Below are 60,948 nucleotides of genomic sequence, written 5' to 3'. Positions count from 1 at the left end.
TGTGGGATGTCAGTGACTATGCTCATTATTATTATGGGATGTTGGGTGGGGGTGAGTGTTCCCATAGTAACGTTGGTTGCTAGGGGGGCACGGAGGAATGGGGAAGAGACTCTATGTGAGGGAGGAGGGGGGTGGATTATTATGGTCTGTATGTTGCAAGGTAACTATGCAGAGTGGGGGAGGGGTGTGTGTGGGGGGGGGGGGGGTTATTATGGGATGTCTGCCCCCTGATCTCTTTGTGTGTGTGTGCGCGGGTGTTTAATGCGAGAGAGGGAGACGGCGACGTCGTGTGCATCGCCAGGAAACATAAGACAAATACTGCATTTTAATTATTGGAACTAACGTTAGCTAGCTATTGTAACCCAAAATAGAAAAACTGTTGAAAGAAAGGCAAACGTCTCCTTTCGTTGTTTCTGTTTTCAAACAGTGGAACCATTCAACTTGTGAGTAACGTTACTGTAGTTTGTTTAGAATTGTATTTGTGATATTGGACCATTCAATTATCAAATTAAAACAATTGAAATTCGTCATTTATTGATATGTTTTGGGACGAATGTGTGACTCGTTTCTGAACCTAGCCGGTGATTGAGCTGGAGTTAGCGGGCTAGCTAACCAAGTGTGGGACGGAAAACTAGTAGCACGACGATGGCATGTCTAATGGCTAACTAGCTAGCTATAATGTAGCGAGACTACGCATAGATTGAAAGGCTGGTAGTCTTGAGTAGCCTAGTGTTGGCTAAAACAATTGACATCAGAAAGTTATTTCACCTACTTAGGGGGCAATTTATGTATTTATATTGTTCAATGCACGAAATCAGTTCTGAATATTCACTTCAATTTTCTTGTTTCTTTTTATTTCCACCTCCTTGCCGACCTGTCCTACCCGACTCCACGCTCCACCTGGACGGACTCAATACTGGGACAGGACTCTGGAGGCAACACGGAATTAAACTTTTTTTTTAAAGTTAGCGAACTAAATTTTAAAGTTAGCTAACATTATGTCTGGAAGCGAGGACGATAGGGATGATTTTGGAGCCCCAGAGGACCGACCTCTAATGCAAGGTAGGACCACTTCAACAAATGTTTATGGCAACGAAATTAACTTATCAAAATGTTATATACTTTATGTAAATAATGCGAGTTAATCGTAAAACTGAGCCAAAGATGTAAAGAACTTGAAGGTGACGTGAATTTGAATATATGGATAACAAGCTAACATACAAGTAGGTTGTTAGTTGATACTGGTTAGTTAACTTGTCAGGTTGTGGTAAGCTAACGTTATTTAAGCAAGAAGAATCACAGTGTTTACGGTTAGTTGGTCAACTAGTTATGGAAAAGTTAACTAGCTAAGTAGTTGCAGGAACAGTGGACACCAGCCTCTAAGCTGTGCTAGTTGAGTGACTGACTACTGTAGCCAGCCGGCTAACGCGTTAGCCTAGCTTGCGTGTGCTAACAATGCTAGTTGACGTTTTGTTTCGGTTTTTATTGCAAGCCGTAGCCTTTGAAATGTAAGTTTGCAAAACGGACAGATGTTTTCCCGTACGGAAGCAATTTACAGAACTTCAACTTTTGGCTACACAAATCATGCCGACCCACCGGCATATTCTTGCGGCCTAGCAAATGTTACCGGTATTTTTACGTGCCCGATGACAAGATGGAGCCAGCCAGTTAGCTTGAAAGATGGCAGATGACGACGGCGACTTTCTCCTCCTATCATCGGGTGCTTGGTAGCGCCGCTTTGCGTGGTAGAAACAAATGCAGCCAATTCACTCTGTCTGTACATTTTACGGAACGTGTCACTGCATTTGACTTATATAATGTAGATGGCTACATTAGCTGGCGAAGGACAATAAAACCGTTAGGCTAGCTGACTACTTTGTTTACTACACAACAGGTTCGGATAGGATGGCAATGCATATCCCATTAGAAACCTCGATGGGGAAGTTAAGGTGATTGATTTTTCCGATTTTAGACATAGCAGGCGTCGCCAGGCCACCTTTTAGATAGTCGTTAGTAAAAATTTAAAATAAACCTTTTTTTTGCATTCAAACCTCTCACATGTGAAAATCATTGACTATATATAACCCGACTCTAATCCAAATAATAACCTGGAAGAGCCATCTTTTCCAATTTTGATTTTGGGACATCCAATTCTACAATTGGGCTAACTGGACTCAAACATTACCCAGATAATGCTGATGTGGAATTCAGGTGGCATTTAATTAGACACCCAGCACCCCTCATTTTGACTTACAGACAGCTTATCACATGTCAGACCATGGCTACTTGGTGCTGATTTCCATGCCAATAGCCATTTGCTTACATCTACCGTGAGCAATTATATAATAGGCCTTGGAACCCGATTCCATATGACTTTGCAGCTATCAAGGTTGCAAGGATATTCAATTGACCTTCTTTGTTACAGCTATTATTAAGCTGTGTCTCTGACCTCATTGCAGATGAGGAAGAGGAGATGTCAGAGAATGAGGCCCCGAAGGTGAAGAAGAAGAAGGCCAAAAAGAGCCGGGAGAACAAAAGCAGCAAGAGGCGGACCTCTCGCAGAGAGGTAGGCTACAGTGACATGACCACGTGTCTAATCATATCTGTACGTTCTTGGGACGCACCATGTTCCGTTTGTCTGCCAGTGGAGGGACCCGCCACCTGTTGGAAGCCAATGGGCTTACTCATAAGCCCCCCTCCCCCCATGTGTCCTCTCCAGGATGTGCCAATGAGCTCCCCCGAGCCCATGGAGACCCCCGAGGTGGACAGGGACGAGGAGCGAGCGGCGCCCCGCTCTGACAGCGAGGGCAGCGACTACAACCCGGGGAAGAAGAAGAAGAAGAACAGGGGGAGCACCTCCAAGGAGAAGAAGAGGAGCAGCACCAGCACTGACAGAAACGGCGGAGGAAAGGACAAGAGGAAGGACCCTGAACCCGAGGAAGAGGAGGATGAGGACGACGACGACGATAGCTTGGTGAGTTTTTTTTTAGTTCGAGGGTGGAGAGAGTTGTGGAGGGGGGAGGTGCCATTAAAGTTGACCAAATAATATTTAATGGTGTTAATTGAATTGTCATTATGCAACTAAAACTCAAAGCTCCCGAGAAAGTGATTGAATAAGCTACTTGTAACCTCTAGATGTAGATAAGTTATCAATACTTCCATACTGAGTTGACTACCACTGGTAGTGGTAAGTGCACTTATGCAAGGACATACTGTCACCGTGGCAACACCAAACTACCTGCAATTGGCCCTTTGTCAAGGCAAGCTCTTGCCACATGGTATAACTGCATGCGGCTTAAAATAACCGATGGTCCCAAATGGTGGGAGGAAAGTGCTTTTGTCCAAAGCCGTGCGAGAGTTAACAAAGACCCAGTAGTTATTGAACACAATGGCAACACTCAGAGGGCAAGAAATAGTCCCACCACAATAGACCAGTCAGTAAAGAAAAAACTGGAAAGAACCACATTTTAAGCAAACGTTCATGTTGAATTGTCTCATCTAGGAGCCTAAGACGTCGTCCCAGCTCCTGGATGACTGGGGAATGGAGGACATTGACCACGTCTTCAGCGACGAGGACTACCGCTCCCTCACCAACTACAAGGCCTTCAGTCAATATGTCAGGTAAATGAGATTGTCCTTGTCAATGCTTGCTGCATGAATTATATTTTAAGCTTTTCCACCCCACCTTTTGCTCTCTCAAATATTTTGTCTCCTTTCTCCCCCTGATCCCGTCTACCGTTTCACTCTGTTTACGTATTTTTTGTTGTTGTTGTCCTCATTACTCACCATCCACCCCCATCTCTCCCTCAGACCGCTCATCGCAGCCAAGAACCCCAAGATTGCCGTGTCCAAGATGATGATGGTACTGGGTGCCAAGTGGCGTGAGTTCAGCACCAACAATCCCCTGAGAGGCTCCGCCGCCGCTACTGCAGCCCTGGTCGCCGCCAACGTGTCTGCCGCCGTGGAGAGCATGGTGGCGGAGGTCGCCCCCGGCCCGGTCGCTGAGCCCCAGCCACCGGTCGCCCCGCCTCTGAAAAAGGCCAAGACCAAAGAGGGCAAAGGTCCTAATGCTCGTAAGAAGTCCAGGCCCACCCCCAAGCCCGCAGAGAAGAAGAAAGTGGCTACAAAGAAGGTAGCTCCGCTTAAGATCAAACTAGGAGGCTTCAACAGCAAGAGGAAACGCTCCTCGGTAAGTGCTTGGAACATCGCGTCGCAATGCATATAGAGTTGTGAGAATCGCAATACATATCGTATCAGGACATACGTATTGTGAGGTCCCTGGCAGTTCCTGGCCCCACTGTTTTGTCACTTCTTTCTTGGCTCATATTGACTTCGTTGTTGATGACAAAAATGTTTTTGTCATTTGGCATAGAGGCCTTCAACCTAGACACATTTCTCCTTACAACGAAGTTCCTAACCATTCTCTATCTGGCTGCTCCTATCAGAGTGAAGAGGATGAGCCTGACGTGGAGAGTGACTTTGACGATGCCAGCATGAACAGCGTGTCCGTGTCGGACGGCTCCAACAGCCGCAGCAGCCGATCCAAGAAGCCCAAGAGCAAGCCCAAGAAGAAGAAGGGTCTGTACTCTGCAGGTGTGTGTGTGTGTGTGTGTGTCTCTTTCATGGCTCTGATACATATCTCCACCCCAAGAAGTTGTGTTTCATCCATGGCTGTGATGCAGTATGTCTCAAACCCAATTTAAAAGTGGTCTTGAGTTGCTAGACTCCACAGCTGTAGTTTGGATGTGTGTGCATGTCCAATTAGCTTTGACTCCGCCAGTACCACTCAGTCTTACTGAGCCACTAGAAGAGAGTATCGAAACATATCGCCCAGGAGTTTGAAATGCTTCCTAGATTGCATATGAATGACTCCACCTACACAGTAAAAGGGAACGATGAACAGCAATGTCCATTCCCTAACGTTTCATTCTACAGCACTTTTATAAAATGCATTCTGATTGATTCAAATGTGCGTTCCTCACAATATGTAACCGCTAAAGTGTTATAGCCTCGCAGGTATTTCATTAGGGTGCTTGTCAAACAACAAAAATGTTGAACATGCATTCCTTTTTTGGGTGTGGGGGGTGGGTTATTCAGGGAATGTACCGTATCTAAGTTTTAATTGCTCTCACCCACTTCTGTCCTTTTCTTCCTTCCCTCCAGTCGAGGAGGACGGTGACGGTTATGAGACGGACCACCAGGACTACTGTGAGGTGTGCCAGCAGGGAGGGGAGATCATTCTGTGCGACACCTGTCCCCGGGCCTACCACATGGTGTGCCTGGACCCCGACATGGAGAACGCCCCAGAGGGCACCTGGAGCTGCCCACACTGCGTGAGTGACACCTTCCTTAGCCAATGAACGGCTCTGTGGAGTAAGTGACCGGACAATATGGTACTGGTCAGCCAACCAGAATGATCAATCGGAGTGACAACAAAATACAGAGGAATCTGGTCGAGGGTAATGAGGAGCTATTGATATTGACAAACATAAGTCAATGATCATAAACCGCTAGCTGGTAGTACTGTGGTATATGCTGGTACTGTTAGCTCTCAAATTGCTCAAGTGTGTAACCATCTTTGCTTCCCTACCGGTCAAACAGTTAACCCTTTCCAGTTGCTCAACGACAATCCACGTGAACCCCTTCCCTCTCCCATCCACAGGAGAAGGAGGGCAAACAGTGGGAGGCGCGGGAGGAGGGCTCAGAAGAAGAGGAGGAGGAGGTGGAGGCAGAGCCGGAGGAGGACGACCACCACATGGAGTTCTGCAGGGTGTGTAAGGATGGTGGCGAGCTGCTCTGCTGCGACTCCTGTCCCTCCTCCTATCACATCCACTGTCTCAACCCGCCCCTGCCTGAGATTCCCAACGGAGAGTGGATCTGCCCACGCTGCACTGTGAGTAAATCAATGGGATGGGACCACGGGGCACAGCCAGTTACACATGGTAAAGTGAATTCTGCTTCCCAAATTTAAACCTAGCTCCCTAACCCCTTGGGTAGTGTATTGGGAAAACAAAACGACTAAATGGTTCAACACAATGAATGTAACATTACCTATCTTATCTGTAGACGAGGAGTTTTCACCATGTCGTTATGATCCGTTTGTCCTGAAAAGCGAGCGGGTTTAAAGACATTTGACCTGTTCACTGACGCTTTCCTCCCCTCCCCAGTGTCCACCCATGAAGGGCAAGGTGCAGAAGATTCTGACGTGGCGCTGGGGCGACCCCCCTCCGCCCACGCCCATCCCCCGCCCCCCAGACCTCCCGGCTGACCAGCCCGACCCCGCCCCTCTGGCCGGGCGCCCTGAAAGGGAGTTCTTCGCCAAGTGGAGCAACATGTCCTACTGGCACTGTTCCTGGGTGTCTGAGCTGCAGGTATGTACACACACACACAGGTACGCAGGCTTACGCTCGGCCACCACGTTGCAGGCAATCGCACCCATACACACCTACCCTCATTTTGAGTTGTTAGTTTTGCTTTTCAGAGGCGCGGCGCACACACTCTCGCTTCTTCTTTGTCACTGAAATGGATTAGAGAGGAGCGTTGTCGCACCAACGTTCAACAACCCACACACACACACACTTCTCCTTCTCACCCACCTTTTCCCTGCCTCCAGTTGGAGCTGCACTGTCAGGTGATGTTCAGGAACTACCAGAGGAAGAACGACATGGACGAGCCGCCTTCAGTAGACTTTGGCGAGGGCGATGAGGAAAAGAGCACGAAGAGGAAGGCCAAGGACCCGCTCTACGCCAAGATGGAGGAGAAGTACTACCGCTTTGGCATCAAGATCGCCTGGATGATGATCCACCGCATACTCAACCACAGGTCAGACGAGACTCCCGGACTGGCTGCTAAATGGGGTTCAAATGTGTTTTTAGTCTCATTGAGAGTTAACATTTCCAAAATAGCAGCAGATTTTGAGTAGCAAGGCCAGACACAGTCTTCTACTTTGTGAATGAGTGTCTAGTCAGGATTTTCCCTTCAATGGAAAGGAGAACTCCCTGCACACTTGATGAAATCTGCATGTTTTTTTGTCAGGTAAAGGGTTTCTCCTTGTGATGCAGATGTCTCATGGGTCAAAGCAATCATTTCAACCAATCAGTTGCAGATACCTTTGGTCATGTAGTATATGTGGACATCTGCTTGTCGAACATCCCATTTCCAAAATCATGGGCATTAATATGGATTTGGTGCCCGCTTTGCTGCGATAACAGCCTCCACTCTTCTGGGAAGGCTTTCCACTAGATGTGGGGACTTGCTTCCATTCAGCCACAAGAGCATTAGTGAGGTGGGGCAGTGATGTTGCGCGATTAGGCCTGGCTCGCGGTCGGTGTTCCAGTTGGCACTATGCATTGGGGCAGGTAGTGTTCTCCTGGCGTCTGCCAAACTTGTGATTTATCACACCAGGCAATCTGTTTCCACTGCTCCAGAGTCCAACGGCAGCGAGCGTTACACCACTCCGGCTGACGCTTGACATTGCGCATGGTGATCAAAGGCTTGTGTGCGGCTGCTCGGCCATGGAAACCCATTTCATGAAGCTCCCGACAAACAGTTCTAGTGCTGACGTTGCTTTCAGAGGCAGTTTGGAACTTGGTAGTGAGTGTTGCAACAGAGGACAGACAATTTTTACGCAATATGCGCTTAGTGCATGGAAGTCCCGTTCTGTGAGCTTGTGTGGACTACCACTTGTTACTCCTAGACGTTTCCTCTTCACAATAACAGCACTTACAGTTGACCGGGGCAGCTCTAGCAGGGCAGAAATGTGGAAAGGTGGCATCCTTTGACGGTGCCATGATGAAAGTCACTGAGTTCTTCAGTAAGACCATTCTACTGCCAATGTTTGTCCATGGAGATTGAATGGCTGTGTGCCTGATTTTTATACTTCTGTCAGCAACGGGTGTGGCTGAAATAGCCGAATCGACTAATTTTGAATGTGTATGCATCCATCCATGCATGCATGCCTACTGGATTTAATTGGCAACGTTGCTAACCAAGTTTTGTCTGTTTGTGAGTTGTAGTCAGGACAAGAAGAATAACGTACACTACCTCATCAAGTGGAAAGACCTGGCCTACGACCAAGCCACCTGGGAGGCTGAGGACATGGACATCCCAGAGTTTGACGTCTTCAGACAGCAGTACTGGAACCACAGGTAATTAATGCATTATTGCCACCTACTCTACATTGTATAGGTGGAATGGAGAAGGAGTTTCTTCTTCGTCTGTTTCCGAGGGTAACCATGTTCTTTCTCGTCTGTTTCAGGGAGCTGATGATGGGCGACGAGGGTAAACCAGGGAAGAAGATCAAGGTGAAAGGCAAGACGAAGAGGATGGACCGGCCTCCTGAGAATCCTGTCGTTGATGTAAGTGTTGATTGTTGTCATTTTTGTTGGATTGGCGACACGGCTTGTCTTTTATCAGAGATATGGTTTCTCGTGATTTACCAGGTATTCCTGGTCGTCATAAATTGCTCCGTATCTTACGTTAAAATGGACTTTTAGCATCTCTTTTTCTGCGGCTTTATGTTATGTCAAACACATGATAAATCCCTTATGGTGCATATTTCCCGCTTAGTGGTGTGTCTTGACATCCATAGTAACTCACTGTTCTTCTCTATCTTCCCCCTCTTCAGCCCACCATCAAGTTTGAGCGGCAGCCGGATTACCTGGACAGTACGGGGGGCAACCTGCACCCCTACCAGCTGGAGGGTCTCAACTGGCTGCGTTTCTCCTGGGCACAGGGCACAGACACTATTCTGGCTGACGAGATGGGACTGGGCAAGACTGTGCAGACTGCCGTGTTCCTCTACTCACTCTACAAAGAGGTGTGTGTGTGGGAGAGAATAAGGGTGAAAGTGGATATGGGTCTTTCTGTTTACTAGGGTACCAGGGAGGATTTCCATTGCTGGATAACTTGTTACAGCTGTTGACAAGTCATTGGTAAAAAATCTGCCATTACCCCCCCCCCCCCCCCATGTCACTACATTAATATATACGGGGGAACCATGACTCAGTAAAATTCCTGAGGTGATTTTAAACTCTATGTTTAACCCTTTTGTGTGCTGCCCTATGGGACTCCCAATCACGGCCGAATGTGATGATGTGATGCAACAATGGCTCAGCCGTGAAGTGATGGGCCACACAAGCTCACAGAACGGGACAGCCGAGTGCTGGAGCGCGTAACAATCGTCTGTCCTCGATGGCAACATTCACTACTGAGTTCCCAACTGCCTTTGGAAGCAACGTCAGCACACAAACTGTTCCTCGGGAGCTTCGAAATTGGTTTCCATGGCTGAGCAGCCGCACACAAGCCTAAGATCACCGTCTTGGAATGGTGTAAAGTGCACCACTATTGGACTCTGGAGCAGTGGAAGCTCTTTCTCTGGAGTGAGGAATCATGCTTCACCATTTGGCAGTCATAAGGACGAATCTGGGTTTTGCGGATGCCAGGAGAACACTACCTGCCCCAATGTGTTGTGCCTACTGTAAAGTTTAGTAGAGGAGGAATAATGGTCTGGGGCTGTTTTTCATGATTTGGGCTAGGCCCCTTAGTTCCAGTTAAGAGAGATCTTAACGCTACAGCGTACAATGACATTCTAGACAATTCTGTGCTTCCAACTTTGTGGCAACAGTTTGGGGAAGGCCCTTTCCTGTTTCAGCATGACAATGGCCTGCACAGACCAATGACATCAACCCCATCAAACACTTTTGGTGGCATCCTACCTCACTAATGCTCTTGTGGCTGAATGGAAGCAAGTCCCCGCAGCAATGTTCCAACATCTAGTGGAAAACCTTCCCAGAAGAGTGGAGGCTGTTTATGGCAGCAAAGTGGGGGACCAGCCCCGTATTACTGCCCATGATTTTGGAATGAGATGTTTGACGTGTGGGTGTCCACATACTATTGGCCATTTAGTGGATATTGAACATTTAATCAGTATTTTAGGCCCACATGTACAGTTTTGTAAACTATTGAGGTGCTTAAATTACAATTAAATGCTTGAAGAAGTCCTTGAATTTGACTTGCCAATGTCTGTATGAGCCCTTCTTAAAGGATGTATAGTCCTAGGCCTATGTTGTTGCCTAGGTGGAGTTATGGGCCAATTTGCATATTCCTTTGAGTACACACGTGGAACTGTATCCATTTTTAAAATGTGTGTTTCATACCATTTTGAAATGTTAATCCCAACATCATATTGGCCCCATTTTATTTATAGAAAGATGCATGTTCAACTATAGTTTCTTCCGTTTTACTTGATGATAAATGTCATTGTTTACTTTTTGTTGTTATTTTTTTATAAGGCCAAATGGTAGCCATTATTTCAACAGGAACTGATCAGAAATGCCATCTAGGTAGCCCTTTAGACCAATACCAACCAGCCCAAATATGTCAGGTGAAATCTGACGACATAAAGCTTGAGCTTTGTGTTAACACTCTTTGGTGGTGATCACGTGGAGACTACTGCCACCTATTGATCTGAGTGTAGAATGCAATGTCTTTGATGACACAATATTTTAACATCAGAATGATAGAAATGTTACATGAGAAATTATATTTTATTAAGTTAAATTAGCTGTGGTTCAGTTAGTAGAGCATGGCACTTGCAACACCAATGGTAGTGTGTTTGATTCCCACTGGGGCCACCCATACAAATAATCTTATTTTCATTAACTTTTTTGTTTCCCCCTTATAGGGTCACTCCAAGGGCCCATTCCTGGTGAGCGCCCCCCTGTCTACCATCATTAACTGGGAAAGAGAGTTTGAGATGTGGGCCCCGGACATGTACGTGGTGACCTACGTAGGAGACAAGGACAGCAGAGCCGTCATCCGAGAGAACGAGTTCTCCTTCGAGAACAACGCCATACGTGGAGGCAAGAGGGCCTCTAAGATGAAGGTGAGAATTACGGGGGGAGATGTTTTTAAAAAGAACCGATGAATTAGAACTGTTATCGACAAATGAGATATATTGACATTTTTATTTGAAATGTATCACTCCTTCAATGATATGCTGGTGTGTGTCACGTTTTTAACCGTTCCCCCTGTCATGGCCTTGTAGAAAGACTCATCAGTGAAGTTCCATGTGCTGCTGACGTCCTATGAGTTGATCACCATCGACATGGCCATCCTAGGTTCCATAGATTGGGCCTGTCTGGTGGTCGATGAGGCCCACAGGCTCAAAAACAACCAGTCCAAGGTGAGAGATTAGAGTTGTGTTATGGAGGTAGTTTACCTGTTATGTGCAACATTATTCAGGAAAACTATCAATTTGGAAGTATATAAGGGCAATGAGGAATCCCAAATTCTATTTCTCATTAGTTGGATACCCTCATTGTACAATGAAACTCCAGCTAAACTGGTATGGCTGAAAGTACCATTGACAAATACAGAAGTGTTTCATTTTTAGATGAATAATACTCTTTCTCTCCCCTCCAGTTCTTCAGAGTGCTGAACAACTATCCTCTCCAGCACAAGCTGCTACTGACCGGTACACCTCTACAGAACAACCTGGAGGAGTTGTTCCACCTCCTCAACTTCCTCACGCCAGAGAGATTCAGGTGTGTGTGTGTGTTCTGTCCAGTCCACATTACTTTCCCACTCAATCCCAACGACCACTTCACATCACCTGTATCACACCCCACTCATCTTAGACCAGCTATTTTAGAGTTAAAACCTTTACTGACTTCCCTGCAACTTCCCCTCTCTGTGTAGTAACCTGGAGGGGTTCCTGGAAGAGTTTGCTGACATCGCCAAAGAGGACCAGATCAAGAAGCTGCACGACATGCTGGGACCCCACATGCTCAGGAGGCTGAAGGCTGACGTCTTCAAACACATGCCCTCCAAGACGGAGCTCATCGTCAGGGTGGAGCTCAGCCCCATGCAGAAGTGAGTGAAAGTGCATGGAGGGATAGGGTGTGGTGAAGGGGTACAACTGGTTGACCCAGTTGTATGTGCTGTCTAACTTGGCTAAAATGGTGATGGGATCAAATATATAATTAGAATGATTAGTCGTCGTCCATAGACTGTTACTTAAACGCAATCTTCCCTTGGGATACTCAACTCACGAGAACTGTACAATATAATTGGACTGTGGAAGGGGTATTAATTGTGGATTTAAATAAACAATATCTGTTTTTAGGAAGTACTACAAATTCATCCTCACCCGTAACTTTGAGGCCCTGAACACGCGCAGTGGTGGAAATCAAGTATCCCTGCTCAACGTGGTGATGGACCTCAAGAAGTGCTGCAATCACCCCTACCTCTTCCCTGTGGCTGCCATGGTATGACCCACTTATTAATACATTTGAATGGGAATGGACCATGCTATTGTGATGGCTAAGTGGGGTAGTGGTGCATTCATTTTGTATATACCATCCTAGATACTATTTGCGTTCAAAAGCATTTTCATAATATGCATTATAACTTTTGTAGTATTTTCCTGTAAGGCTCTATATAGCTGAAGCTCTGACTCTTGATTGGTTCCCCACCCCAAACAGGAAGCCCCAAAGATGCCCAATGGGATGTACGACGGTAGCGCCCTCACTAAGTCTGCCGGGAAACTGACGCTAATGCAGAAGATGATGAGGAAGCTGAAAGACGGCGGGCACAGAGTACTCATCTTCTCTCAGGTTAGTGAACCAACACACACGCACATTATCAATATTTTATTTGAGTCCACGAATCACATTACGTTAAGAAGGATCCAAACATTTCAAAGGTCTTGGATACGAAAAGCACACACCTCACACGGGCCCATTCACTCCCTCTGTCGTAGATGACCAAGATGCTTGACCTGCTGGAGGACTTCCTGGAGAACGAGGGCTACAAGTACGAGCGTATCGACGGCAGCATCACCGGGGGCATGAGACAGGAGGCCATCGACAGATTCAATGGTGAGGCTCACCCCACACTAACTTCCTCATTCAGCCTCTAACGAGATCACTATGTATACTGCAATTTCAGTGACTATTATATAGTTGTAGTCTTCAGATCTAAATTAGGTGTGTATATATCCTATCATTGCTTTAATATCAAGAGGGATTTATATACAGTACCAGTCAAAATGTGGACACACCTACTCATTTAAGGGTTTGTCTTTAGTTTGACTATTTTCTACATTGTAGAATGATAGTGAAGACATCAAAATGATGACATAGCGCATTTGGAATCTTGTAGTTAACCAAAAAAGTGAGAAACAAATATGTTATTTTAGATTCTTCAAAGTAGCCACCCTTTATCCTTGAGGACAGCTTTGCACACTCAACCTGCTTCAGGAGCTAGTCACCTGGAATGCTTTTTCAACACTCTTCAAGGAGTTCCCACATATGCTGAGCACTTCTTGGCTGTTTTTCCTTCACTCTGCAGTCCAACTCATCCCAAATCACCTCAATTGGGTTGAGGTCATGGGATTGTGGAGGTCAGATCATCTGATGTAGCACTCCATCACTCTGCTTGATCAAATAGCCCTCACACAGCCTGGAGGTGTGTTGGGTCATTGTTCTGTTGAAAAACAAATGATAGTCCCACTAAAAGCAAACCAGGTGGGATGGCGTATCGCTGCAGAAAGCTGTGGTAGCCATGCTGGTTAAGTGTGTCTTGGAATTCAAAATAAATCTTTGACAGTGTCACCAGAAATGTACCCTCACACATCACACCTCCTCCGTGCTTCACGGTGGGAGCCACACATGCGGAGATCATCCGTTCACCTACTCTGTCTCACAAAGACAAGGCTGTTGGAACCAAAAATCAAAAATTTGGAGTCATCACACCAAAGGACACATTTCCACTGGTCTAATTTCCATTTCTCGTGTTTCTTGGCCCAAGCAAGTCTCTTCTTATTATTGGTGTCCTTTAGTAGTGGTTTCTTTGCAGCAATTTGACCACGAAGGCTTGATTCACAGTCTCTTCTGAACAGTTGATGTTGAGATGTGTCTGTTATTTGAACTCTGAAGCATTTATTTGGGCTGCAATTTCTGAGGCTGGTAACTCTAATGAACTTATCCTCTGCAGCAGAGGTAACTCTGGTTCTTCCTTTCCTGTGGCGGTCCTCATGAGAGCCAGTTTCATCATAGCGCTTGATGGTTTTTGCAACTGCACTTGAAGAAACTTGAAAAGTTCTTGAAATGTTCCGGATAGACTGACCTTCATGTCTTAAAGTAATGATGGACTGTCGTTTCTCTTTGCTTATTTGAGGTGTTCTTGCCATAATATGGACTTGGTCTTTTACCAAATAGGGCTATCTTCTGTATACCCTACCTTGTCACAACACACCTGATTGGCTCAAACGCATTAAGAAGGAAAGAAATTCCACAAATTAATTTAAGAATACCAACCTGTTAATTGAAATGCATTCCAGGTGACTGCGTCATGAAGCCGGTTGAGAGAATGCCAAGAGTGTGCAAAGCTGTCATCAAGGCAAATATAAAATATATTTTGATTTGTTTAACACATTTTTTTTGTTTTGTTTACTACATGATTCCATGTGTTATTTTGTCGTTTTGATGTCTTCACTATTATTCTACAATGTATAAAATAAAGAAAAACCCTTGAATGAGTAGGTGTGTCCAAACTTTTGACTGATACTGCTTATTTGAAGTGTTAAATGTCATTTCATTTGATAAAAATAAAAATAATGGTGAAACATTTTGTATGACCTAGTCTGCAGAACTATTAGGCTACTCCTATTCTTACAGTAAGCTATTTTACATTCATCAGCCTTACGTTTTCTGAAGCTCCTGATTTAGTTCTTTATTTCAATTGTGTGGGAATAGACAACCTAGATGGCGGAATGATATCAATGTACGATTATCTAAAGCGCTGTTTTGTTCTTGTGGTGTTTTCGTTGAAATCGGGCTTGTTTTAGTACGCAGGTGCATGCGATCTCAAGTTAGTTTGGTCTTAAGAATACTAGTGATTTTAATAAAACAGGGCTCCAAAGACGTTCTGAGTCTTTGTTGCAATAGTTTTTGGGGGAATTGGTTATCCTCCCTGATTGTCTAGCTTTGGTTAGTTCTCAAACGTGATATTAATACAAAATATATAGGTCCGTTTATCTTTTTTACCATTTTTATTTACACCGTTTGTATCGGGTTTTTAGTCGTTTTTAGAGATGGAATTCTCAGTAGGTGGAAACGGCGCCACTGGACGCCCCCCCACAACCCGTTATTGTTGAGGAGCGGCATACTTTATTTTGCAGCACATGTTGTGTTCTTCTGTCGCGCGTGCAATGATGTCCGAATAGGAAAAACAGTGTTGGTTGTTTACTACTTTGTTGTAATATTGCAGACTTACTGTTTCACCATTACTGTTTCCACCTACTGAGAACTCTAAGTTTTAACACAGGTTTTTCCATCCCAAAAATAATAATGATTATACTTTTTTTTTTTTTTTGCTTGTTTTGGATTTTGGCGGGCCAGAAAAAACAGTGTAATCCCCGTAAAGTGAATGATTATAAAGAGAAAGCAAGTGATTTGATGTAAATATAGATAGTTATTGATGTAGAAAGTGATTGATATATACGTATAGTGATTTGGTCTGAGTGGTTGATCTGTTTTGTTCCTTAGCTCCGGGAGCGCTGCAGTTTGCCTTCCTGCTGTCGACGAGAGCTGGAGGTCTGGGTATCAACCTGGCCACCGCCGACACCGTCATCATCTACGACTCCGACTGGAACCCCCACAACGACATCCAGGTAACACACTTGGAACCATCACACACACCGGCCCAATCTCAAATCAAGCCCAATGATCTTCGAGAATTTGATTAGTAGAAGTACTATGGTGGACCTTCCACCTAGGCTGTCAGAGGGCAAGGTGGAGCTATTACCATATTGCTTACACCCGTCGAATCCAAGTGCTTATGGATCAGTTTATGATTGGGCCATTCACCATCTCCTTGTTCTCTATTATATCAACTTTAATTAAGGTGGTTGCAAGGATGAAAGGGTCATACTGTTTGTCTCTGTGTTCCTCATCTCAGGCGTTCAGCAGAGCTCACCGTATTGGACAGAACAAGAAGGTGATGATCTATCGCTTCGTCACAAAGGCCTCTGTGGAGGAGAGGATCACTCAGGTAAAGAGGCTGTCCTCTCCTGCAACATCACAATGACCTCTTCACGACGCAACACAGCCGCCTGTATCATAGAATTGCTACCTTGTTGTTGGATCCGATGAATGTCGTGTGTGTGTGTGTGGAAGCGAGCATCGTCTGTCATCAGCGCGACTCATTACATTTCCTTGGCTCATACGGGCAGGAAGAAAGTCGACGCAGACATTGAAACGTCCCACTTTCCCTCCCTCTCCAGGTAGCCAAGAAGAAGATGATGTTGACCCACCTGGTGGTGCGTCCTGGTCTGGGCTCTAAGACTGGCTCCATGTCCAAACAGGAGCTGGACGACATCCTCAAGTTCGGCACGGAGGAGCTGTTCAAGGACGAGCTCGGAAAGGGGGACAAAGAAGGTATAAAAAAAAATACCCGGCTCCTGCTGTTGTAAACATGGATGGAGTGGATAGTTGTTCATCTGTCAAATCACTTCTCAGTTGTCTTGAAAGGGAGCAATGAAACGTTGTCTTATTGTATATTTTTTATTTTATTTTTTTACCTGCCCACAGCAGGTTACTGGAAGCGTGTTGCAGGTGAACAGAAAACAAGCAAATGCCAGCAGATACGAACAGTCAAATAAGATGATAGTTTGTTGGTTATTACTTATTCGTGCTTATTAGGTGAAATTATCAACATTTTGGGTAAACCGATGTGACTATGTCTAGAACAGATTTAGTTCAACGTAAGGTAATGACAATGTTTATAACACGTTCATCATAACGTTCTGATAATGTTTGGACCGTGTTCTGAAAATGTTTAATGTCCCTCAGGTGAGAACAAGGAGGAGGACAGCCAGGTGATCCACTACGATGACATGGCGGTGGACAGGCTGCTGGACAGGAACCAGGAGTCCGAAACCCCGGAGGAAACGGAGATCGGGAGCATGAACGAGTACCTCGGCTCCTTCAAGGTGGCCCAGTACGTGGTCAAGGACGAGGAGGAGGCGGTAAGTTGTGTTATGGGGGTCGGTCAAAAAACGTCATTTAGCGGACACTTTGACCCAGAGTGACGTTTTACATTTTTAGAAGGTTGACTCCCAAGTGGCCTTGCTGTAGTGTGTGTGTGTGTGTGTGTGTGTGTGTGTGTGTGTGTGTGTGTGTGTGTGTGTGTGTGTGTGTGTGTGTGTGTGTGTGTAACTGACGTCTCATTTGACACCTGCACACTTGATCAATGGCTCTCATTTTGCCTCCCTCCCCCCTCTCTCTCCTTTCCCTCCCCCTCTCTCTCCTTTCCCTCTCTCTCCTTTCCCTCCCCCTCTCTCTCCTTTCCCTCTCTCTCCTTTCCCTCCCCCCCTCTCTCTCCTTTCCCTCCCTCCCTCTCTCTCCCTTCCCTCCCTCCCTCTCTCTTGCCCCCTCCCCTCAGGAGGAGGAAGTGCAGAGGGAGATCATCAAGCAGGAGGAGAGTGTCGACCCAGACTACTGGGAGAAGCTGCTCAGGCACCACTATGAGCAGCAGCAGGAGGACCTGGCCCGCAACCTGGGCAAGGGCAAGCGCATCCGCAAGCAGGTCAACTACAACGACGGTTCCCAGGAGGACCGAGGTAGTAGACGGGGTAACAACAACGAGCGCCATTACTTACTTACGTGTGTGTGTGAGAGAAAGAGTGGTGGTGTGAGTTTCACTGGTGAAGTCTTAGTAACTGAGTGGTGTCAGGTGTTTGTGTTGGTTTGATTACTCCACCTCCTGCATGAGGTACGTCTCTCCAGTTGTGGTGGCAGTTAGAATCTTCCTCCCATTTGCCTCACCTCTTCAGAAAGCCTCTGTGTCAGTTCTCAGAAAGCCTGGTAAATCTTCCGACACATGCTCGTGATCTTTTATTCCCAGCAACAATCCAAGCTATTCAGAATGACATTTAACGTGAGTGGGGTATCTGTTCCAAGTCCTAGTTAGTTTTCTGTCGGAATGGCAGCTTTCCTTGTTGACTTTTGACGCCTGAATACAATGCATTGCAATGGGCGTGACCTGCACTACCCACAATGCACTGCACGGCCTCCATGATCTCAGGCCCCTCACCGAGAGGATGAAAATGGCCCTCTTTAATCCTAGAACCCTACGAGATTTGAAGAATGAGTTGGCGTGTGTGACTGAATTGTGGTTGTTTGTGTTTTGTACCCCTTCCCTGTTTTGAGTCGGGTAAACAGTACATCTCTTCTCGGCTCCTAACTGTACACATACTAACTTGAAAACAATGTCCCACATGTGGTTTGAGTCAGCTACTCACACTCGGGGCACTGCTTGTGGGCAAGTTGACACATCACCCCCATATCTGTGATGTTGGTTTCCTTCTAGTGCTCTGTGCTTGGTCTGGTTGTCAACCTTTTACTCAAAGTCCACTTCCTTGTAGAATCTTCTCTCCTACCCCCCCTTAAATGTTCATCTTTTAATAAGTTCAAAGAAGTTTCTGGACTGTGTACTGAAATTGCGCCCTGTGTCTTCTGTCTCCAAGCAGATTGGCAGGATGACCAATCGGACAACAACTCTGACTACTCTGTGGCCTCCGAGGAGGGTGACGAGGACTTTGATGAGCGGGCAGAAGGTAAGCGAAAGTGTGTGTGGACAGATGGCGTCTCTGTCGGTGGTGTTTACAAGAGTGGGTGTGTGTGTGTTTTGTGTGTGTGGTTTGTGAGACTTAAGAGAATAACTTTTCGTGTTTTCCTTTTTCTGGCGGTGCAGCCAACTCTCGCAGACCCAACAGGAAAGGCATGCGGGGCGACCGGGACAAGCCACTGCCCCCCCTGCTGGCCAGAGTGGGAGGCAACATTGAGGTCAGCTCTCAATGTCCATCGATCACTGCACTCTGAACCACTGCTCTGCGTGATCCTGAAATGTGTTTGCTATTTAGCTTATCTACAGATGGGCTGACCCACCACTTGTCTCTTGGCATTCAATTGGCTTGTATAGAAATAGAGGTCAGGGGTCAATATGTGGACTACCTGTTAACTCCACGCTAACCCTGCCTCTCTGGTGTTCAGGTGTTGGGCTTCAACGTTCGCCAGAGGAAGGCCTTCCTGAATGCTGTGATGCGTTATGGGATGCCTCCTCAGGATGCCTTCACCACCCAGTGGCTGGTCAGAGACCTGCGCGGGAAATCTGAGAAAGAGTTCAAGTGAGTAACTAACATGTTATAGTGTAAATCCACAATAGTAATGCTGTGATATTGGTTGAATTTGTCCTCTATATTTTTTTTACATCGGATCCTCTCTCTCTCTCGCAGGGCGTACGTCTCCCTCTTCATGAGGCACCTGTGCGAGCCCGGCGCCGACGGAGCCGAGACCTTCGCCGACGGCGTCCCCCGCGAAGGGTTGTCGCGGCAACACGTACTCACCCGCATCGGTGTGATGTCGCTGATCCGCAAGAAGGTAGAGCCCCGCTCCTGGTTTGGGATAGTTGGGAGGAATTCTACTCAGCTGCCGTACGCTGAAGTGAGAGTGTAGCGTGTCCCTGACCGTGTTTCCCACCAGGTCCAGGAGTTCGAGCACGTCAACGGCCAGTGGTCCATGCCCTGGATGATGGAGCTGGAGGAGAGTAAAAAGGCTGCTGCCGCTGCAGCTGGAGCCCGCCCGGACTCCCAGGGAAGACCCCCTCCACGGGCACGCCTGCAGACACGCAGCCCAACACGCCCGCCACAGGTACAGCCCGCTACATACGCCCTCTTCCACAACCCTCTCCCCGGTCCTGGCTCTTCCTGCGTTTCCTACGGCTAATCCGTCTTTCCCTACTGTAATGACCTATGGTCTGTAACCCAAAATCTCTGCAAGTGCGTCCCCGCGTCTTTGCAGAGTGTAGGCCCTCTCCTGCGATGATGCTTTTAACCCCTGTTCCCCTCTGTGTGCTCGCCCTCCCCAGCCCCCAAAACTCCCTCCACTGGCACACCCGCAGACACGCAACCCAACACGCCTGCCCCAGGTAAACCAACTCTGTCCCCTCCCTCCCCCTGCCTCCACACCCTCTCACTGTTCCAGGACTCTTGACATGCAGGGTCAAACCACTGACTCAAGCGCTGCTGCTGCTATGCTGGTTTTAGTGAAACCTCCCTGGAAAAAGTGGCACTTGCTTGGGTGTGTAAAACGTGTAACTGTCAATCAGTGTTTGGAGATGTGGAAGGTGGATTAAGAGCTGATATCCTGTCGGTTTAGCAGACGATCCTTCGAAGATGGAGGACGCCGTGAAGGATGGCGAGAAGGATGGCGAGGTGGAGAAGGAGGAGTCCAGAAAGACGGAAGACCCAGAGGTAAAGAATGATACACTTGATCCACATTGGTCAATAGACTAGAATAAGCCAATGGCTGACCAAAGCCAACCAATCTATCATACTTGTACATGGGGTATTGATACCACAGTAAATATCATTGTTGTGAAGTTTGAGATGGAGCTCCTTGTCCAGCATGGTTCGTTTTTAGTAAGTTTTAAAACGTCTGTGCTGTTCTCTGTGCTTTCTGGTTCGACGAAATGTTCCTCTCTTTCAGGTAAATGCGGTCCCCGATAACGAGGAGAAGACTCCTTCCCCTGAACCGAAAGAGAAAGATGAAGGAGAGCCCATGGAAACAGACAAGCCTACCAACGGAGAGGCGGAAAAGGAGAAGGACGGCGAGACTGCAGAGGAGACTGCTCCGGGAGGAGAGGAGACCAAGTCTCCAGCAGCAGAGGCCAAGATGGACGTGTCCGAGGTCAAATCGGAAGACTCCGAGGCCAAAGGTGATGGCGTAATAGAATATGGTTCAGCTCAATTTTTCCACAGTGCCGTTTCTATTGCATTCTATTAGACGCTCGTTTTGGTGTTTGCTAATGTCCCCCCCCCCCTTTTCTCTCCATCCCTCTGGATTTGCAGCAGAAGAGAAAGAGAAGACTGAGAAGATGGATACCACTCCTGCCTCGGAGGAAAAGAAAGGTAGCTCCTCTCGCCATCATTCTCATTTTGCACTCGTCAATCCACAAACTGCAGTAAGGACATACTGTTGGTCCCGTGCCTTGTGTCGGTCCACGTTTCTGCTTCACTCCGTTCTCTCACTCGCCCCATTTTCAACCTCGTTCTGTCTGCAGAGCAAAAGGAGGAGAAGGATAGCGCGAAGGCGGAGGAGCTGGCCAAGCTGCAGAACGGGGATAGTGTGAAGGAGGGAGCGGCGGCCGGAGTCAGTGAGGAGAAGAAGAAAGCCAAGACGAGATTCATGTTCAACATCGCCGACGGAGGATTCACAGGTAAGAGAACTGGAGTGTCAAGAGGGAAAGCATACCACAAACACACACGCATGCACTGATCTCCGCACGTTCTCAACTGATTTTTGGTTGGTTTCATACATGGTTAAGCACTACTCTTGGACTAAATAGCATTGTCAATGGTCTCAATTGTTACTTCAGGGAATCACTCTTTTTCTCCCCCTCCTACAGAGCTGCACTCCTTGTGGCAGAACGAGGAGAGGGCCGCCACCGTCACCAAGAAGACCAACGAGATCTGGCACCGTCGCCATGACTACTGGCTTCTGGCTGGCATCATACAGTATCCTTTTACACCACTGTTGACAAACTATGCTGCCCACCGTGGCTCTTTGCAAACAAACAGTCACATTTTTCTCTTCAAAATGTAACCAGTGCAACGCTCATTGGAAAATTGCCTCCACGGTGGGGTGCCTGTAAGCAGGAAAAAGTACAGTTTCAACAGATCTAATAACTATGGCCAGCTTCAAGTATTGGTTAATGGTCACATACATTAGGCCAATATTGGGTCATACCGCAAACAGTGGGGCCAGTCTGTTTTTGTTTTTTTCCCTTGACTCTGGCGCCCCCTAGACACGGCTACGCGCGTTGGCAGGACATTCAGAACGACGTGAAGTTCGCCATCCTCAACGAGCCCTTCAAGGCTGAAATGAACCGAGGCAACTTCCTGGAGATAAAAAACAAGTTTCTGGCCAGGAGGTTCAAGGTATAAAGGCCTTTATTAACCCTATATTAGCCATGGACATTTATACGCTACCTCTTCTTATACACCACCCCCCTCCCAGGCCTGTTTGTCAGCAGTTCTCATTTTCACTCGTATCGCTTAAGGTTTTGTTGTGCTCCATGTAGACGCTGCTCATTTTGTATTGCTCTATTCTACCCCTCTGCTTCCCCATCTCCTCTCGTCCCTCCTCCCCCTAGCTGCTGGAGCAGGCCCTGGTGATCGAGGAGCAGCTGCGCCGGGCGGCCTACCTCAACATGTCGGAGGACCCTTCCCACCCCTCCATGGCCCTCAACACGCGCTTCAGCGAGGTGGAGTGTCTGGCCGAGTCCCACCAACACCTCAGCAAGGAGTCCATGTCGGGGAACAAGCCCGCCAACGCCGTCCTGCACAAAGGTAAGCTAGCCAGCTGGAACTCGCCTAGTACGCCCGGTTCCAGTTCATTAGGTCACGCTGTCGAAAAAATGTTATTTTATACAGCGCTTTTCATTCCAAGTAAGAAAGGAAGCAATTTAACAGGAGGGAGCATAATGGTAGAGCCAGGCAGGGAGGTAGAGATATCATTCATCGGGCACCTCGTCGTCTTCCATAGTCACAGTTCCTCCTCCGTAGATAGGCTGGATCGTCCACTACTGAGATGTGGCACCCACCTGGATGACGCTTTGACGGCTGTAAAAGCACCAGTAAGACCACCACACCTCAGCAGTGGTCCAGAAAAGCCCCCTACAGAGCGAGCTTCTGCATCTCCGCACACCGCTGTCCACTTGCCTCTAAGAACTGGGGCAGGAGGCAAAAAGCCAATGCTGTTGATCTGGTGTTGCTGAGTCATTCAAATCATACTACAAGCTAGCTAGCTAGTTAGCCAAGCCAAATATAAACTGACTTACCATAATCAGTCCTGCATTTCTGAGGGTCAGTCCTGATCGGCACAGCAGAAGATGATGCGTCCAAGCTTGAAACCACGGCCCTTTATGTGTGTATATATACAGTACCAGTCAAAAGTTTGGACACACCTACTCATTCAAGCGTTTTTCTGAATTTTTCTATTTAGAATAATAGTGAAGACATCAAACTACAAAATGGCACACATGGAATCATGTTGTAACCAAACATGTGTTAAACAAATCTAAATATATTTAGATTCTTCAAAGTAGCCACCCTTTGCCTTGATGACCGCTTTGCACACTCTTGGCATTCTCTCAACCAACTTCACCTGGAATGTTTTTCCAATAGTCTTGAAGGAGTTCCCATATGCTGAGCACCTCTTGGCTGCTTTTCCAACACTCTGCGGTCCAACTCATCCCAAATCATCACATTTGGGTTGAAGTCAGGTGATTGTGGAGGCCAGGTCATCTGATGCAGCACTCAGTCACTCCCAGTCTTGGTCAAATAGCCCTTCCACAGCCTGGAGGTGTGTTGGATCATTGTCCTGTTGAAAAACTAATGATAGTCCCACTTAAGCGCAAACCAGATGGGATGGCGTATCGCTGCAGAATGCTGTGGTAGCCATGCTGGTTAAGTGTGCCTTGAATTCTAAATAAATCATTGACAGTGTCACCAGCAAAGCACCCATACACCATCACACCTCCTCCGTGCTTCACGGTGGGAACCACAAATGCAGAGATCATCCGTTCATCTACTCTGCGTCTCACAAAGACAAGGCGGTTGGAACCAAAAATCTAACATTTGGAGTCATCAGACCAAAGGACAGATTTCCACTGGTCTAATTTCCATTGCTTGTGTTTTTGGGCCCAAGCAAGTCTCTCATTATTATTGGTGTCATTTAGTAGTGGTTTCTTTGCAGCAATTCGACCATAAAGGCCTGATTCACTCAGTCTCTGAACAGTTGATGTTGAGATGTGTCAAATTAACTCTGAAGCATTTATTTGGGCTGCAATTTCTGAGGCTGGTAACTCTCATGAACTTATCCTCTGCGGCAGAGGTAACTCTGGGTCTTCCTTTCCTGTGGCGGTGAGAGCCAGTTTCATCCTAGCGCTTGATGGTTTTTGTGACTGCACTTGGAAGAAACTTTCAAAGTCCTTAATGTTTCCGATTGTCCGTCTTGTCTTAAAGTAGTGATGGACTGTCGTTTCTCTTTGCTTGTTTGAGCTGTTCTTGCCATAATATGAACTTGGTAGTTTACCAAATAGGGTTATCTTCTGTATACCACCCCTACATTGTTACAACACAACTGATTGGCTCAAATGCATTAAGAAGGAAAGAAATTCCACAAATGTACTTTTAAGAAGGCACACCTGTTAATTGAAATGCATTCCAGGTGACAACCTCATGAAGCTGGTTGAGAGAATGCCAAGTGTGCAAAACTATAATACAATGCTCAAAAAATAAAGGGAACACTAAAATAACACATCCTAGATCTGAATGAATGAAATATTCTTATTAAATACTTTTTTCTTTACATAGTTGAATCTGCTGACAACAAAATCACACAAAAATGATCAATGGAAATCAAATGTATCAACCCATGGAGGTCTGGATTTGGATTCACACTCAAAATTAAAGTGGAAAACCACACTACAGGCTGATCCAACTTTGAGATAATGTCCTTAACAAGTCAAAATAAGGCTCAGTAGCATGTGTGGCCTCCACGTGCCTGTATGACCTCCCTACAACGCCCGGGCATGCTCCTGATGAGGTGGCGGATGGTCTCCTGAGGGATCTCCTCCCAGACCTGGACTAAAGCATCCGCCAACTCCTGGACAGTCAGTGGTGCAACTTGGCGTTGGTGGGTGGAGCGAGACATGATGTCCCAGATGTGCTCAATTGGATTCAGGTCTGGGGAACGGGCAGGCCAGTTCATAGCATCAATGCCTTCCTCTTGCAGGAACTGCTGACACACTCCAGCCACATGAGGTCTAGCATCATCTTGCATTAAGAGGAACCCAGGGCCAACCGCACCAGCATATGGTCTCACAAGGGGTCTGAGGATCTCATCTCAGTACCTAATGGCAGTCAGGCTACCTCTGGCGAGCACATGGAGGGCTGTGCAGCCCCCCAAAGAAATGCCACCCCACACCATGACTGACCCACCGCTAAACCGGTCATGCTGGAGGATGTTGCAGGTAGCAGAACATTCTCCACGGTGTCTCCAGACTCTGTCACATGTGCTCAGTGTGAACCTGCTTTCATCTGTGAAGAGCACAGGGTGCCAGTGGCGAATTTTCCAATCTTGGTGTTCTCTTGCAAATGCCAAACGTCCTGCACGGTGTTGGGCTGTAAGCACAACCCCCACCTGTGGACGTCGGGCCCTCATACCACCTTCATGGAGTCTGTTTCTGACCGTTTGAGCAGACACATGCACATTTGTGGCCTGCTGGAGGTCATTTTGCAGTGCTCCTCCTGCTCCTCCTTGCACAAAGACTGAGGTAGCGGTCCTGCTGCTGGGTTTTTGCCCTCCTACGGCCTCCTCCACGTCTCCTGATGTACTGGCCTGTCTCCTGGTAGCGCCTCCATGCTCTGGACACTACGCTGACAGACACAGCAAAACCTCTTGCCACAGCTCGCATTGACGTGCCATCCTGGATGAGCTGCACTACCTGAGCCACTTGTGTGGGTTGTAGGGACTCCGTCTCATGCTAGTACTAGAGTGAAAGCACCGCCAGCATTCAAAAGTGACCAAAACATCAGCCAGGAAGCATAGGAACTGAGAAGGTCTGTGGTCACCACCTGCAGAACCACTCCTTTATTGGGGGTGTCTTGCTAATTGCCTATAATTTCCTCCTGTTGTCTATTCAATTTGCACAACAGCATGTGAAATTTATTGTCAATCAGTGTTGCTTCCTAAGTGGACAGTTTGATTTTACAGAAGTGTGATTGACTTGGAGTTACATTGTGTTGTTTAAATGTTCCCTTTATTTTTTTGAGCAGTGTATATTTTGATTTAACACTTTTTTTTTTGGTTACTACAGGATTCCCGCATGTGTTATTTCCAAATGTTTACGTCTTTATTCAGTATGCAGATATTGTTTTTTAAATAAAGAAAAACCCTTTAATGAGTAGGTGTCAACTTTTGACTGGTACTATATATTTGTGTGTGCATTCATAAAGTAATCAGACCCCTTGACTTGTTCCACATTTTTGTTATGTTACTGCCTTATTCTAAAATGTAGTAAATAGAACCCCCCCCCCCTCATTCTACACACAATACCATCTAATCACACAGCATTTTTGCAAATGTATAAAAAGTTAAATGTCACATTTACATAAGTATTCAGACCCTTTACTCAGTACTTTGTTGAAGTACCTTTGGCAGACTCGGGTCTTGGGTATGATGCTACAAGCTTAGCACATCTGTTTTTGGGGAGTTTCTCACTTCTCTGCAGATCCTCTCTCAAGCTCTGTCAGGTTGGATGGGGAGCTTCGCTGCACAGCTATTTTCAGGTCTCTCCAGTGATCAAGTCCGGGCTCTGGCTGGGCTACTCAAGGACATTTAGAGACTTGTCACGAAGCCACTCCTGCATTGTCTTGGCTGTGTGCTAAGTGTCGCTGTGTGCTTAGTGTCACCCCAGTCTGAGGTCCAGAGTGCTCTGGAGAAGCTTTTCATCAAGGATTTCTCTGCACTTTGCTCTGTTCATTTTTCCCTCTATCCTCACTAGTCTCCCAGTCCCTGCTGCTGACAAATATCCCCACAGCATGATGCTGCCACCACCATGCTTCACCGTAGGGATGGTGCCAGGTTTCTTCCAGATGTGACCCTTGGCATTCAGGCCAAAGAGTTCAATCTTGGTTTCATCAGACCAGAGAATCTGGTTTCTCATTGCCTGAGAGTCTTTAGGTGCCTTTTGTCAAACTCCAAGTGGGCTGTCATGTGCCTTTTACTGAGGAGTCGTATCCATCTGGCCACTCTACCATAAAGGCCTGATTGGTGGAGTGCTGCACAGATGGTTGGCCTTCTGGAAGATTCTCCCATTTCCACAGAGGAACTCAGAGTGACTGTTGGGTTCTTTGTCATCTCCCTTCTCCCCGATTGCTCAGTTTGACCTGGCAGCCAGCTCTAGGAAGAGTCTTGGTGGTTCCAAATTTCTTACATTTAAGAATGATGGCGGACACTGTTCTTGGGGACCTTCAATTCTCCATACATTTTTTTTTTTGGTACCCTTCCCCAGATCTGTGCCTCGACACAATCCTGTCGCGAATCTCTATGGACAATTCCTTCGGCCTCATGGCTTGGTTTTTTATCTGACATGCACTGTCAACTGTGGGACCTTAAATGGATAGGTGTTGCCTTTCCAAATCATGTCCAGTCAATTGAATTTACCACAGATGGACTTCAAGTTGTAGAAGCGTCAAGGATGATCAATGGAAACAGGATGCACCTGAGCTCAATTTCGAAGCTCATAGCAAAGGGTCTGAATAATTATGTAAATAAGGTATTTCTGCTTTTATTTTTATTTTTTCATTTAAATAGATTTGCAGCGATTTCTAAACCTGTCTTTTGCTTTGTCATTATGGGATATTGTGTATAGATTGATGAGGAACATTAATCACTTTTAGAACAAGGCTGTAATGTAAGAGCATTTAGAGAATACTTTCTGAATACACTGTATATAGGCATATGTATGTTGGCAAGCACTTCCAGGTTCTCATTCACTCTTTCCCCTCTCAGTGCTGAAACAGCTGGAGGAGCTGCTCAGTGACATGAAAGCAGACGTGACCCGTCTCCCGGCAACCATCGCCCGGATACCCCCGGTCGCAGTGAGACTCCAGATGTCCGAGAGGAACATCCTCAGCCGCCTGGCCAGCAGAGGCCCCGAACCACAGCCTCAACAACCGCAGGTAAGCGCCCACCCCAATGAGGGATGTGTGAATGTTTTGTGCACAAGTCTTGTCACGTTTTGTAATGTTCTTGTTGCGTTCTTTCTCTTACAGCTGTCGCAACAGTAGCCTGGCTTAGCCCCCTTGAACCTCACCACCTCTACATTCCTGATCGGCACAGCAGACGATGATGCGCCCAAGCTTGAAACCACGGCCCTTTATATAATATGGACTTGCAGCGTTCCTACAGGCTGACTCCTGGACACTGTGGAAATAATAGCTATTTTAATTTTTCCTTTTGTTTTGACTTTATTAATATTATTGATATAATGTTATTATGATGGTTTTTTTGGGACCTAAATAAAAATGTAATAAAGGTTTTTGTTTGTTTTTTTATCGTGTGATTTTGTGTGTTTGTGTGTGTGTGTGTGTGTGTGTGTGGGGGGTATGGAGGGAATGATTCAATGGTGTATAAGCAAGTCTAGTGAAAATATACAGAACAGGGTGAGTAAAATGGTCAGAGTGGGGTATTCTCTCATTTATGTCTGGAAGTAGCTGGCCATAGTTAGCTTGGGTGCTTGACTGCCGTGAGGTCAAGAACGCTCCGATCAACCCTGCTCCTCGGCCAGAGCGTCCAGCGTGCGCTCTAAAAGCTATGCTTTTATGAAGGCTTACAAAGGCCCAGCGTGCACTCTGGCACTTCAGAGTGAATATATGAATGCTCATTAAGTAGATTTTGGTTTCAAAACTAAGTATTACACACATGCTTAGTACTGTTAAAAAGGTAAACACTGGGATTCAGATAAAGGTGTCGGAAACAATGTGACCTCTACAGAGCCCAAGATGCAGCAGACCAACAAACAAAGCACATTTACTTGGGGTTTTATTTTTCAGGGGGTGAGGGGTCCTTCCCCAATTGTCCCCATGTTGGGGAATAAGATTTGAAAATCTAGGTTTGAGATCATATGTCACCAATTGCTGTTCCAAAATCAATTAGAATGTCAGAACTTTTACCTAATAGTGGTGCTCTAAACATGCACAAATTCCCATTGGAACACAGCCACTTTAACAGTGCAGGGCTTGTGCTACGTGCCACACCTTCATCTCACAGGAAGCATATATATGTGAGGAGAAAGCTGAAAGCTCCATCTATCCATTGATGTAAATATATCCTCTAGCCGATTCCCAGTTTGTCCACTAGATAGCAGTAGGAGATCACATGTCTCTTGGCCACTTGAAACCAGCTGCATCTGGTTTGCGTGAGTCACTGTCCCAAAATGTCTGAACTTATTTCTCAGCATGGGGGTTTCTTATGACAGTAGTAGGATTTGCTATCGATTTCCCAAAAAACAATGCCTGTAGCTTTCAAATAATATGTAACTTTCTATTTTCAAAACAACCGCTCAGAGTTTGACTTGTTAATCGGGTTCACTTTATTATTAGAAATTTGATTAAAATCTGATCCCATTTATGCAGAAATACAGAAAATCCTAAAGGGTTCAAACGTTTCCCTTACCACTGTAACTGCTGGCGAGGTTAATTTACTAACTGTGTTATAGATACAGAGGTGGAGGCATCAGAGTCAAACTACTTGGAACTTGTCCAAACTCTTCTAGATGACCCAAAAAAGAGGGAACGCTTCTTCCAGGTTGGTGTGAGAACAATATTTCTAAAACAGACATTTCAATCAAGGAGGTAAACTAAACCGCAGTCTATTCCACTGAAATCATTGTTACTGGCTTACTCAGTACTGCTGAACCTCAACTTGTATGCATTACAGAGGAAACGTGCCATAAGGACGGCGGGTGATTGCTTCTGACCAAAACACCAGTTGTAATTTGATGTTCTGTCTTCTAGGATGTTTTTCAGAGGAATCCGGCCCCATGTTTGACACATCCGTGATGTGGGAGTTCCTCTCCAGACTGGAGAAGCTGCTTCCAACACCAACATTTCAACAGGTAGGTTCAATTTGGGAAGAGAGAATTGTGGCAGTCTTGAATTTCTGATATCTTTGTCTGGTAGTACTAACAGGAAGTTTGCCCCACTGTGTATTATGTTGTCATATTGCTGAGTGTACCATACATTCTTGTTACTTGGTCAATTGAATTTGTGGCACATTTTTAAAACCACATCCCGTTCTCAGACAGCATCCTGGCTCAGACCTGCCCCCTCTATGCTGAAGGAGTGTGCACAGTCTGTGACTCAACCTCAGCCTTTGAAGACTCTCCTCCAACACCACAGATGCCATGGCCATTTGTTCACTAATGGTAGGCTTTTTTTCCCCAGCTCTGTTTTCATAAGTGGCAAATAATCATAGTTGCATACCACCTGCTAGAGACTCACACATGTCAGCCACAGTTGAAAAGCTCCCACTAATCAATGACACTTGTTATACCGTCCGCAGACAACATGTGTCTGGAAGACTGACGGTTTTGATCTGTAAGACATGCCTCTGTTAATGTTAGCAGTCAAACAATTACCACAATGGACATTTGACAGCGTTGAGAGTGTAGTTGCATTCCTTTTCAGAGAAATTAGGCAATTATGTTTTTGTTGTAGTTTAGAAAAGACCAATATTGGGCCTCCCGAGTGGTGCAGCGATCTAAGGCACTGCCTCACAGCGCTAGAGGCATCACTACAGACCCGGGTTCGATCCCAGGCTTTAGCACAACCAGTCGTGATCGGGAGTCACATAGGGCGGCGCACAATTGGCCCAGCTTCGTCCATGTTAGGTGACGGTTTGGCCGGGAGTGCTTTACTTGGCTTATTGTGCTCTAGCGACTCCTTGTGGCAGGCCGGGCGCCTGCAGGCTGACCTCGGTCATCAGGTGAACAATGTGTCCTCCGACACCTTGGTGTGGCTGGCTTCCGAGTTAAGCAGGCAGGTGTTAAGAGGTGCGGTTTGGCGGGTAATGTTTCGAGGGACGCATGATTCGACCTTCGCCTACCGAGTCCATTGGGGAGTTGCAGCAAGGAGACAATTGGTCAGAAAAAGGGGGAAAGATTAAAAATACTAAAAAGAAAAGACAAATATTTGATTGCATATGTTTTCTTTTTCCTTTCAGGTCATCTTGTTTCGATGATTGCTTCCTCTCTTCTCTGTCTCATTCGCTCTCAGAGGGTGGAAGTGTCAAATTACAATAGAGGACATGAAGAACAGCTACAGACAAACACTGAGGAACCCTAGCAGTAGTGGCATTCCTAATATGCCTGGTTCCAAGGAAACTGTCAAGGTTTCAGATGGAGTCGTGTCTTCAGATCAGGATGAAGGGCCTTCTGTGGATGTCGAGTCGGAGCATCTATATGAGGAAATGGTTTCTAGAAAAGGGAAACTCAAGACACACCAGGGAGCAAACGGTAGAAAGAAAGGGCCATGAGGTGTTTCACAGTCCTCAACGTCACAGTATGAATATTGGAAGGAAAAAACACTGTTGCCAGCAGGTGGTTGACGACGTGTGATTTAGACCTTAAGCCCGTAGGGCTGCTGACCCAACTTAATAAATGTTCTGGTGACGGGATGACAATGTTCTGATGACATTTCTCCAAAAAGTACAATCTTTGTCCCCATGTGCAGTTGCAAACCGTAGTCTGGCTTTTTTATGGCGGTTTTGGAGCAGTGGCTTCTTCCTTGCTGAGCGGCCTTTCAGGTTGTGCCGATATAGGACTCGTTTTACTGTGGATATAGATACTTTTGTACCCGTTTCCTCCAGCATCTTCACAAGGTCCTTTGATGTTGTTCTGGGATTGATTTGCACTTTTCACACCAAAGTACGTTAATCTCTAGGAGACAAAACGCTTCTCCTTCCTGAGCGGTATGACGGCTACATGGTCCCATGGTGTTTATACTTGAATACTATTGTTTGTACAGATGAACGTGGCACCTTCAGGCGTTTGGAAATTGCTCCCAAGGATAAAGCAGACTTGTGGAGATCTACATTTTGTTTTCTGAGTTCTTGGCAGGTTTCTTTTGATTTTCCCATGATGTCAAGCAAAGAGGCACTGAGTTCGAAGGTAGGCCTTGAAATACATCCACAGGTACACCTGGCGCTTGTAACGCCAGGGTAGTGGGTTCGATCCCCGGGACCACCCATACGTAGAATGTATGCACACATGACTGTAAGTCGCTTTGGATAAAAGCGTCTGCTAAATGGCATATATTTATATTTTTAATTGACTCAAATAATGTCAATTAGCTTATCAGAAGCTAATAAAACCATGACATAATTTTCTAGAATTTTCCCAGCTGTTTAAAGGAACAGTCAACTTAGTGTATGTAAACTTCTGACCCACTGGAATTGTGAGACAGTGAATTATAAGTGAAATAATCCGTCTGTAAACAATTGTTGGAAAAATGACTTGTGTCATGCACAAAGTAGATGTCCTAACCAACTTGCCAAAACTATAGTTTGTTGCCAAGAAATGTGTGGTGGTTGAAAAACGAGTTTTAATGACTCCAACCTAAGTGTATGTAAACCTCCGACTTCAACTGTATCTCTCTGTAGTTTTCTCCGTTAATCTTTCCCATAAAACATAGAACCACAGTCCCTGCTGCTCGCAGTCCCTGCAACTGAAAAACATCCCCACAGCATGTTTCCTCCAGACGTGACGCTTGGCATTCAGGCCAAAGAGTTCAGCCATGGTTTCATCAGACGAGAGAATCTTGTTTCTCATGGTCTGAGAGTCCTTTAGGTGAATTTTGGCAAACTCCAAGCGGGCTGTCGTGCCTTTTACTGAGGAGTGGCTTCTGGAAGGTTCTCCAATCTACACAGAGGAACGCTGGAACTCTGTCAGAGTGACCATTGGGTTCTTGGTCACCTCCCTGACCGAGGCCCTTCTCCCCCGATTGCTCAGTTTGGCCGTGCGACCAGCTCTAGGAAGAGTCTTGGTGGTTCCAAACTTCTTCCATTTAAGAATGATGGAGGCAACTGTGTTATTGGGGACCTTCAATGCTGCAGAAATGTTGTGGTACCCTTCCCCAAATCGGTGCCTCGACACAATCCTGTCTCGGAGCTCTACAGACAATTCCTTCGACCGCATGGCTTGGTTTTTTGCTCTGACTTGCACTGTCAACTGTGGTACCATATATAGACAGGTGTGTGCCTTTCCAAATCATGTCCAATCAATTTAATTTACTACAGGTGGACTCCAATCATGTTGTAGAAACACCTCAAGGATGATCAATGGAAACAGGATGCACCTGAGCTCAATTTCGAGTCTCATCAGAAAAGGTCCGAATACTTATGTAAATAAGGTATTTCTGTTTAATTTTTTTTTTTACAACAATTTCTAAACCTGTTTTCGCTTTGTCATTACGGTGTATTGTGTGTAGATTGATAAGGATAAATAAATAATTGTATCAATTTGACAATACAACTAACGTTACAAAATGTAGAAAAAGTCAAGGTCTGAATACTTTCCGAATGCACAATATACAACAATACAGCAGTTTGTTAATATCAAAAGTGTCACTATCTCAACAAAATACAATATTGTATCGATATTAACCGGTTTTGTATCTGTACTGACCATTTCAGGTGTGGCAATTTCTGCGTATTTTCCACTTTTCCAAATCAATGGATGCACAATTCAAAAATCATATGATACAATCCAGAATATCCGAATGTGTATATAATTGAGAAATGATACACGTCCGGTTTTGACACTTCTTGACCACATTTAGATTTTCAGAGTTTAGCTCATTCTCAAGCAGAGGCACACACGATAAAGAATCTCAGCTCAGTGACCATAAGGTCAGTTGATCCTCTTAAAGGGGCAGTGCAGTCCAAAACGTGATTTTCCTGTGGTTCAAATATACTGTATTTGTTTCTACAGTATGAGGTTGGAATAATACTGAACTTGTGAAAATGATAATGCCCTTTTAGTGTAAGAGCTGTTTTAAAAAGACCGCCTGAAATGTCTTGTTTTGCAAGGCAGTGGGTTTGGACTGCCTGGCGACATCACCAGACGGTATAAGTTAACAGACCAACAAAGAGTTTGCCCACCTGCCAATAATAGCTATACATCAGATTACATGTCCCTCCCATTAGGCTCCAATTAAACACAAGAATGGAGCTATATACAGGGAGTACCAGTACCAGATCCATGTGCAGAGAGGTACGAGGTATTTGAGGTAGATATGTACATGAAGTCAGGGTAAAGTGACTAGGCATCAGGATAGATAATAAGGTATTAGAGGTAGATATGTACATGAAGTCAGGGTAAAGTGACTAGGCATCAGGATAGATAATAATACAAGTGAAATCAAATAAAAACAACAAATGATGAGTGTAATGTGTGGGAGTGTCAATGTAGTGTGTGTGTGAATATCAAGTAGAGTCTAGTAAGTGTGCATAGGATCAGTACAAGATAGTCAGTGCAAATAGTTTGTGTACCATTCATTGACTATATAGCAGTATGGCTATTTAGCAGTCTTATGGCTTGGGGTTAGAAGTTGTCTTGGAGCCTGTTGGTCCAAGAGCCGATGCTCTTGGACCATAGCCACAGGAAGTAGTTTGGGGGTGCTGCAACTTTTTTCCCCGCCTGCACTACAGATGGCTATCTCGGTCCGATTATACAGGACTAGTAAAGGCCCAGTGCACTACTGCAGCACCCCTACTTCCTGCGGCTATGTGCCGGAAGGTAGCAGAGTGAACAGTGTATGGCTTGGGTGGATTCTTCGGGCCTCCCTCTGACATATAGGTCCTGGATGTCAGGGAGCTCGGCGCCGGTGACACACCTCCGTGTCAAGGTTTTCAGAAGGCACTTTTTCAGAGAAGTTTTCAAAGTACATTAATATACATAAAATTGTGGAGCAGAAATGCTTCCCGGTAATGTGGAATTATGTCAGACATCACCTGTTCTACAGAATTAATTTGCTATGATTGGATTGATACTATCTACTTGGCTGTTTTGCAGAGAAACGGCCAACTGATGCTGTCCTTCGGCAAGTCCGTTTGTATTCCTTTCGTTCCATTTCCTAACATCTTTCGATATGGCAATATTCACATACGCAGGACTACTTCAAAGAGGACCACCTGGAACTCGACCATTGCTTCTTGTAGATGACGTCATGTTTGGAAGTAGCCCACCAATTTGTTTAGGCGACCAAAGGTATTGAATGTAGCTACTACCACTGATATTAACCATGTGCTAATTTACTAGATTCTGTAGGCTACCATCAACAAAACTAGATCAATATTGTCGACAATGTCATTGGCAGACGATGTCGAATGGCCATGGTCGCTGGAGGAGACAAAGGCGCTGATCTCTGTATGGTCAGACGAACAGAATATTCTGAAAATGGAGCAAACGTGTAGAAGCAAACATGTTTACAGGGAAATTTCGGAGCGGCTAAATGACATTGGTGTCAAACGGACGTGGAAGCAGTGTCAAAATAGGATGAAGGCCTTGAAGTGGAGATACAGAGAAACACGCAGATACCCAAGCAGTAGTGACCGAACAACCTTTCCATTATTTTCCGAACTGGACGAATTTCTCGCCGCCATGCCTGATCTGACCGAGTCCAAGGAAACTGGCGACGAGGAAGATGGTAAGCAAAGGTTAAATGTGTAGTTTTCAGTGACACACTATCATCGCTAATTGCTTTCTTGAACTATGTATAGATTTAAATTACAAAAAAATGGAGTAACATTATTTTATACTTCAAGATTTTCAAGAGTTTTGTTGTCGCCGGGTAAATGTCTGAATTATAGTGTGTGAGCGATGTCACAATTTAGGCCAGGATATGGGTGGGTATAATTTGTAGAACGTTCCAAAAACGTCTAAAGTACAAGGTTGTCAACAAACAATGCATACAAAGAAGCTTGATCAATTCACCTAGATAACTAGTTGCCGAACAGGCATCAACTCACCACGTAGCTTATTCTTAACGTTTGTCCAGAGTGAGGACAGAAAGTTTTAGGAATAAACGTGGCGAGTGAAACACGTAATTCAATAGCCTACTCACTACACGGTATCTTATTCTGCCGCTATACAACTTTGTATTTACTTAGTTTTTGGAACGTTCCACAAATTATACACACCCCAGCCGTTTAAAAAAAAATCGAAATATCAAAGTGCCTGGATTAGGACCTGCGCTGCTTCTTGTGTTAGGTATAGTCATACTCAACCCATGTTGTAGAGCATGAACCTGCAGGAGCGAATTACTGCTTTGATGTTTGCAGTGAACAACGGGGTGTTGTCCAGGTTCTTTGCACTCTGGGTAGGGGACACTGTGGAGTTGTCAACCGTGATGGAGCGGTCTTGAAGAGGGCAGGCCTTCCCCAGGAGGGGAGGGCCAAGCTGGCTGGGAGGAAAGGGGACAGTGTGAGCAGTGGAGGCTGGTGGGAGGAGCTGTAGGAGGATGGGCTCATTCTTTTGGCTGGAATGGAATAAAAGGACCGGAGTAAAGCACGTGGTTTCCATATGTTTGATACCGTTCCATTTATTCCACTCCAGCCAATACAACGAGCCCGTCCTCCTATAGCTCCCCCCACCAGTCTCCACTGAGTGCGAGTCATAGGATGCGGGAGGGGAGTAGGGTGGAAGAGGCAGAATCAGGATACAGGAGGGAGAAGGATTTACCAGAAGGTAGATATGATAGTAGTGGGAGAGAGAGAGAGCGAAGATTGTGACAGTGCATTGCCATCTGGGTATCTGGGGGTGGGTTTCAGTGAGATTAGTAGGCAAAAGTATTGCCTGCCTTGTGAGTGGGAAGGGACTGGGAAAGGGTGAGGACAAAAGAGGCAAGGATGGGAAAGAGAGCATTGAAAGAAATGAATTGAAGCGAGACGTTGGGAGGTTGAAGTCGTCGAGGACGAAGAGCGGTGAGCAATTGTCAAGAAATTAGTATATCAAGGTGACCAAAATTCCATCCCACCAAAACAGGCTGAAATTTCAGGTGTTATTTTCATACAGCTTTTACACTAAAGGGCATTATCATAATTTTCACATTGTCACAGTATTATTCCTACCTCATAGTGTGGAAATATACACTGAGGATACAAAACATTAAGAACACTTGCTCATTCCATGACAGACTGACCAGGTGAAAGCTATGATCCCTAAATGATGTCACTTGTTTAATCCACTTTTTTTTTGGTTTAAGCCTTGTGACAATTGAGACATGGATTGTGTATGTGGGCCATTCAGAGGGTGAATGGGCAAGACAAAAGATTGAAGTGCCTTTGAACGGGGTATGGTAGTAGGTGCCAGGCGCTTCGGTTTGTGTCAAGAACTGCAATGTTGCTGGGTTTTTCACACTCAACAGTGTCCCTTGTGTTTCAAGAATGGTGCATCAATATTAGGAAGGTGTTCTTAATGTGTGGTATACTGATATATACTGAACAAAAATATAAACGCAACATGCAACAATTTCATGAGATTAACTGTGTTGTTCCCCACATGTGCTTCATTACAGACAGCAATACTCGTCAGTTTTATCAGCTGTCCGTGGTAGAGGTCGACCGATTAATCGGGATGGCCGATTTAATTAGGGCCAATTTCAAGTTTTCATAACAATCGGTAATCTGTATTTTTGGACACAGATTTGCCTATTTATTTATTATTCTTTTTAATTTACACCTTTAACTAGGCAAGGCAATTAAGAACACATTCTTATTTTCAATAACGGCCAAGGAACAGGGGCAGAATGACAGATTTTTACCTTGTCAGCTCGGGGATTCGTTTTTGCAACCTTCCGGTTACTAGTCCAGCTCTCTAACCACCTGCGTTACATTGCACTCCACAAGGAGCCTGCGTGGCAGGCTGACTACCTGTTACGCGAGGGCAGCAAGAAACCAAGGTATGTTGCTAGCTAGCATTAAACATATCGTTTAAAAAACAATCAATCTTAACATAATCACTAGTTAACTACACATGGTTGATGATATTACTAGTTTATCTAGCGTGTCCTGTATTGCATATAATCGATGCGGTGCCTGTTAATTTCTCATCGAATCACAGCCTACTTCGACAACCGGGTGATGATTTAACAAGCGCATTAGCGAAAAAAGCACTGTCGTTGCACCAATGTATCTAACCATAAACATCAATGCCTTTCTTTAAAAATCAATACACAAGTATATATTTTTTAACCTGCATATTTAGTTAATATAGCCTGCTAACATGAATTTCTTATAACTAGGAAAATTGTCACTTCTCTTCCGTTCCGTGCAAGGAGTCAGGGTAGATGCAGCAGTTTGGGCCGCCTGGCTCATTGCGAAATGTGTGAAGTCCATTTATTCCGAACAAAGGCCGTAATTAATTTACCAGAATTGTACATAATTATGACATAACATTGAAGGTTGTACAATGTAAGAGCAATATTTAGACTTACGGATGCCATCCGTTAGATAAAATACGGAATGGTTCCGTATTTCACTGAAAGAATAAGCGTTTTATTTTTTAAATGATAGTTTCCGGATTTGACCATGTTAATGACCTAAGGCTCGCATTTCTGTGTGTTATTATGTTGTAATTAAGTCTATGATTTGATATTTGATAGAGCAGTCTGACTGAGCAGCAGCAGGCTCGTAAGCACTCATTCAAATGCACTTTCGTGCATTTGCCAGCAGCTGCTGTTTATGACTTCAAGCCTATCAACTCCCGAGATTAGGCTGGTGTAACCGATGTGAAATGGCTAGCTAGTTAGCGGGGTGCGTGCTAATAGCATTTCAAACGTCACTCGCTCTGAGACTTGGAGTAGTTGATCCCCTTGCTCTGCAAGGGCCGCGGCTTTTGTGGAGCGATGGGTAACGATGTTTCGAGGGTGGCTGTTGTCGATGTGTTCCTGGTTCGAGCCCACATAGGGGCAAGGAGAGGGATGGAAGATATACTGTTACATTGGCAATACTAAAGTGCCTATAAGAACATCCAATAGTCAAAGGTATATGAAATACAAATGGTATAGAGAGAAATATTCCTATAATCTCAACCTAAAATTTCTTACCTGGGAATATTGAAGACTCATGTTAAAAGGAACCACCAGCTTTCATATGTTCTCATGTTCTGAGCAAGGAACTTAAATGTTAGCTTTTTTACATGGCACATATTGCACTTTTACTTCTCCAACACTTTGTTTTTGAATGTTTCATTATATTTGAGGCTAAATTGATGCATAATAAGTTAAAATAAGTGTTCATTCAGTATTGTTGAAATTGTCATTATTGCAAATAAATAAATGTTTAAAAAACAATTGGCCGATTAATCGGTATCAGCTTTTTTTGGTCCTCCAATAACCGGCAAAAATCATAATCGGTTGACCTCTAGTCCATGGTTACACATTGTCTGCAGTTCTGAGGCCGGTTGGAAGTACTGTCAAATTCTCAAAAATTAAGTTGGAGGTGGCATATGGTATAGAAATTAACATTTAATTATCTGGCAACAGCTCTGGTGGACATTCCTGCAGTCAGCATGGCAATTGCATGTTCCCTCAACTTGAGACATCTGTGGCGTTGTGTGACACAACTGCACATTTTAGTGGCCTTATTGTGCCCAGCACAAGGTGCACCTGTGTAATGATCATAATGTTTAATCAGCTTCTTGATATGCCAAACCTATCAGGTGGATGGATTATCTTGGCAATGGAGAAATGCTCACTAACAGGGATGCAAACAAATTTGTGCACAATATTGGCAACAAGTAAGCTTTTTGTGAGGGATCTTTACTTTCAGCTCATGAAACATGAGACCAACACTTTACATGTTGCGTTGATTTTTTTTTTCAGTATATAAACATAGTTTTCGACTGCACAGGGCCTTGGCACAGGGTGCAGCGCCTCTGGATTGAGAGCAGTTGTCGGGGGGCTAAGTGCCTTGTTCAAGAACACAACAGCAGGGCCCAATTTTTCAAAACTAGTTTTAGAAATCGAATTGAATTAAATGTTAGAATGGGTTATTTCAACACAGAAAAATGTTATGCTGATTCTCAGAATAGGGATTCATTTTTGGTCATCCAATCTGACCTTTTATTCAGGAATAAATGTTGTTTTTGCATTTTTCAAAACCCAAAGGCTGTGATTAGGATTGTTTTGATGCGGTTAATCTTGATCCCGCTGGAAGGATGACTACAGCATGGATTTAGAAAGTTGAATGGCACCACAAGCAAGATATTTTCAATTTAACGAAGATTGGGAGGTTTAAAAAACATCTTTCTTTCATCTGAAAACCAAAGCTTCATTATGTTAAATTTACTGCAGTATAGGTACAGTATGTGGTCAGTTGTTATATTGAGAAGTATCAAATAAAGGCATGTACTTACATGTAAGTGGAATGCCGGCTCTATTTAAACAAACAAAAAAAATCTTAGTTACCTATATTCATGTAGGCTCAAGTCTGTTTCACTATGAAAGTGGAGAAGTAGTTATAGTTAAGTAGTTATAGGATATATAACCTGTCCAGTGGAAGGTAAATCTCTAGGCTACTGCCACCCACATTTAGCTAGCCAGCAACATAACATCACCGGGATGTGTGAGATCTGCTCATCTGTACGCTGCAATTTCAAAAAAGTGTGACCTGGAACGTCAACAAAGTGTTTCTTTCCTACCAGGTCGTCCTCTTCCTCTGTCGTCTCTGCGTCTTCTGGTTCCTCCACTGCGGCTGGTGTCCGCAGCTCTATGGCAAGTTGTTCAGCGCAGACACACAATGGACTACGGGTTGGTGGAGGAGTTTGTGACCACTGTGTTGGAAATAACCCCTGACCTGATGAATTACAGAGAGAAAGTCCAGCTCGTTATGGGACTGCAAGCACAGGTGAGAAATTAAGAGGGGTGTGGTTAAGGTAGAAAATTGGGTGACCCGGTGTTGTCAAAATCCCCCTACAGAAATTGATGTTTGTTTCGTCCTCTACAGTATTTGTTATTCATTATGTTCCCAGGTAAGCTGACTGAGAACACGTTCTCATTTGCAGCAACAACCTGGGGAATAGTTAAAGTGGAGAGGAGGGGGATGAATGAGCCAATTGTAAACTGGGGATTATTAGGTGACCGTGATGGTTTAAGGGCCAGATTGGGTATTTAGCCAGGACACCAGGGTTAACACCCCTACTCTTACAATAAGTGCCATGGGATCTTTAATGACCTCAGAGAGTCAGGACACCAATTTAACGTTCCATCCGAAAGACTGCACCCTACACAGGGCAGTGTTCCCAATTTCTTAATACAGGTTTCGGCTGTACTTTAGGATATACCACCGACTGTAATATTCCTACATCGTACTCACTGCCAGATTGGTTTGTGTCCAAAATGTTTCAGTGTTGCCTGTTTGTTGACAGCTGGTTCTGGAGTTGTGTCGCTCTGATCATTCAGCCGACCCGGAGACCGTCCAGCCACACCTGAGCAGGATGAGGACCTGCATCATTACTCATAGAGAAAAGGAGGTGAGTGCCAGTCTGTGATCAAGACTTGTAACTCTGCCGGCCAGGTTAATTGACCTACTGTGTTATGTATACTTTCTGTAGATAGATACAGAGGTGGAGGCATCAGAGTCAAACTTCTTGGAACTTGTCCAAACTCTTCTAGATGACCCACTTGAGAGGGAACACTTCTTCCAGGTTGGTGTGAGAACAATTTTTCTGCTAAACTGACATTGAAATCAAGGAGGTAAACTGAACCGTAGTGTGTGTGTGCACAATCTATTCCTCATTCTGAATGGTGTGGCTGTTGAACAAGTTGAGGAGACTAAATGACTTGGCGTTACCTTAGATAGTAAACTGTCACGGTCAAAACATACAGATTCAACGGCTGTAAAGATGGGAGGGGGAGGTCTGTCCGTAATAAAGAGGTGCTCTGCTTTTTTGACACCACACTCCAAAAAGCAAGTCCTGCAGGCTCTAGTTTTGTCTTAACGTGATTATTGTCCAGTCATCTGGTCAAGTGCTGCAAAGAAAGACCTCGTTAAGCTGCAGCTGTCCCAGAACAGAGCGGTATGTCTTCGGTACGTCAGAGGGCTGATATAAATACTATTCTTGCCAGTCTCTCTTGGCTAAGAGTTGAGGAGAGACTGACTGAATCGCTTGTGTTGAACATTCATGTTAACATAGTCAACAGCACTGACAGGCACACAGTTCCCCCACCAGACATGTCACCAGGTGTCTTTTCACACTCCCCAAATCCAGAACAAATCAAATTAAAGGAAAGTGGACAGTGTTATATAGAGCTGTTATTGCATGGAGCTCCCTTCCGTCTCATATTGCTTAAATGAACAGCAAACCTGGTTAAAAAAAACAGCTAAAGCAACACCTCGATGGTTTGTGTGTATGTGTTGATATGTAGGCTACGTGTGCCGCTTTTTAGATGTATGTAGTTTTGTCCTTGAGCTGTTCTTGTCTATTAATGTTCTGTTTTATGTCACGTTTCAACAGCTAATGAGAATCCTAATAAAATACAAAAAATGGTATCCCATTGAAATCCTCATCACTCCCACTACTCAGTTCTGCCGGATCGCAACTTGTAGCTAATATTGAGTTGACGTTGTTAGGTTCTGAACAAACGGAGTTAAAAACTCAAATGGACAACTAGGAAAAATCTCAAACCAAGTTTTCACCCACTGGGTCATACAGCTGCGAAGACGAGGCATGATTACACAAGCACATGTTTATAACCAACTAATAGGCGGGGTCAACTCTTTGCACGTCTCGACAGCCAATACTTCTCTGTTGCTAGACAGGACCTTAATTGGGTCCTCTCACTGCCGGACGCTAGAACCTCCGTGTGCGTGGAGGTGAAGGTATGTGAGAGGACTGTAGTAGGAGGGCTGTTGTGGTGGGCCCCTCTGCCCCCCCAGAGGTTTCCTCTCACTTCATCAGTTGACTTGACAATCTTCGCTCCTCCTGCTGCTGGCCTGCCTTATCAGACTTCACTATTGCCCTTTGCCTCCCTCCTTAGAAACAAGAAGTTCAATAAGTTCTAGTATGGAAACATGAAGAAGTATATTTCAAGCTAGAATCCAACAACGTACAGCTACTAATGATGTCAATAGGATGCCTCACACTCAATTAAGAATGCATTTCATCTGTTGCACACCACTCAGATGCACTTTAATGTGTCTTCTAGGAAGTTTTTCCAGAGGAATTTGGCCCCATGTATGACACGGCACTGCAGACTCTGATGTGGGAGTTCCTCTCCAGGCTGGAGAAACTGCTCCCAACACCAACATTTCAACAGGTATGAGCAATTTGGGAAGAGCCGGCGGTGTCAGCCTTGGCCGATTGTTGAATTGATGTTGTCATATTGCTGAGTATCCCATACATTCTTGTTGTTATTTGGTCAATTGAATTTGTTGCACATTTTTAAAACCACCTCCCGTTCTCAGACAGCATCCTGGCTCAGTCCTGCCCCCTCTATGCTGAAGGAGTGTGCACAGTCTGTGACTCAACCTCAGCCTTTGAAGACTCTCCTCCAACACCACAGATGCCATGTCCATTTGTTCACTAATGGTAGGCTTTTTTCCCCAGCTCTGTTTTCATAACAGTAGAAAATAAATGATTTGTAACATTTTTAAATCATGCTCAGAGACGAACAGGCCTGCTACACTGGACGTGTAACGTTTGCAGAGCGTGAGATGTTCCTGGTGTTTGAAAGGAAACCTGGGCGGAAGCAGCATGGCCCTGCATTCATTTACGCTTCATATGTTCTTTTCAAGATATCGATTTGGTAAAGAGCTGAGGGATGGGGCTGGAAAGATGAAATCATTCATATTCCTAAACCGAGGACTGACCATTCGTGATACCAAAATAGTTTTAACCAGGTTTTGAGGCTATACGGTGTTTTACAATTGCGTTTTTTTACAAACGATCTTATATTTGGGGTTCTGATATGGGTAAGACAGTTGAACAGAGCTCATGAAGCATTTATAAGTTATATTCTTCAAGAATCAATGGGTATGTAATGGATTTAAAGGTATAAAAAAAACATGTAGCAATCACAATAAGACATTTTATTGTTCTCTCTTTTCCACTTTCAGCTCATTCATCTTGTGCTGATGATTTCATCCTCTCTTCACTGTCTCACACGTTCTCGGAGAGGGTGGAAATGGACATCGATGAAGCACGCTCTCATAGCCAGTCTGTAGCCACATGTGCACCCAGAAAAGAAAGGGACACTTTGATAGAGCAAGATCATGCAGAGAAGCCGCTGGGGATGAGTTTGGACACGGTTAAGAAGACAGTGGATATGACGGATAGAAGGAACGAAGAATGGGGAGAGGAGAACTATGAGGAGAGCCTGCAGCATCAGTTGGCTTATAATGTTTTACAGGTCGAGGTTGTCGATGGAGAAGACATGTCCTCAACGTCATCGACGACAGCCGACAACGTCGGATGGACCTGGACCCCAACGGAAACGGAAGCGCTGATCTCTGTATGGTCAAAGAAACCGATTCTTCGGGAGATGGAACGGAGTTACAGAAAACAACATGTGTACGGCGACATTTCAGAGCAGGTGAAGGAGCTTGGCGTCAAAAGGACTCGAAAGCAGTGTCAAACAAAGATAAAGGACATGAAGCCCAGCTACAGACGAGCACTGAGGAACCCAAGCAGTAGTGGCCGAGCGACCTGTCCGTTCTTTTCTGAACTGCACACCTTTCCCGCCGCCACGCATGATGCAACTGATACCCAGTTGCCTGAGTCGAAGGAAACGCTCAAGGTTTCGGATCCAGAAGTCATGTTCTGCGATCAGGATGAAGGGCCTTCTGTGGATGTCAAGTTAGAGAATCTACACGAGGAAATGGCTTTCGGAAAGGAGACGCACAAGACACTCACCGGAGTGAGAGCAGACGCGAGGAAAGGGGATGAGGCCTTTCACAGCCCTCAGAGTGACAGCAGGGTGAAAATCGGAGGAATATCCCACCGTTGCGAACAGATGGTCGAAGACACGTCAGATATGGACCTTCAGCCCGTAGTGATGTTGACGCAACTTGATGAGACCCTTCTGATGACCGGTGAGTAAAACATTTTGATATCACTTAGAACAATATATTCATTTCTGGACGTTTTACGTGTGTGGAAAATGTCATTCCAACTCTCAAGTTAGGGGTGAGTGACTACCTTCTGTATCCTCCTCTCAACACCAGGTGGTGATCCTCGTCCTGCTTCCCATACCACGGGGCAGTCTTCGAAAAGAAGCAAGCGCGCCAAAATATGCTCCTTTTGTGGGAAGAGTTTTGTTGAAGCAAAGGATTTGACAACCCACATGAGATCTCACACTGAGCAGAGCCCTCATCAGTGCACCCAGTGTGGGGAAGGCTTTGAACATCCGGACGACTTACAAAAACATTGGCAGAATGATTGTGAGGAGATGATGAAACAGGAGGTCAATGAACATCAGCGTGGAAAGGACAGGATCTCGGGAGAGTCCGGTAATGCAAGTACTGATCCAAAAACATGCCATCTAAGCCATGAGACCTTTGAATTTCAGTGTGTGTCAAAAAACCGTCTTATTGTATTTCACAAAGGCAAAAGACTTTCTAAGTGTCCTCTGTGTATGAAGGGTTTTGGGTACCTCCGTGATTTGAAGAAAGACCAGAGTGAAAAAAGAGGTCGTCCTACAAGTGATGCCGTCAAAAAAAGGAAGGAGTTTGGGTCAAATGGAAATGTTGCCGGACTGAACTCGACCCCCGACACGTGCCCTGCCGTCTTCAAGTGCTCTTTTTGTGACGAGATCTTTTCTCGGTGCATGGACCTGAAGAGCCACTACAGTCGTACTCATCAATTTACTGGGCCGTTCCCCTGCCCTTCTTGTCAGACGACTTTTGTTTCGTTAACTGAGCTGCGCTTACATCAGAGAAATGAGTCCACTCCTTACCAGTGCTCTTTGTGCCGGCGCTCATTCTTATCACTTGACAAGCTGACTGTTCATGAGAGAATTCACACAGGGGAAAAACCGTACCTCTGTGCTGAGTGTGGAAAAAGTTTCCGGGATGCAAAAACCCTGGAAGAACACTCTAAGATTCATGTTGAGGGAGAACTCCACACCTGCTCCCATTGTGGGAAAAGTTTCAAGCGAAAAGAACTGTTGAAACAACACATGTTAAATCACAGAGATGCCGCTTTCATCTGCCCAGACTGTGGGAAGAAGTTTTTTCGGTTGGTATGGTTAAGAAGGCATATGTTAATCCACACTGGCGAGAGACCGTTCCTCTGTGATCTCTGCGGAAAAGGTTTCAAATCTACAGTTGAATTGAGATTGCACACCCGGACACACACTGGAGAACGGCCATTCAAGTGCCCAGAATGTGGAACGAGTTTTAAGCAGAAGTGTCATCTGCAGATACATCGGCGGACACACACAGGGGAGCGGCCGTATCCGTGCACCGTGTGCGATAAACGCTTTTATGTCAGCAAAGATAGAAAACGACATATGCTCATCCATACTGGAGAGAAGCCATTCAAATGTCAAGTGTGTGGCATGGCTTTCAACCGTAAAGGGCATTTGAGGGTACACCAACAAACCAAGAGGTGTTCATATAGGCACACAAGTCCCCTACATAACACATCATTATAGTAAGTGGTTTCCTGACTGACAGAACTAGACCTGTAAGCCACATTTTAAGATGTGCGTCCCGTCAAGTAATAATATGAAGTTAAGAAAAAGTATTTTACAAAGTGACAACAACAATATAAACCACGGAGTAGTATGTTTGTTTTTTGTTACAATGATGGATTTTGTAAAAAAAAAAAAAAAACTTAAAAGGACGTGTTATGTATGTGACTGTTATTAAATTGTTTTTTAAAGGCATGGGCATAGCGTTTGGTTATTTTAGTTATTTAGTTGGGTCATTCCTAGTCTGCGGTGCCTTTTGGACCTTCTAACTTTTGGGGGAAAAGTATCTTTAAAAAAAAAAAATTGTATTCTATCAGAAAAATTACATGTTTGACTTTATGAAAAACATATTGGTCAAGCTCGGGCACTTAAATGTTTAGGTGCATTTTCCAACCGGTTAGGTACATAACCCTAACAGTGTCAACATAACTGGAAATTTGGAGCCTAAATTGGCCATAGCTCTGTGAGGGAGCAAGATTGAGGTAGCATAATAGTGAACACTTGAACCGGATTTGAACTTCCCTATCAAACGTTTTAACATTTTGAGGAATTTGAGTGGGACATACAGAATAACAACATGGAAAAATAGATAAGTGTTTATTTATTTAGCCTTTGCACCATTGTTTTCCCACCAAAAAAGTATGACACTTCCTGAATAGAGAGAAATAGTCAATATTGGTGTTGTTTTGTAGGCACTAACTCCATGGTTTGTTGGACAAAGCCTATGGGGGGAAATTAATGGTGTCTTTTGTAGGGGTTTTGGATAAACGCTGAAAATAAGGTCTGTGGTAAACACAGGATTAGGAGATCTGACCTGTTTTTGTTCTATGAGATAATCTTTGTCAGCTAACTAGACTTTGAGGTTTGAAACATTTATGTAATAATAAACAAAACGTATATAAGATCTAAGCCTGTGTTAACCTCCGACCTTATTATCGGCATTTAACCCAAAACCCTATTCTTTCCCCATTTTAATTTCCCCCCCCCATAGGAATATCTGCTTTAAAGGACTACAAGCTGGCAAGCTCTATGTGGTGGCATTGTAGGAAGGGGCTGTTTTAAAGGAGCAGTACAACAAAATAACAGGGTGGGAAGTGACATCAGGGACACACAGAAAATCTTAAATAAAATAATAAATACAATAATCATGAAAAAAAACTTTTGAAGAGAGAGAAATGAATTTGGACTGTAAAATAATGAAGAAAGCTTTTAAATATTTTAATGGGTTCTATTTCTCATGGACATTGATGGATAACAGTTGAGTTCATGGCAAAAAAACACCTACATCCACTGAAAAAAAGTATGCATTATGCATACAATTACCTTTCAAGATCCACATTTTTGTGTTTTCACGGTAAGACACTTGATCTTTTATATTTAAAGCTTTTTGGAATCAACATTTTACACTAAATAAGAAGTGATAGTTCCTGGGAACAGAAAAGGCACCACATTGTAGGAATGACCCTGATGTTTCTGGCCTGCAATTCAGTCATATTGCACAGATTATCAGACTCGAGTCATATCGATAGGGTGCTTCAATTGTTCAACACCACCTCAACATCAATTTTTTTGGGGTGATGGAAATAAAATGATAAAGGGGTGTGTTTCTTGTTATTGGGAGGAGGGAGTATGATTCAATGGTTTATGATCAAATTCAATGTTAAAGTTCATTTTCAGCAATTCTACACATTTTGCTGAGTAGAGAACATATTTGTAGTTTTAAAGCTACTTTCTTGGAATACTGCACAATTTGCTTTGCAGTTTTAAAACTAATATCCTGCAATTATACACATTTTGCCTTGACTTATGTCATGTTCATACAATATCTGGTTGAATAACAAAATCAAGAGGGGCCCCCAAAAAGGCTAGGGGGGGGGGCCCTGGAGGTGCCCTTCGGACCCTCTGTAATTCATCCCTGATTACTAAAACGTTTAGACAGCGAGTTAAAATGTTATATATTCCTAGGTAAATGAACTGATGTGGGCTAACTGAGTGACTATCAACTACTGATACACTACAAATTTAGAAATTGCAACCCTGTGTATTCTACTACCAACAGTAAATTGAGACTGGATTCCTAAAGAAAATATAATCCTTTTCACGAGGCCCCTTGATGGTAAATCTGCAACTGATACATAAACCATAGGACAAATGGTAAGCCTTCTTGTGTAAACATTTTAATTCATAGGTCTATGATGGAACATGAAGGCACTCTTTCATTCAAGTTTTCAAAGTACTTCATAAATGTAAAATGTATTGCCTAATTAAATAAATAGACATGCTTTTCTGTAATCTCTGAAATATGGAATTATGTCAGACCTCGCCACTTCTATAGAATACATGTATTATGATCAAATTGAACTCCGTGTGCAGACATTGATACAATCAGCTGGACTGTTTTACAGAGACATTTAAATCAAAATTAGTCCGTATTCCTTTCCATTTCTTACATCTTTGGCACTATTCAGACACGCAGCACGACTGCAAAGAAGACCACCTGGAACTCGACCACGGGTCCTTGTAGATGACGTCAATACGTCACGCCTGGAAGTAGCCAGCCAAAGAGGGAGTAGTCCACTGTTCAGGCGACCGAAGCGTTTGAATTTAGCTAGGTACTACCACTAATATTAACCTTGTACTATAACTTACTAGCTGCTGTGGGCGATTATCAACTCAACAATGTCATTGGCAGACGATGTCGGATGGACATGGTCCCCGGAGGAGACAAAGGTGCTGATCTCCGTATGGTCAAGCGAACAGATTCTTCTGAAGATGGAGCAAACGTACAGAAACAAACATGTTTACAGCGAAATTTCGGAGCGGCTAAAGGACCTCGGTGTCAAACGGACGTGGAAGCAGTGTCAAAATAAAATGAAGGCATTGAAGTGGAGATACAGAGAAACACTGAGGAACCCGAGCAGCAGCCGACCGTGTCCGTTCTTTTCTGAACTGCACGAATTTCTCGCCGCCATGCCTGACATGCCCGAGTCTAAGGAAACCGACGATGAGGAAGATAATGGTAAGCAAATTGAAATTAATAGTTTTCAGTGTCGCTATTGATATGAAACTATCTGATTTGATTGGTCAAAGGATCAATTGGTGTAAAATAAAGTTGGTTGCCCGTGTAAACCCAGTCACACAGATCATCGTTTTCAAGAGTTTAAGGATGGATTTAGATGGGCAGCCCAGTTCAGTTATTTTTTTCCCCCACTAATTGATATTTTGACCAATCACATCAGCTCTTCTCACAGCAACTCTTTTACAGAGCTGATTGGTTAAAATACCAATTACTGAAAAACAAGATCAGAATTGGGCTGCCTGTCTAAAGATTGTAACCAGGCTTAATTGCAACCAGAAAAAAGGTTCAAAAGAGAGAGCAGAGCGCTGGCTGGAGGACAAGCTTAGTTGAAATGGGAATTCGTCCTCTTGTCTTTCCCAATATCCCCCAGACAACACACACACACGTGGAGAGGCACAGTGTGCAGCACCCCTGGATGGAGAACAGTTGGGGGAGTTTAAGTGCCTTGCTCAATAAAAACTGTGCCCTGCTGTTCGGATTTGGGCAAGGTGGGGAGGTTTAAAGAAAGAAAAAACCATGTCTGAAAATCAAAGCTTCAGTATATTAAATTGACTGTAGTATGTTAGTAGTTATATTGAGGAGTGTCAAATAAATGCATGTCACTATTGTTTAAAAACATCTTAGTCCCCTTCATTCATGTAGTTTACTCATTTCTGTTTCACTGACAGTGTAGAAGTAGTAACACACTGTCCAATAGAAGGCAAGCTTCTAGGCTACTGTATGGAGTGAGATGGCTGCCAAAAGGTTGAACATACACTACTGTTCAAAAGTTTGGGGTCACTTAGAAATGTCCTTGTTTTTTGAAAGAAAAGCATTTTTGTTCATTTAAAATAACATCAAATTGATCAGTAATACAGTGTAGACATTGTTGATGTTGTAAATTACTATTGTAGCTGACCTGTTGCACCCTCGACATCCACTGTGATTATTATTATTTGACCCTGTTGGTCATCTATGAACGTTTGAACATCTTGGCCATGTCCTGTTAATCTCCACCCGGTACAGCCAGAAGAGGACTGGACACCCCTCATAGCCTGGCTCCTCTCTAGGTTTCTTCCTAGGTTCTGGCCTTTCTAGGGAGTTTTTCCTAGCCACCGTAGTTCTACACCTGCATTGTTTGCTGTTTGGAGTTTTAGGCTGGGTTTCTGTACAGCACTTTGAGATATCAGCTGATGTAAGAAGGGCTTTATAAATACATTTGATTGAAACTGCAGATCTTTTTATGGAATATCTATATAGGTGTAGAGGCCCATTATCAGCAACCATCACTCCTGTGTTCCAATGGCACGTTGTGTTAGATAATCCAAGTTTAGCATTTTAAAAGGCTAATTGATCATTAGAAAACACTTTTGCAATTATGTTAGCACAGCTGAAAACTGTTCTAATTTTAAAAAAGCAATAAAACTTGCCTTTAGACTAGTTGAGTATCTGGAGCATCAGCACTTGTGGGTTTGATAACAGGCTCAAAAAGAACGTTCTTCTGAAACTCGGTAGTCTATTCTTGTTCTGAGAAATGAAGGCTATTCCATGCGAGAAATGGCCAAGAAACTGAAGATCGCATGCTCTGCACTTTATTTGTCTAGTAGGCAAATAGTCCTACATGAGGCTATGACTCTATGACTGCATGCCTCTAGAAGAGGGGCTTTTCCTAAGGCGCATGGTGCTGTGCTGCTGCATGGAGATCACAAGCTCTTCAACTGGGCAGCAGTGTGTCGGAGGGAGTAGCCTATACGGTGACTACCTAAGACCACTGCAACAGAGTTATTGTAAAGTGTGGGAATAAACCTATGCCAGACTACGTTTAACCTCTCCCGTGTTATTTTCAAAGTCCGTGTGTTCATTACCCGATTCATATAAATCATGTCAAATTATTTTAACTTCATATTAACCCCTCCTACAGAATATGCTTTGGCAAAATTTAGTGATTCAATCAATATAAAAATATTCTAATGTATTTTGAGTAGCAAGGACTCCAGTGGCCATTCATAATTCATAGATTCACCAAACATATATTATTGTTCCATGATTCATTATTCCTGGTAGATACTACTGGTTATGATTCATTATTCCTGGTAGATACTACTGGTTATGATTGCAAACAGAGCCCAGAGAATCATGTGGTGCAATACTGAATTAGTCATATTTTGACAAGGTACATGCATGGGTACACCAAACGTACACCTCACAGACCGTTTGGTGTACGTTTTTTGTTGTTGTTGTTGGTGAGACGAAACTGCCCAAACTCTGAAAGGTATTATTGTATATGTCAGAATTGCAACACAAGATTTGTTCAAGCCTGCAATGTTAGTCTGTAATCGTAACATGGTGTTTGTATGTTCACAGATAAAAATTCCACATTTACGTTTCACGCATGGCTTTTCTTGCGATCCTAACGATACATAGGCTCAAACTTTTGGCAGGTATTTCGCTCCCTACTACTGCCACCCACATTAGGCTACTCGGCAACAAAGCCACATGACATGTAAAAGTCCGATAGTCCGCAATCGCAATAAAGGTGGCTTGAAACGTCAACAAAGCGTTTCTTTCCTACCAGGTCGTCCTCTTCCTCTGTCGTCTCTGCGTCTTCTGGTTCCTCCACTGCGGCTGGTGTCCGCAGCTCTATGGCAAGTTGTTCAGCGCAGAGACACAATGGACTACGGGTTGGTGGAGGAGTTTGTGACCACTGTGTTGGAGATAACCCCTGACCTGATGAATTACAGAGAGAAAGTCCAGCTCGTCATGGGACTGCGGGCACAGGTGAGAAATTAAGAGGGGTGTGGTTGACGTAGGAAGTTGGGTGACATTGTCCACATGTAGAGTTCGCTTGTGAAAGAGACCTTGGTTTCAATGGGACTCCCCATAAAGGTAAAAATAGAGAATCAAATCAGCTTATTGGTCGCGTCCACAGTTTAGAAGATGTTATAAAATGTCAAACAAGTACACAAATACTTCAAATGGAATCATGTCTAATCAATCAATGTTTGTTATATTTCACACACATGATGATTGTTGAGTCCTCTACAGTAAGGGCCCCTAAAACCAGACCATATTTTTTTGGTACTAAGTGGATGTATGCCATATAACTGATTTACAATGGGTTCTGCAGCAGGAAGGTTCCACATAACCAATAATTTTTGCTGCTTTCTCTGATCATGCTTTCCGTCACAGTTTCTGTGTTAGCCAAACCGCTATGGTCTTTTCACGACAACAAGCGCCCCTGCGGGTGTAGCCAGTATGGTGACTTGAGTGACATGGCTTCACTTGATACAGGCTTTGACTTTATAGTATATAGCACATACTAGAACATTATTATATCGTACTCACTGCCAGATTGGTTTGTGTCCAAAATGTTTCAGTGTTACCTGTTTGTTGACAGCTGGTTCTGGAGTTGTGTCGCTCTGATCATTCAGCCGCCCCGGAGACCGTCCAGCCACACCTGAGCAGGATGAGGACCTGCATCATTACTCATAGAGAAAAGGAGGTGAGTGCCAGTCTGTGATCAAGACTTGTAACTCTGCCGGCCAGGTTAATTGACCTACTGTGTTATGTATACTTTCTGTAGATAGATACAGAGGTGGAGGCATCAGAGTCAAACTTCTTGGAACTTGTCCAAACTCTTCTAGATGACCCACTTGAGAGGGAACACTTCTTCCAGGTTGGTGTGAGAACAATATTTCTGCAAAACTGACATTGAAATCTAGGAGTTAAACTGAACAGCAGTGCATGCACAATCCATTCCATATCCTATTCCATGAAATCCTTGTTACTGGCTTACTCTGTACTGCTGAACCTCAGCTTGCATTAGCTAATATTGAGTTGACTTGTATAGTTACTAATTATGTCAATAGGATGCCTCACACTCAATTAAGAATGCATTTATTTAATCTGTTATACTCGACTCTTCTAGGAAGTTTTTCCAGAGGAATTTGGCCCCATGTATGATAAGGCACTGCAGACTCTGATGTGGGAGTTCCTCTCCAGGCTGGAGGAACTGCTCCCAACACCAACATTTCAACAGGTATGAGCAATTTGGGAAGAGCCGGCGAAGTCAGCCGTGGCCGATTGTTGAATTGATGTTGTCATATTGCTGAGTATCCCATACATTCTTGTTGTTATTTGGTCAATTGAATTTGTTGCACATTTTTAAAACCACATCCCGTTCTCAGACAGCATCCTGGCTCAGACCTGCCCCCTCTATGCTGAAGGAGTGTGCACAGTCTGTGACTCAACCTCAGCCTTTGAAGACTCTCCTCCAACACCACAGATGCCATGGCCATTTGTTCACTAATGGTAGGCTTTTTTTCCCCAGCTCTGTTTTCATAACAGTAGAAAATAAACCTATTTCATTTAAACCTGCTACACTGGACGGGAACTTTTGCAGAGATGCTCCCATTGTTTGACAGGAAACCTGGGCATATGCTATGGGTGACGCTCTGTTTCTATTTTCAAGGTATCGATTTGGTAAACATCTGAGCGATAGGGCTGGAGAAATGTAACCACTTATATTCGTACACGACGCTATGGATGCAAGGACTGACTATCCATGATTCCAAAATTATAATTTTAACCATGTTGAGGCTATAAAGTGTTTGTTTACAAGTATGTTTACAAATAATGGATTAAAACAAGCATATACAGTGCATTCGGAAAGTATTCAGACCACTTGACTTTTTAAGCATTTTGTTACGTTACAGCCGTATTCTAAAATGTATTGAATAGTTTTTTTCTCATCAATCTACACACAATACCCCATAATGACAAAGAAATAACATACCTTTAGACTCTTCCTAGAGCTGGCCGCCCGGCCAAACTGAGCAATCGGGGGAGAAGGGCCTTGGACAGGGAGGTGACCAAGAACCCGATGGTCTCTCTGACAGAGCTCCAGAGTTCCTCTGTGGAGATGGGAGAACCATCTAGAAGGACAACCACCTCTGCAGCACTCCACCAATCAGGCCTTTATGGTAGAGTGGCCAGACGGAAGCCACTCCTCAGTAAAAGGCACAGGACAGCCCGCTTGGAGTTTGACAAAAGTCACCTAAAGACTCTGACTATGAGAAACCAGATTATCTGGCCTGATGAAACCAAGTTTGAACTCTTTGGCCTGAATACTAGGTGTCACATCTGGAGGAAACCTTGCACCCTTTTTTTCAGCTGCATGGACTGTGAGACTGGTCCGTATCAAGGGAAAGATGAACAGAGCAAAGTACAGAGAAATCCTTGATGTTAACCTGCTCAGGACCACAGGCTGGGATGAAGTTCAGCTTCCAACAGGACAGTGATCCTAAGTACACAGCCAAGACTACACAGGAGTGGCTTCAGGACAAGTCTCTAAATGTTCTTGAGTGGCCCAGCCAGAGCCCAGACTTGAACATCTCTTGAGAGACCTGAAAATAGCTGTGCAGCAACGCTCCCCATCCAACCTGACAGCTTGAGAGGATCTGCAGAGAAGAATGAGAGAAATTCTCCAAATACAGGTGTGCCAAGCTTGTAGCATAATACCCAAGAAGACTCGAGGCTGTAATCACTGCCAAAAAGGTACTTCAACAAAGTACTGAGTAAATGGTCTGAATACTTATGTAAATGTAATATTTCAGTTTTTAGTTTTTTTTATATGCTTGCAGAAATGTCTAAAAACCTGTTTTTGCTTTGTCATATTTTGGTATTGTGTTTTAGATTGATGAGGAAAAAACAATTTGATCAATTTTAGAAGAAGGCTGCAACAACAAAATATGCAAAAAGTCAAGTGGTCTGAATACCTTCCGAGTGCAATGTATATTCTTCAAGAATCAATGACTATATATCATTAAAGTCACAGGAAGACAAAATATTTGATTGTTTTCTTCTCTTTTTTTAAATGTTTCAGGTCATTCATCTTGTGCTGATGATCGCATCCTCTCTTCACTGTCTCACACGTTCTCGGAGAGGGTGGAAATGGACATCGATGAAGCACGCTCACATAGCCAGTCTGTAGCCACATGTGCACCCAGAAAAGAAAGGGACACTTTGATAGAGCAAGATCATGCAGAGAAGCCGCTGGGGATGAGTTTGGACACGGTTAAGAAGACAGTGGATATGACGGATAGAAGGAACGAAGAATGGGGAGAGGAGAACTATGAGGAGAGCCTGCAGCATCAGTTGTCTTATAATGTTTTACAGGTCGAGGTTGTCGATGGAGAAGACATGTCCTCAACGTCATCGATGACAGCAGACGACGTCGGATGGACCTGCTGGACCCCCGATGAGACAACGGTGCTCATCTCTGTATGGTCAGATGAACAGATTCTTCATAAAATGGAGCAAAGTTATAGAAAGAAACATGTGTACAGAGAAATTTCGGAGTGTTTAAAGGAGCTTGGTGTCAAAAAGACAACGAAGCAGTGCCACAATAAGATAAAAGCCTTGAAGTGGAGATACAGAGAAACACTGAGGAACCCGAGCAGCCGACCGTGTCCGTTCTTTTCTCAACTGCACAAATTTCTCGCTGACATGCCTGGGCCCAAGGAAACTGTCAAGGTTTCCGATGAAGTCGTGTCTTTGAATCAGGATGAAGGGCCTGTGGATGTCGAGTCGGAGCATCTAAATGAGGAACTGGTTTCTGGAAAAGGGAAAGACGAGACCCTCACCAAAACGCAAACAGAAGAGGGAAAGAGGGATGATGCTTTTTGCAGCCCTCAAAGTGACAGCAAGATGAAAATCCCCCCCAGAAAACTTTGCAAACAGATGGTTGAAGATATGTCCTCAACAACATTGGTAGACAATGATACACGGACCTGGACCCTGGAGGGGACGAAAGCACTGATCTCTGTATGGTCAAACAAACAGGTTCTTCAGATGATGGAGCAGAGTTACCGAAAGAAACACGCGTACAGTGAAGTTTCCGAGCGGCTAAAGAACATTGGCATCAAAAGGACGTGGAAGCAGTGCCAATCAAAGATGAAGCACATGAAGCACAGCTACAGACGAGCACTGAGGAACCCAAGCAGTAGTGGCCGAGCGACCTGTCCATTCTTTTCTGAACTGCACACCTTTCTCGCCGCCATGCCTGACATGCCTGGTTCCAAGGAAACTGTCAAGGTTTCAGATGGAGTCATGTCTTCAGATCAGGATGAAGGGCCTCCTGTGGATGTCGAGTCGGAGCATCTAAATGAGGAAATGGTTTCTAGAAAAGGGAAAGACGAGACGCCCACCAGAGAGCCAACGGAAGAGAGAAAGAGGGATGAAAGTGACAGCCAAATGAATATTGGAAGAAAACGGGCAGTTGAAGATGTGTCTGATTTGGAACTTCAGCCCGTAGTGCCGCAAACCCAAGTTGATGACAACGGTCTTGTGACAGGTGAGTAAAACATTTGTATATTTTTAAACAATATATTTGACGTATGGCAGTTCTGTGTGTGTGTGTGTGTAGAATTAACTCCATGGTTTAAGTTGGGGGTATGGCAGTTGTGTGTGAAATAACTGGGTTGAGAGTGACATCTCTGTGTTCTTTAACAATGGTACTTCTCTCCTCTCAACACCAGGTGGTGATCCTCGCCCTGCTTCCCATACCACGGGGCAGTCTTCTAAAAGAAGCAAACGTGCCAAAATATGCTCCTTATGTGGGAAGAGTTTTGTTGAAGCAAAGGATTTGACAACACACATGAGATCTCACACTGAGCAGAGCCCTCATCAGTGCACCCAGTGTGGGGAAGGCTTTGAACATCCGGACGACTTACAAAAACATTGGCAGAATGATTGTGAGGAGATGATGAAACAGGAGGTCAATGAACATCAGCGTGGAAAGGACAGGATCTCGGGAGAGTCCGGTAATGCAAGTACTGATCCAAAAACATGCCTTCTAAGCCATGAGACTTTTCAAGTTCAGTATATGTTGAGAAGGCATCTTATTGTGTTTCACAAAGGCCGAAGACTTTTTAAGTGTCCTCTTTGTCTGAAGGCTTTTGCCTTCCTTAGTGCTTTGAAGAAACACCAGAGTAACAAAAGAGGTTGTCCTACAAGTGAAGCTGTCAAAAAAGGGAAGGAGTTAGGGTCAAATAACCCTTCTGCACGCATAACTCCAGGACTTCCCTTAAATACAAATAATTCCAAAACGTGCCCTGTATGCCATGCAACTTTTTCACAAACGTCTAGTTTGAAAAGCCACTATTTTTACCATCATGCCCCAGACAAAAGCCGCTTCAAGTGTCCCCGATGTTTGAAGGCTTTTGTATCCCACAGTCAAAGGAAGAGACACCAGCAGAGCAAAAGAGGTTGTCGGTTAGATAGAAGTCACAAAAATGGGAGTAGGCCAGCATGGTCGACGACTCTTAGGGAAAAGAGAAATGAGATTCCTCAGCCGTCCAGTACAGCAACCCAGGAACCAACAACCTCTCAAGTTCCCACCACTACAGCACAGTCCTCTAATAAAAAGACAATTCCCAAAGCATGTCCCGTATGCCAGAAGACTTTTAAATTTGAAGCAACCATGGTAAGGCACATTGCTTCTCACCAAAAGGAAAGGCTCAACAAGTGCCCTGACATCTTGAAGTGCACCTTTTGTGACGAGATCTTTTCACAGGGCATGGACCTGAAGAGCCACTACAGTCGTACTCATCAATTTACGGGACCGTTCCCCTGCCCTTCTTGTCAGAAGACTTTTGTTTCGTTAACTGAGCTGCGCTTACATCAGAGAAATGAGTCCACTCCTTACCAGTGCTCAGTGTGCCAGCGATTGTTCCGAACACAGTATACCCTGACTATTCACGAGCGAATTCACACAGGGGAGAAACCATTCCTCTGCGCCGAGTGTGGAAAGGGTTTCCGGAGTGAAAAACTACTACAATCACACTCTAAGAGTCATGTTGAGGGAAAACCCCACTCTTGCTCCACTTGTGGGAAAAGGTTCCAGAGAAGAGAGCTATTGAAACAACACATGTTACATCACAAAGATGCGGCTTTCATCTGCCCAGACTGTGGGAAGAAGTTTTTTCAGTTGGTATGGTTAAGAAGGCATATGTTAATCCACACTGGCGAGAGACCGTTCCTCTGTGATCTCTGCGGGAAAGGTTTCAAATCTACAGCTGAATTGAGGATACACACCCGGACACACACTGGAGAACGGCCATTCAAGTGCCAAGAGTGTGGAAAAGGTTGTAGGCAGAAGAGTGAGCTGCAGGAGCATCTACGGAGACACACAGGGGAGCGGCCGTATCCGTGCCCCGTATGCGATAAACGCTTTTATGTCAGCAAAGATAGAAAACGACATATGCTCATCCATACTGGAGAGAAGCCATTCAAATGTCAAGTGTGTGGCATGTCGTTCAACCGTAGAACACTTTTGAGAGTACACCAAAAAAAACAGTTGTGTTTATATAGCCATACAAGTCCCCTACATTATACCCCCCTACATTACACATCATTGTAATGTTGGGGATTGGTGGTCCTCGATCAGTGTTTGGATTCATTAAAGGAATCTGTTATATATATTGCTCATTACATTTGAGAAAAGTAATTGTTACGTTACATATTACTCGTCATCATATGAACGAAGCCCCACCGAGGCGCTATGCTCGGTGCTGAATCCTTCATTTACAATAGGCAATTTATAGCCTAATATTGTCACCCATCAGACTATTGTGATTTTAATCTGGTCTGTAGGCGACGTCTATATGTGTGAAATGAGTTTTGATCTGCCATTAGTCAACTGTCGGGGGAAGGAAGGGCAGCGAGGGGAATAAGTCCTCCTAAAGACAGGCTAATGAGAAATTCAAACTACAGTGGGGTCTGAAATGATTGACACCCTTGATAAAGATGAGCAAAAATGTCACAAATAAATATTTATTTGAAATACTGAGCTGTATGTTTAAAAAAAGGGAAATATTATTTTTATACTAATACAATTGCTCAGATGAAGAGATTTTGTTGAACAATTATTTAATTTTTAAAAGGTAGGGGTCAAAATGAATGCCTCGCGTTCATTCCAGATCCTTGATATCCTTCGTCTGCGTTTATGGACCGCCCTCTTCAGTTCAAAGGTTAGGTTTTCAATGGGTTTCAATTGCAAAATGGCATCATACTTGGGAAGATGGTTTAATCTGTGGACATTTTGAGGCTTGAAGAATGATTGATGGATTGGCCACTGCGGGTGATAATCCAGCATTTGCAGAAAGAGAAAATTAGGAATGTACAGTACGAGTCAAAAGTTTGGACACACCTACACATTCAAGGGTTTTTCTTTTTTTTGAACTATTTTCTACGTTGTAAAACTAGACATTGACATCAACTATGAAGTAACACATATGGAATCATGTAGTAACCAGACGAGTGCAAAGCAAAGGGTGGCTACTTTGAAGGATCTAAAAAATCAAATATATTTACATTTGTTTAACACTTTTTTTTTGGTTACTACATGATTCCATATGTTATTTCATAGTTTTGATGTCTTACAATGTAGAAATAGGAAAAATAAAGAAAAATCCTTGAATGAGTAGGTGTGTCAACTTTTGACTGGTACTGTATGTATAATTATTTAACTGCATGTACTGTACATGTGAGTAAGAATAGCAGTTAGTAGAATTATGGTTGTCCATTAGTTTAGTGCAATCAGGAGTGGTGGTGGGGGAATAAATGAAAGGGATTAGAAATTATGCAAATAATTACATTTATATCATTAGGAATTTGAATACTAGAATATTCATGAACCTTCTTATGATGGTCCAAAGGTCAGTCATATTGGTCAGGGAGTTTGTCAACATGGTTTGCCAGTGCTGTGGTAAGATATTGTGAAGAATTTACCTGCACTGTATTTTTGTTAGCTAGCAAGACAGTTTTAGAGGAATGACTCAATTTTTTAAAAAATTAACCTTAAATATGCCAACATTCGATTCAAACAATCCACCGCCATACACTGTCTCGAATCAGTTGATAGGATTTAAGCCGAAATCACACGAGAGTAGAGCGCGTGAATTCCATAATAAACGGTTGTATATTGTTATGTTCGCTATGTAGCCCTTCTCAATTCTTGTTGTGTTCCTTTTTGACTCACTTTATATGTCCTACGGGAGCCACTGTATCGGCCACCTGTTATGTTGGGTCACAAGGAGAGTTGTAGTTACCCTACTGTACAGGTTTATATAAAGTGTTTAGCTCGTCTCATTCTTTCTACATAACAGTATTCTCTCTTGGACAGAGTTCCTTCAGTTTCCCAGCCATAGCCTGCTTGGCTCTATGCATGTGTTGAAATGAAAGGCATAAAGTTATTGTTTTCAAATATGTATTATTGACACTGGCAGCTAAACTTAACACAAAATAGACAATTGACTATAAATGTTAATTCCTGACATAATGCACACCGTTTATTTTCTGGCAATTTATCTGCTCACTTTACCCGCATTGCTTTGTGCAGCCGCGAGAAAAATTCACGTGCTTTCTAAATTGAAGCACATGATGCCGTTGACGGTGTTGACGCTCGCCACCCATCTGTATTCTCTCATTCCTGCTTGTAAAAAATAAAAATGCTTTTTGCTTGATTTGGCCTTGACAAGTAGTAAATGCAACACCTACTGAT

The 60,948-nt window shown here is 44.3% G+C and overlaps 3 protein-coding genes across 17 annotated transcripts; all 3 read left to right on the top strand.

Moving 5' to 3' along the window:
- Positions 1-229: 229 nt before the first annotated feature.
- LOC124012327 (chromodomain-helicase-DNA-binding protein 4-like) lies at positions 230-20,695 on the top strand. 14 transcript variants are annotated; one of them, XM_046325813.1, is made up of 35 exons: positions 230-443; positions 926-1,062; positions 2,460-2,566; positions 2,720-2,974; positions 3,503-3,621; positions 3,811-4,189; positions 4,446-4,578; positions 5,164-5,333; positions 5,663-5,893; positions 6,168-6,371; positions 6,614-6,822; positions 8,016-8,147; positions 8,258-8,357; positions 8,627-8,818; positions 10,685-10,885; positions 11,048-11,185; positions 11,425-11,546; positions 11,701-11,874; positions 12,128-12,269; positions 12,486-12,617; positions 12,764-12,881; positions 15,552-15,676; positions 15,964-16,056; positions 16,289-16,442; positions 16,596-16,619; positions 16,857-17,032; positions 17,449-17,638; positions 18,533-18,622; positions 18,751-18,851; positions 19,059-19,192; positions 19,301-19,445; positions 19,548-19,715; positions 19,933-19,992; positions 20,223-20,317; positions 20,553-20,695. In XM_046325813.1, exons 2-34 carry the CDS (start codon positions 999-1,001, stop codon positions 20,253-20,255), a joined length of 4,815 nt encoding a protein of 1,604 aa, XP_046181769.1. In that variant the 5' UTR covers positions 230-443; positions 926-998; the 3' UTR covers positions 20,256-20,317; positions 20,553-20,695. The 14 variants fall into 14 exon arrangements, with proteins under 14 accessions (XP_046181769.1, XP_046181770.1, XP_046181767.1 ...); XM_046325814.1 differs by having other exon boundaries at positions 4,446-4,593; positions 17,449-17,626; positions 18,760-18,851; XM_046325811.1 differs by having other exon boundaries at positions 4,446-4,593; positions 17,449-17,626.
- Positions 20,696-34,365: 13,670 nt separating this feature from the next.
- Positions 34,366-46,522, top strand: LOC124012770. Its single transcript, XM_046326717.1, has 8 exons — positions 34,366-35,341; positions 40,339-40,541; positions 41,062-41,166; positions 41,248-41,340; positions 42,842-42,952; positions 43,101-43,224; positions 43,752-44,726; positions 44,859-46,522. Exons 1-8 carry the CDS (start codon positions 34,999-35,001, stop codon positions 46,286-46,288), a joined length of 3,384 nt encoding a protein of 1,127 aa, XP_046182673.1. The 5' UTR covers positions 34,366-34,998; the 3' UTR covers positions 46,289-46,522.
- Positions 46,523-48,816: 2,294 nt separating this feature from the next.
- LOC124012769 lies at positions 48,817-59,700 on the top strand. Of its 2 annotated transcripts, XM_046326715.1 has the most exons (8): positions 48,820-49,346; positions 51,961-52,163; positions 52,783-52,887; positions 52,969-53,061; positions 53,314-53,424; positions 53,573-53,696; positions 55,270-56,739; positions 56,924-59,700. In XM_046326715.1, the coding sequence occupies exons 1-8, from the start codon at positions 49,007-49,009 to the stop codon at positions 58,804-58,806; spliced, it is 4,329 nt and encodes a 1,442-aa protein (XP_046182671.1). In that variant the 5' UTR covers positions 48,820-49,006; the 3' UTR covers positions 58,807-59,700. The 2 variants fall into 2 exon arrangements, with proteins under 2 accessions (XP_046182672.1, XP_046182671.1); XM_046326716.1 differs by lacking the exons at positions 55,270-56,739; positions 56,924-59,700 and adding an exon at positions 53,857-54,084 and having other exon boundaries at positions 48,817-49,346.
- Positions 59,701-60,948: the final 1,248 nt, after the last annotated feature.

Source organism: Oncorhynchus gorbuscha, linkage group LG24, assembly GCF_021184085.1.
Source record: "Oncorhynchus gorbuscha isolate QuinsamMale2020 ecotype Even-year linkage group LG24, OgorEven_v1.0, whole genome shotgun sequence".
Lineage (NCBI taxonomy): Eukaryota > Metazoa > Chordata > Actinopteri > Salmoniformes > Salmonidae > Oncorhynchus > Oncorhynchus gorbuscha.
This window is presented reverse-complemented; position numbering and strand designations above follow the sequence as displayed.

Bases quoted from the DNA above. Each gene is read 5' to 3' on its own strand.
- LOC124012770 (XM_046326717.1), top strand. From the start codon at position 34,999: ATGTCATTGGCAGACGATGTCGAATGGCCATGGTCGCTGGAGGAGACA. The intron at 41,167-41,247 runs GTGAGTGCCAGT...TACTTTCTGTAG, and splicing joins TTACTCATAGAGAAAAGGAG to ATAGATACAGAGGTGGAGGC. The intron at 41,341-42,841 runs GTTGGTGTGAGA...TGTGTCTTCTAG, and splicing joins AGAGGGAACACTTCTTCCAG to GAAGTTTTTCCAGAGGAATT.
- LOC124012769 (XM_046326715.1), top strand. From the start codon at position 49,007: ATGTCATTGGCAGACGATGTCGGATGGACATGGTCCCCGGAGGAGACA. The intron at 52,888-52,968 runs GTGAGTGCCAGT...TACTTTCTGTAG, and splicing joins TTACTCATAGAGAAAAGGAG to ATAGATACAGAGGTGGAGGC. The intron at 53,697-55,269 runs GTAGGCTTTTTT...TAAATGTTTCAG, and splicing joins TGGCCATTTGTTCACTAATG to GTCATTCATCTTGTGCTGAT.
- LOC124012327 (XM_046325807.1), top strand. From the start codon at position 999: ATGTCTGGAAGCGAGGACGATAGGGATGATTTTGGAGCCCCAGAGGAC. The intron at 2,567-2,719 runs GTAGGCTACAGT...TGTCCTCTCCAG, and splicing joins GGCGGACCTCTCGCAGAGAG to GATGTGCCAATGAGCTCCCC. The intron at 11,547-11,700 runs GTGTGTGTGTGT...CTCTCTGTGTAG, and splicing joins CTCACGCCAGAGAGATTCAG to TAACCTGGAGGGGTTCCTGG.